Genomic DNA, 64299 nt, shown 5'->3' on the forward strand with positions numbered 1-64299 from the left:
AATACATGGATGGATGACTATGGCGGAACAAGAATGGCTTTGACGATCAATGCTGTGTTTTGCTCAAGCATCCCAGATATATTTTGAAGATTGATTTATTAAACTAATAATCACTTGTTTGAATACAAAATGTCCAAAAGTAATCAGGTCTAATACTTGCCAAAAAGGCAAAAGGGAATAGTTTAGTCTTGAGCTTTTCCAGTGTTTTTTGGAGAGTAAAACCAAACGTTTTCCGTCTAGAAGGATTTTATTAAATCTGATGGTGCTGAATTCTGTCTTTTTCTAAAATGCCCCATGAGTTATTATATAAGCCTTCTGTTTGAAAGAAAGACTCCCTCATTAGAAGGGAATCTGAACTTTTATAATCACAAGAGTCCCGTGTTCATCCAGTGTTTAGCCTCATATTTATGTTTCACCTCCATTTAGACTTTAGGTCTTCCTCAGCACTTCATTTACAATTCCATTTAATAATTGTTCAAAAAAGGGGGATTTAACCATGTCATCCAAAAGCTGTCAAACACAATGAAACTTAATGACATGTTTTGTTTCCATGGCAAAATGTCTTCCAGACACATGGTTCTGCATTCCAATGTGTTTTGAAAAATAAGAGTGTTCAAATGTATTATTATATAGAAAGTTGATTTTGATGTCTCTGTGCCGTTTTGCATTCACGGGAGAAATCGAGAGGGGAGCTGAGTGACACAGGACATTAAATCTGGCTGTAAACAAGACAGACTTTATTCTAACACTTGAGCATTGACTAATATGTTCATTTTACTGTTACAAGTCATCTGATGCTGTCCTGCTTATCTGAAGATATGTCTTTGTTTTAAATAAAGAGAATATAACTGTTTACATTAAGACACATTTTAAGTTATTGTAGAGATTGATTACTGTAATTAATTGGCAGTGATTTTTTTTAAATGAGACACAGTAAGTAGTTTCTCAAGAGGCAAACATGATTCAGAGATTATTGATTAGCTGATAGTAAACCATTTTGGTCTTCAGTTTGCTAATTCTACTGGTTAGTTAATCATTTTTTTCAGTTAGAAGTTGCCAAAATGTTAATGTGTCACAAGCTGTCCTGAATTAATGTATTATCAGGCTGTATTTGAAATCTCCTCCATACTCTGATTCACTATTTCCTAATATAGTTCACTTGAAGGAGAGAATGAAAATGAGTGAGTGAATTTGGACACTGCTTGCTGTTTAATAATCATCTGAAACTTAGCAAACTGGCAGCTCCATTAGTAATGAAAAGATTTATCTGGAACTCTGTAATGGAAACTAGCATGTATAAACCTATTTCAACTATTTCATAATCAATTAAAATGGAATTTATACCTGTATGATATTATGCTGTATCCACATTGGACCAGCGGTTTGGAAAATGGATGGATGGATGATTCAACTGCGGGCGCCATCTTCTGGTGAGACACGAGAATCATTCAGCAACACCCTCAAAGTGCATTATGGGTATTCTGTAGCCGTTGCGCGTACATCGGTTGTACACTTGTTATTGCTGTGCATTATGGGATTTAAAGAGTGCAATTGATAACATCCACTATCAGGTTTCAGACACTGCTACAAAATGGCTGTCCACTCAAATAGTGGGAATAGGGTATGGGGGGCGATTTTGGACACAGCCTCAGAGTTTCAGTAGTTGAATGTTTCCAGTGTTTCAATGATCCAGAGTTTTTCTGTTTCTGTGTCATGTGATTCGATTGTTCTCAGTCTCTTAGTGATCAAGGTTTTATGCCTTTCAGTCTGTCAGTATTTTTATATTTCCAATGTTTGCAGTGTTTCAGGAACTGTTTTAGGGATCCAGTATTTGTTTTAATGGATGTTCCTGTTTCCATTCGTAAAAGGGCCAGTGTTCCCAGTTTTTCAGTGGTCGCTTTTTCCGTGTTGCACTGTTTCAATGTTTCAGTTTTCCAGTGTTGTAGATTTCCAGTTTTCAGTATTTCCAGTGATTCTCACACTCACTCCACACAGAAGCCTTTCTCTCCGATCCTGTGTAACTGGCCTGGGGTTTGCCTTCAGTAAATCACAAAAGAAGTTACTGCTGCTGAGAGCATTAACTCTCCAGCGAGTAGGAGAAAGCCTTTGCAAAGGTGCTCAGGTAGTCCTGCAGCTTTGGAATCTTGGCAGTGGTGTTTGAAAACGAAACAGCCTGATAACACTTTTTCATGTTTTATTATGCATTCTCATCCAGATCTTGGCTATTTCCTGCAGAAGGCTAATTTGCTGCGCTGAAGCAGATGTTTAACAGATATAAAAATTGGCAAAACATTGGATCTTCCCCTCATATTATTGAGAGTCTTAGACCATTGCCATCAGTGAGTGATAGCTCTCCTGAAATTGATAACTGTGTGGCCTCCAAATGGAAAGACAGTGGCAGTGAATATGTTTAAGATAGCAACATACATTTATCTATCTTTCTGGCCATTTCTAGCCAGTCAAGAACATAGGACATAGTCATGACAGCCCATAGAGCAGGATGAGGGTTTCTTGGTGTTATTTTCCTGTACTCACACTGCTATGATTATCATCCATTTTGCTATAATGAGGCCCCACAGATTTTGGCCCTTTGTGTGCAGACAAGGGCCAAAGCAGGGTGGGATGTGCTATAACAGTTTGGAAAACAGACATGACTTCAAAGAATCAAGAGGTTGGCAGATCTTTCATAAGATGGAGAGAGGGAGAAGGAAAGGGAATGTCTGACAAGTTAATCCAGAACAGGGGGGAGTTATTATTTTGGCTGTTCCTGCTTCATTCCTTCCTCCCTCCCATCATTCAAATGGTGTTGGAGCTCCTTTTCAAATTTTTTTAATGCATAACAGTAGAAAGCAGAAAGAATGCAGCTTCTTGTGCAAAAAGATCAGCTAAAGAGAAGTGTGCAAAACATATCCAGCTCTTGATTAGGTAAAAAAAAAAGAAAAGAAAAAAAAGGTGCTTCCGAGAACAGGGAGGAGATTTGGCCCTTGTGTAGCTCTCGCAAGGATTCTGTGTTTAGAATCCATGATGTGAAGTCCAGCTCTGGGTTAATGAACCATGACTTACACCTTTTTGTATGGAATGGATATGACATCTGAATCGAGAGCAAAGAACAAAGATCTCTTGATACCTCATTACTGAAAATTTCAACTCACTATTGTCTCATCTGAGTTGGAGTTGAAACGGTTGTATTACTTTTTGATGTAAATGCTCTAATGCTCTAGCGCAGTATTTTCCATAAATTTTCAATGACCTCGTTGTATCCTTTTGTTTAGATGCATCAGTCTGTGGAACAAATGTATTTTTGATATTTCATTTTTTTTTTCAGAATTGTGAGATATAAACTCGCAATTGCAAGTTATAAATATATTTAAATCTCACAGTTCTGACTTTATAACACACAATTACAACTTTATATCTGCCAATTGCGTGTTATAAAGTCAGAATATAAACATGCAATTCTGAGAAAAAAAGTCAGAATTGCGAGTTTATTTCTCGCAATTGCGAGTTTATTTCTCGCAATTGCGAGTTTATATCTCACAATTCTGACTATATAACACACAATTTCGACTTTATATCACGCAATTCTGACTTTATAACTGGCAATTGCGACTTTATATCACTGTATATGTAAACTCAATTGTGAGATAAAAATATTTATCTCACAACTCTTTTTTTATCTTTTATTCTGTGGCAGAAACAAGCTTCCATATCACCTGTTGGCAATCCATATACAATCTTTGTAAATAAAATACTTATTGTGATTACACTGAATTAGTTACATGATATGCAATTAATTGATCACATTAATCACAATTCATTATATATTAATATTTTCTAAGAAAAGCACCAAAATAAAGTTAATACATTTGTAACAGTTAATGATTGTGATAAGTTGGTATGTAGATCCCTCCCCAAAAGACTTTCAGATTTATAGTAAACTTTTACTCATAGAAGTAAAAGTCATGTTTAGAAGTCATACACTATGCATTTACAGTAACAGATATGGTAATAAAAAATAAAATAAAAAAAGGCTTTAGAAGTCATTATATTTTTAATCACTGTTACATCCTGCTTTTCTGCATCTGTGGAGAAGATGAGGATGAGAGACTGGATGGTGAGTAGCTACACAGACACACTTTAAACAGTCACTGATGGATACATATTAACTTTCCTTTTTATCTTTGCAGAACGACCACATGGAAAATGCAGGAGAACAAGGAACTGAAGATTGGGACCAGGAACGAGAAGATGGACAAGAAGGTAGGTATACTTCAAGTAAGAGATAATCCAAATGGATACAGTCCGAGTCTAAAGCCTAGTTCACACGGCAGGATAATTAGGCCGATTTTAGCCCCGATTCACCCCTTCCGACAATCTTAAGGATGCTCCGATTATCGTAAAATAATTTGATCAAATATTCCTGCCGTGTGTGGTGTGTTAAGACTGCTCTCGTCTGCTCGGAAGGACGTCGGGACCGCTCCGATCTCAAATCGGGGATATCCAACATGTTGGATTTATTTGGCCCGATTTCTTCTCGTGTGTGGTGTCCCCCGAGCACACAGCCTGTGGACTGTGGAGTGTAGCCAATCAGAAAGCGAGGTGACGAGGCGGCGAGGAAACACCGGGAAATATAATCAAAACAGCCGGCGGCAGGGCGCACCAGAAAGTCCGGTGGACGTCAGAGATCATCGCCTTTTCTTTTGATAACGGTTTTTTTCGGTTAAAAACAAACTACAAACTATTGCCACTGCATCCTCTTCGTCCGCCATGATTGTTTACTCTGAAGTCACGTTTGATCTCGAGGTATTTTGCGCGATTTCCCGTCTGATCTGGGAATGCTCGGGAGTCAAATCGGTTCGTGTGTGATGTGTTGATTTTGCCGTGTGGCTGCGCACCACACACTGTACGACCAAAACTGTTAGACCCGTGATTTTTTATCCCCGTGTGTGGGGTCTCTCAGGTTTGGAAAATCGGCCGACAATTTTAAAATCGTCCCGTGTGAACCAGGCTTAAGATGAGACTAGACAATGTTAGACAATGATTAGACACACCTCAGTTTTACAGCGCTGATGAGTGACGTGATTGGTGACAGGTGTGCGGGTGATGAAGTGTGTGAAGGTGGGAGCCAAGAGGGATTCTGAGAAATATAATGCTAGACACTGGGCTGGTGACTGGAGATCGTGACAGTACACACCCCTCCCGGAAGGTGCGTCCCAGCGCCATAATAAGCCCACAGGGGTGGGAAGGTGGGCAACCTGGAGGCTGATGAGGGGAGGCTTAGGCTGAACAGGAAGCCTCCACGGCAGTACCAACATTCCAGGGAACGAGGGAGGTGCTGTGATTCAGGGAGCCAGGGAGGTGCCGGTTGTTCAGGGAACCACCAGGGCGGCGCTGGTGATACAGGGAGCCAAGAAGGTACAGGGGGCGCTGGAGGCACAGGAAACACTGGAGATAGATGGAACACTGGAGATACAGGTGACGCAGGTTACCCATGGTCAGGACTCAGGAGGATTGGTGGTGGTGGGAGGTAAATTGGAATGGCGTGGGATGCATCTCCTGAACGCTACTAACTGCGCCTTTACCTCTTCCCCTAATTGTCTCGACGGAAGTGCCAAAGAGTCCAGAGGGTGAAATCAGAGCAACAAGAAAGAAGGTTGATCCAAAGATGCCTCTCCGTAATTACCATAGCCATCATCGTCTGTTTGGGGGCACGGAGGGCCAAGTCTGTGGTGTGGCGTAATTCAGCGACCACTTTAGGAGACAATACCTGCCCCTGATATATATCTCTCAGCAGGTCAGCTTGATATGCCTGCAAAACAGCCACTGTGTGCAGAGCACCACCAGTCTGACACACTGCCTCATACGCCTTGGCCACCTCCGCTAGGTGGTCTGTAACTGCTGAGATGGCAAGACCAGAGCCTTCAATGAGGATGCCTCAGTCTGCAAGAGATGGCTAACCAGCATCTCTTCTACAGGGGACATCTGAACATATTTCCACCCGCATGGGTAATTCAAATTTGGAAAAGGAAAGATGTGTGCTGAATATGTCTTATTCCAGGACTTCTCCACTTCGGTATAAATGGAAATGGAAGACTCATGGGGACGGGATGATCATGGCCCGCCAGAAATTACTTGTCGAGTCTACTGTGAGCGACTTCGCACGACTAGGTCAAGTTCAAACTGGCCGTGCCCCAGACCATTACATCCAACAATTCCCCATATGCAGGGCTGACGGAAGGAGAGGGCTCAACTAACACTTCTGGCCTCTTCTACCACATCAAGCTCCTCAGAGCTAGATGCTGCCAGCAACATGCTCTCCGCTGGATCGGAAGATACTAAAAAATGGGCTTCCAGATTCAGCAGATCACCCGAGCCGGTAAAGGGAGACTGATAAAGCGAAGCCCCTTTCCATTCCCTTGGCTTTCCCTCCTCTGCCAGCTTGACCTGTGAGCCCCTAGATATGATCCACCGTTTTGCCCCTCCTTTCTCAAGAAATGGGCAAAGCATGAGCAGAGTTTTTCACTGTGAACTTGTCACGGAGAACGCATCCAGCCCCCTTGAGGGCTGAACGTACGTGCTTCATGCAAAGATTTCGGATGTTCTCAGGTGTCATTAAGCACGCATTTTCTAAAGCTGTTGCTGCTTGAAGGAGCTATTTCAAGCTCCTGTGAAAGTTTGTACTTTAGGCCATAACTTGTATATGTACGGAATTTAACTCCCCTGCTTTGGGAATTTTTGCTTGAACTTATACATTATATAACAATGAGTGTGTTTTTTTTTTTTTTTTTTTTTTTTTACTTTGCCAATCTCTCCTAGCCTGAATGAGATTAATAAGGCCCTGTCTGTTAGTCGCCCCAGGTTAAGCAGGCAGTTTGGATGTGTTCCAGGGCAGAACGCAGGGGGTTACAACCTCAATGTTGCATGCATGAAGACCTCTATTCATAGTCTGGCCTCTCAGGAGATTTACAGTGATAAAGATTTTAATAAACATGTTTTATTCTCAGATTTGCAACTTATCTCAAACCTCCTTGCCCCAATGTTTTTTATTTTATTTTATTTTGTATTTTTTTTGAAGCCTGATTGTATTTCCGTCTTTTAAAATGTACCATTATTATGTTATCAACCATGTATCATCTTATTTGTTTCTTATACTGAAAGCATTGTATGAATTATTGACAGTGATTTAAATAAATAAATAAAAATAATTTTACACATTCAGATTAGCTGAAATGTCTTTACAGGGCAGGATTTGATCTAAGTCTTACGGAAGTTAGAAAAACATGCCATAAGGAACCTTTACAGTTTTTCTGTGGTGAAAATCAAGCTTTTAATGTTGTTTATATGTCTATGTGGTGTTTTTAATATGCTTTAAGACAAACCATGTGCAAATTCATAAGTCAACACCATTGCTGAGTATTTTCTCCTTAAAAATGCAGTGAACCAACGACAGTCTCAAAAACACAGTTTGAAATAACTGGTGTTTCTGACGTCACAAGCTACCTTGTAACCAATCACGTCAACGTGTGATCATCAATGAGTGTATCTCTGTACTTGTGTGAGTGAGTGGAGGCGGGGCTAATTTGCATATTCATAGAATCGCGTATACTAAATGAGGTAAGGGTGTAGAGTTATATTCAAGCTATTTTAAGATTTTTTTATTTATTTTTTTAGGAAAAAAACGTTTAAATATGTCATATTGGTGATCAAATAGGAGTTTTAATGGATACAATTAATGACTACAGGGGGACTTTAAACACATGTGATTTACTGTTGGCTGTTAAGCTTGTTAACATAGTTGTAGTCCACTTGAGGGTGCTGTTCTCATAGACCAATCTCCAGGCCTCCCTGTGACCATCATTTGATCTGTCCTATATTTAGTGACTCCCTGGGTTCTGTCATGTTGTCCTTATGTCACTGCTGGCATTAATATATATAACTGGACAAACCGTGGCTCTGACACACTGACTTGTTAAACAGAAAATATCACACATGCCAGAGTGCCCATGTGGGATGGTGGAAACCCGCCATTGTTGTGTCAGGATAAGCACAGTCCGCAGTTTTTGCCTGGAGGGCATGTCCATCTGCCCTGCCATATGATGACAGGAAATTAATGATGCTATTGTTGATGCACTGTGTTCATGTTCAAATTTTGGGCAGAATATCTCAGAATTGTGCGCCTGCAATTGCTTCCTGAGACCTGTAAGTTTGTGTAATTTCTCACCAGTGTTGGGAGACACTACAAGCGAAGGGTAAAAATATCAATTTATTTGAAATAGAAATATTTTGTAAGATTATAAATGTCTTTACTTTACTTTTAATCAATTTAATGCATCATTACTGAATAAAAGTATGAATTAAAAAAAAAGATTTTTTTTCATACAAAGATGTATGTACAGTAACTTGCTGTGGCATTAAAAAAGACTTAAACTGGCCAAAACACACACACTTTTGTGAACACTTGTATGATCTTTACCAGGTTGGCATTGATGCCTCAGTGCAAATACTCCAGCTTTTGACTGATTTATAGTATGTTCTGCCGAGGGTATTGTTCCGTGGTGTTGCATGTGAACTGCATTTGGCACAATGGCCTCCTGATGAAATAATGATTTCTTAATCTAAAAGGAGCCTGGGGTGCACTGGCTTTTAGAGGAGCCAATTTACAGATCATAATACAGAAAGTATGGCCAGATTTCTGTAACAGAGGTGTCTGTCCTGCAGAGGTGATACCACTAGCGATTGAGACACATGCTACGAAATCATTCAAACAGATATACCAAAGGCTCCTAACTCTTAAGACGCGTGAAAGAAAAATTGAGCATTGAACATAGATTTGCTTCTGTTTTGAAGGAATATATTACCTGAAAATTAATTAATTCAAGTAATTTCTTATCCTTATGTTGTCCCAAACCTGAATAACTTATGACTCATGTTCATGCTGCTCTTTTACTTGCAATGAAAGCATATTGTGAGCAAGGTCTGTTTTAATAAATGTATCTCAGTGTTGAGTGAACACCTTTTGAACTACCATGTGCCACTTAGATGTAGAACTACTTAGACTGAAAAGCTTGGAGGCACAAATGGGTCCATTCTGCTGTAAAATTGAGCCTTGGTATTTCAGAAAAAATAAAAATAAATAAAAATAAAACATACTGAGACTTAAACTGAATTCTGAAGAAATTTTGAAATCTGATGAAAAGGCAGCAACCTGAATGTGCTTTTATCCTAATAATTATTTGTGTTCTTTCTTATGTAATCGATAAAAGATGTGTTATATAATGAAGCATAAAAAAATCCATCTCAACAAAAACTGAGCCATTTCATAAACTTCCATCCTAGAGTAGATTGTGGTCTGAGAACTAAAATGGACATAGTACTGAAGTCATCGGTTTCGATTAATCAGAAACAGACAAGAAGCCGTTCGGCACGCCAAAACCCGCAGCAAACACAATAGCGTCCCAACACAGCTAAACCACGGCTAAACTCATCAAAACAGCATTAGTCATTTCTTGAACCACATTTTTGTTGTCTTTCCAGCTATTAGCATGATTTTAATCACTAAACCGTGTGTGTGTGCGCAGTTTTGGCTTTTGTAATGTCATTTCACACAAATTATTTGCTCACTCTTAAATATGGAAGCATTTTTATTTTGAGTTTTAAACCAATAGCAATTATCATTATCACTGAGAACATAGCAACAGCACTATGTGTTCCACTGTACCTTAACCATTTGAGCTGTGATGTCTGTCTGCACACAAGTATGGAGATGTTCTAATCTAAACCCTTTCCTCGGGAGTTCTGAGTTCTCTTTTAAATGGGCCGCAGGGGCCTGTGAAAGGCCTTTAGTTTTATGATGCCTCAACTTTGTCTCACCATCTACAACTCCTCTATGCAGAAAGAATTCACAGTTCATTGAGTTTTTTTAAAGTCTTTTTTAGTTTTTAGTTTTTTCAGTCACAGCAGATGTAATGTTGAATATTTTTTTTTACTGGCCAAGATAATTTTCACTGTCTGTTAAAGGGGTCATGATATGAGAAATTATATTTTGCCTTCTTTTGACTTATGGTCTTTGTACCATTAAAACATCCTTTAAGTGTAATATCTTAAAGCGTCCTCCTCAGACAAAGCATTTATTTAATCAAGCTCCAAAAACGGCTCATTTGGATATTGCAAGATTTGTTACATCACACAGGCAAATGCAAAACGAAGTTACTACACATCATTGCACCATATAGCCCACTAGCATTCAGTCGCTTAATGGCTGACATTTACCTACACTGTTGTTTTTGTGCAAAAAACTTTAACACTTTCCCCGCCAGCGTTCTTAAAAAACGTTGCCAGCCAGTGCCAGCCTTTAAAAAAAAATAATTTTCACAAAAGTTCCATGGCAAAACTTCCATTTTGTTTTATGAATATCTGAACATGCAATACATCAATAAAACAAACAAAACATTTTATTCTAGCTTCATGCATTCCTTTTTTTAATCAACATTTGAATGTGGGTAATTTTCAAAAAAGCAAAGAGCTGAGCTTTCTCAGAAAGCTGAGAAAATTGTGTTATTGTCAAAGACTATGTCTGGATCGGATTTAAATAGATGGAGTAGATCGAGTCCATCAACAAAGCTTGCAGTCTTATAACTTGTCCTGGGTCGACATTTCATTTGGTAAAGTTAGGCAGTTTTGATATACATGCTGTTTAATGTTGATAAGAATCTGATTACATATGCTATGGCTTGTTACTGCTTCTTTTTCGCCTGTGTTTTGATCAGGAGATTCATACTCTTTCAAAAGATGCATAATAGCGCCCCCTACTACATAAAAGTGAAAACATGGAAAGCCAGAACATTCCATCAATGGCGGGGAAAGAGTTAACATTATAAGTGAACCTCTAGGAACATTAAAATTGCCTAATTTGTTAAAAAATATATAAAAATAATAATAATCCATGTCATGACCCCTTTAAATGCAGACTTTGTTAGGTTTACAACCGCCACACAATTTGCTTGCTGAAAGTCTGCCAAAATTCCTATTAGACCTTTATAAAATGCAAAAAATCAATTAGACAACTCAGCCACATGATTGTGTGGGCAATACTGTCTAAAGCAAATTATGAAATATAAAGTTCTGTCATGAAACTCTAGGTGGCGCAGGCTGATAGGTCCTTAACTCAATCTGCTTACAATCGCATCATTCTCTCACAGCTGATTGATTCCTGCTGTCTCAGTAGCCAATGAGCTCGCTTCAGCGAGCATGCTCAGCCTTCAAATACTGGGTCAGCATTTGCAGTAGCAATTTGCAGCACACTTTCAGAAACCCTCCACCTTCCCCAGCTCCACCTGTATAGATCTGCTACGGTTAATTCAAATATGCTAAATTTTACAGCAACAGCCTGTCTTACTTGCTCACAGCAGTGTGTCATGCATGTATTGGCAGTAGCAAGTCCTGTACTTGCTCCGCAGTAAAAGCAGCAGTAGCGTGGCAGATCTATTCCGCCAAGACCAAACATATCAACATTGTCATACCCATTATGCCAAACACTCTTAAGAGTTGTCATGACAGAAATGTCTAATTTCTTTATATACTGGACAAAGCACACCATGAGATCATATAAACACTTTCTCTGTGTATATTTATTTCCTTTTAGAAGTATGACTCAATTGAAGTTTTAAATTTGGTAAAGGTTGCAATACAAAAACACATGTGAATGTAATTTTGTTGCTGAGTAACTATGTGTGTATATATACAGTACACTACCTTTCAAAAGTTTGAGTTAGGTAAGCTTCTTTAATGTTTTTGAAAGAAGTCACTTATGCTCACCAATGCTGCATTCATTTGATCAAAAATATAACAAGAACAGTAATATTGTTAAATATTATTACTATCTAAAATTAATTAATTTTAAAATTACTCCAGTCTTCAGTGTCACATGATCCTTCAGAAATAATTCTAACATGGTATGTTCTGCTCAAGAAACATGTCTAATTATTATGCATCTAATTATTAATAATATTTTTGTGGAAACTTTGATATATGTTTTTTTTTGGGGGGGGGGGGGGGGTGGGTATTTGATGAACAGAAAGTTTAAAAGAACAGTATTTATTTGACAGAAATATTTTGCAAGATTATAACTATATTTACTGTCATTTCTGATCAATTTAATGGGCCTGAATAAAAGTTTTTCTTTCAACAACAACGACAAAAGAAATCTTACTGACACCAAACTTTTGAATTGTAATTTATATCAGGTGTCAAAGTAGTGTAAAATCCACAAGCCCAATCCTGCTCCTAATGGTAATACGACATGTTTGTGATTGTTGACACAATAGGTGCGTCCCAAATCGAGTACTTGTGCACTTTTCTACACCATTTTGTATAAATAGTGTGAGTAGTGCGTTCACACTGAAAAATCTAAAAAGAAAAAGTGCACTTAAAGTATCCGGATGATGCACTTATTTAACCGAAAGAAAAGTGTGGAACGTTGGACACTTCGTGCACTCAACTGTTGCAGCTTTAATAGCGGAGGGGGAGGGGCTATCAGACTTCGATATTGAAAGAAAAGAAAAGAAAAGAAAAAACACGTATTATTAAGTTCATACACTACACGGTTGAGTACATAGTGCACGAGTAGTGTATACGTGCAATGCATAGTGTATAGAGCGTCATTTGGGATACAGCTAATGACAAGGCGGCCATAACAATTCTAATTTCTCATCTTTCTACTACTCCATTTGTCTCTCTTCATCTTACACTTTAGCAACACTAGTATATTCTGCCAGATTTGACTTTGAGTAATCAAATCCCATTTATCAAACAAGGACTTTAATCACATATTCACTCACAAACTCCAAAGTGTTGTCATTGGAATTTAGGAGAAACATTTAATCATCATGTTTCTCTACAACCTTTTAACAGCCAGAGTAATTTGATATCATGTGTAGATTGAATTGTCAAATACTCTGATGAAGCAATACCACATGCCTTGTCAAGTTCTGTCACATCCAGTACATCTGGGTGAAAGTGACAAAGTTCACTTGACCTCTATGTTGACTTTGATCATTTTTTATTTGCTTGTCTAACAATTCAAAGTTAATAATATTTTATATCTGCGTTTTCAGAATTCTCATTTCCTGTGTTCTTGGAACGGAACACTGATCACATTCCAGTCGTCTCCTCCTGTTGTTAAGTCAACAGGCGAAGGATATTTAATGTGGCAAAGAGCCTGACCAGTCCTGTAGCACAGACATACAGATCATGTGCACACACACAAACACATAAATAGAAATTGCACAGACTTGCAAAAATCTGAAAATGTCCCCTTGCATTGGAGCATATGAGTCCTAAGAAATCTGACAAGGCATATGTGGTAAAGGGGCAATTTTTTAGGTTTTCCTGAACTTGAGCAAACTGTAAATGTGCTGGACAGCATCATTTGATTGGCCACACACTCTCATGCTGTCTACAATTTTGTGTTTTTCCAGTCTGGACAGCTATGCAGTAGGTAAAATTACTAGCGATTACTTTTCATAATCGATTAATCTGTCGATTATTTTTCCGATTAATCGGATGGAAAAACGAAACATTATTATACATAAAAAAAATCGTTTTAAAGCTGCAGTCCGTAGCTTTTTGGGGTCAAAAATTATCCCAAATCATTTTTTGAGCAAGTACATCACCAGCCAGTGTTCAGAATTATCTGCTTGCCGTAGCTCGATTCAAAATGGTAAGCTTGTAATATTTTTAATTCCAGTGGTACTGGTGGATTTCCGCGGGAAATTTGAGCATGTCTTTGCGTCATTACGTCACATCTGTACACATAAAGAAGGTCTCTTGGCTCGTAGGCTATATTGAGTGTGAGGATGTTGGTGGTGGAGTGACAACTGGAGATTCTCCCGTTGTAAAACGCGAAAGACTTCGGACTTGGGAGCAAAAAAGAGACTGCAACCGGCCCATGCGAAAACAAGGACAAATATCGGAAGGGCATTAAATGTAGTCACGCAATGCTGATGTTGTTAACATTAACAATTTGAGAACAAAGTATAATTTGCACAGTTTGACGTGATATGATAAGCGATCGTTAGATTTAATCGGCTCGATTTACTGCAATGCTTTTTTCCATTAGTTGGTCAGACCAAAAGTGGATGTTACTAACTTGTTCAGACGACATTTTCCGGTGAAAATTCTTATGTTGGTCATACTTCCAAAAAGTAGAATCTGTGATTGCGAATTACAGTATCCACACCACCAGCGCGGTGATTGACAGCCGTACATTCTCCTCAAAACATTGGATTCATCCGCGCTGTGCCATACCGAGGCACAACGCACGTAAAGTTGATAATTACGCGAATAACTGCAATTGCAGATTTCGAACAGAGATGGCGACAAAGAGGAAAAACTGCGGACTGCAGCTTTAACAAAAAAAAAAAATGTATCCATTATTTTAAACAATGTTATTCCACATCCTGCCAAAAGCCATCCTTCAAACAAATGATATAAAGTATAATATAAGTGTAATATACAGTCTATGAAAACAAATATAGCGAATGTAGGACTATCTATGCAAAGTAGGCTATGCTGTAGGTAGCAAAAAAATTTAAAAAAAAAATATTTTTAAAATACAAACATTACATTCAAAACCTAAAATCAACTGATTGCTTACTATTTTAAAGCAGAAATTAAACCGACTACATTAAAATGTTAATAAACAAAAATAAAAGCACAAAATGTATGAGGGACATGATTCACTCTGAACATAGTAGCCCAATTAATTATATATAATGCGCTATACCAACAATAGGCTATTTACTACTGCGCTCATAAATACAATAACTTGTGATAAATGTAGAATTTTAAACCTACAACTTAATTTGTAACAAAAAAAGATGTTAGCAAAATGTTTAAGTCGCCTGTTTGACTCGCATGCAGCCACCGGCGCTCGTTCATTGAACACTTAAGTTTAACAAGATCGCTTGTTGTCAAAACACGCAGAATGCGTGTGGGACTTTCTAACATTTACAGATACGGATATAACCATAAAAATGCAAGTTATGCGCTGAGGAGACAGTAAACAGCTCACGTATCTGCCATAGCAAGACAGGGCAAAACGCTGTAAACGCTGTAGGTCCTACTTGTTTAAAGCGCTTACAAATATATATAAAAAGCTTAAATAAAATGCATTCTCATGTTTCGGACAACTTGGATCATGTAGCCTACCTTTCTCGCAACAGCTCGCTCCGTGTCCTATTTTACATATGCATTTGGCGGTTTCCCGGCGCAGCGCGCAGACGCAATTGATAGTAAAATTTGTTGTCGAATGTCGATTATTCATTATGGATAATTATCGATAAAAAAAGCAGTAACAGTAAATGCACTAATATATATATATATATATATATATATATATATATATATATAGGCTACATACATACATACATACATATATATAATTTAAGTATGAGTTCGTAGGAAGAAGTCAAAGACATTTGGTGAACTTTCTTTCAAATCAATAGTTGTGTTTTGACATGATTATGCCCCTGACTACAAGACACTAACACTGGCCGTACATGTCAACACCAGTCTAATATTACCAAAAATAAATGCCAGATTTCATAAAAAATATGCCAAGAGAATGGAAACAACATAGGAATGCACTTCACGCACCAAAGTCAATAGTTCCACGGCCTGTGAAGTGTTGCAATACGTTTTTCTCACACGTTTCTCCATCTGAATATGCCTGAGGATCCTACAGAGATTTTAGTGCGATCCAAACATCATTCCAGGTGGTTAGATGATAAAAAAAAAAAAAGGAATCTGATTTTGTTCTGTTTCCTTAGTAACAGTGACGTTCTCGTTGTCCTTAGACACTTCCAAGAAAGTATGTACAGTGGGGTCCAAAAGTCTGAGTTCACTTTGAAAATCTGGGGTTCATATTTAAATTTAAACCTGGAAAAAAAACAGAGGGATTTAGGATTTTAAAAAAAAAAAAAAAAAAAAAGCTATTAAAGAAATGTAATGTCATTAAATTAAATTAAATTAAATTAAAAAGAAAGATCTAAGTCACTAATCGAGTAAGAAAATCGGACATTGAGCACGTGAACTCCTTTGTGCAGACTTCCATATTTTCTCAGAAATCAGCATGTTTTATCAGTTTTCATGATGCATTCCATTCTGAGAAGAAAAAATGGATGGATGGATGGATGGACTCATTCATCAAGCAATAACATGAAATTCACACTGTGTTATCTTAGTTTAAAGGTTCACTGTGTAACTTTTGGCCATCTAGCGGTTACAAAACAAAACTGCATGAATTTTGCAGAAGAACATTGTTTTGGTTGTGCTTCCGCTCTTTGTAACTGTGCGGATGAATATGACCCTTCACAAAAGATAATGTTTTACAATAAACTCTGTTAGAGAGCTACATATGTCAATTTATCTGTTCAATAAAATACCTTGCTGACCTGTTGAGTAATTAAAAGGGCATCTCTGAATGGCATCTCTGAGTCGTTTTTACAACATTTCAAATCCCTCAGTTTGCACCATCTCTGAAAAGCCATTACGAGCTTTGTTACGTTCTCTTTTTACCAGCAGACTCTCTTCTGTTCGAGTTTTTTTTTTTTTTTTTTTTTTTACTGTTGTTTCCTCTGAGGTTTGACATTTACCTGTAGTGTGCTCTATGGTTTGAGAGGTTTGAGATACGGTGTGCTCCATTTAGTGCGCTCAGTCAACCTTTCTCACTCGCTGTGACAACTAATCTCTGCCACTCCAACACCACAAAGTAGCCTGAGCAACTTTTCTCTATTTACTGGTATGATGAGACACGCACAGGAGAGTGACGCATGTAGTCCTCTATGCAATTTCCCGCAAAAACCACCCCGACAGGTCAAAAATATAATAATAAGCTTACCATAGTGAGTCAGGGTGAGACAAAAACATGTTTTGAAAGAAGGCTTGATGATGTAATCATAGTGTACCTTTAATGTTTTATCCAATGTAGGATAGAGGCATGAATATGTACTGCATAGTATTGTTTGGCTGCTATAGAAATCTCTTGCCTGTGTGCATCTATTTAGGGAGTTCTATTTATAGCTCCCTTTCTGCAATGTTAGTAAGGAGGCACAGTGAGATTGCTCGCTTTATTTTTAACACCTCTATAAAAAGACACAATAAACAAAGACGTTTTAATGTTTTATTTATATCGTGGATCAAACCCTCTTTTCTCTTTCCCGTTTCCCTCCTGTGAGACAAGACGTTTCTGTGCCAAGGGATGGTGGCATCTGCACAAGACATTTTTGGCCTCGATGAAAAACAAGAGGAAGATTCCCCTTCGTAGGCATTCCTCTGGATTTTCATTCACACAATTTAGAGTATCAAGAATAAGTGAAAGCTCTTCGTTCGTCATGCTTTCCAATTCAATTTCCATTCAGGAAATATATACATGAAAAATGCTTTAAATAATTGCATTTATAATCTCCTTCGATATTGAAGAAACAATTTGTAAAATAAATAAAGCAGCTTCGCTTCCCACGTTGTGCATGTTTGTTCAAATTTGACCTTATTATCTCACATTCCCAAAGGCGTTTTGCTGTCTTATCAAATAAGCTGTGATTAGTGTAGTATACACTTCCTCTGTCTTTTCCCGGATGTATCCTGCCCGAATCGGTGAACGTGTGTGCGAATACGTGCATGCTTTAGGCAATAAGCAATTTGATTATGTCAGCCCACGTGGCCCTGTAATGCAAATTGTTTTGCTGTTTGGATGCAAGGCAAAGTTCTTTTGCTATGATTATGTATCGTGCAGTTACAGTCTTCAGTCAGACACAGGAGCAGATGGTATTGTTCAGTGTCCAACGTGATTCAGATTAGCTATCTTTGAGTTCCGGCTGTCAAGACATGACATGCTCAGACTGTTTGGAGTGAGTATGAGTGTGTTTTGTTCAAGAATTTCTTATTTGTTAATTCAAGGTCTTTAGGTAAGGTGCTTTCCAACACCAGCAGTCTTACACAGCGCAGATTTCACTCTAGAATTGTTCACTCAGCACTAACTTTAAAGGGAAAGTTCACCCAAACATGTTCACTCATCCATTGAGTTCCATAGGAAAACAAAATAGTAATATGGAAGTCAACTCTCTGGTTGCCAACATTCTTTAAAATGTCTTCTTTTTTGTTCAACAGAAGAAACTCACACAGGTTGGAAACAAATGAGTGTGAGTAAATGTTGCATTTTTTCTTTTTCTTTTTTTTTTTTTTTGGGTGAACTATCCCTTTAACATACATACACTACCTGCACCTTGCAATGTGTATTATTAAACATGCTCATGGTTAAAACATGACTGCTCTCCAGTCCACATAGGCTACTGGTCAAAGCCCAGGAGCGTCCAAACATCAGCAGCGCATTCAATACATTTTTAAGTGTCTTTGCTTTCCCTGTGAATTATGCAGTCTGTTTCATGCATGTATGACTCAGGCTGAGCCACCACAATGATTGCCAGAGAAAGATATTTTTGAAACAAACAGAGCCAGGGAAATGCCAGCACACCATAAATCTGTCATAATTTTATTTCAAATGGAATGTTAAATGTTCATTAAATTAAAATGAAATATACAACTTGGATTTACATCAGACACAGCAACATCAGTCCATCCCAATTTATACAGTACAGCCCTCTATCTGCATGCATACCGTAGATTGTGAATACTTTAATTTGTCACCTGTATTGCATAACCCCGCTTGGACCCTTATTTATTATTTTTCTTAGGTTTTTTTTTTTTTTTTTTTGATCTTAAGGAAAAGAAAGAATACTTGAACCTGTTCAGTCTGCACTGTGGAAATTTGAATCTTCTCCCAGAAGGTAGTTGCTGAAACTCACAATGTAAAAAATTATATTTAATCTTCAGTGTCAAGTAATGTCAATGTATTAATGTTAACTTTGACATACTAATACTGCAAACTTAAACATTTATATGTACATTTTTCATCTATACTGTAAAGAGGTATGGGCATTTGTTACCTTCAGAAGCTCTTTCCTACCTGACATGCCTCTTAAAAATGTGCCTACTTTGGTTGGCGTAGCCTAATTAATTCTGGCTGGTTCCTGTGTAATATATAATAAGGTTAAATTTTTTTGCATTATTTCTCACCATTTAAAGGAGTAGTTCACTTTAAAATGAAAATTACCCATATACTCACCTTCAAGCCATACTAGGTGTATATGGCTTTCTTCTTTCAGATGATTACAATCGGAGTTATATTAATAAACACCCAAACGCTTCCGAGCTTTATGGCAGTGAATTGCAACCAGCAGTTTAAAGCTCAAAAAAGTGCATTTATCCATCATAAACGAACTCCACACGGCTCCAGGGGGGTTCATAAAGGCCTTCTGAAGCAAAGCGATGAGTTTGTGTAAGAAAAATATTCATATTTAACACGTTACAAAGTAGCTAGCTTCCAGCCAAATGGCTTTACGCAGTCTACTTACGCCTAAAGCGCAACTTGCGCAATTTTTGACGTCGGAAGTAGTGTAGTTTGTCATTGCGTAGCGTAAATATCAGTAGTACATCGCATTACTCTCATAAGTTGCGCTTTAGACTTAAGTCGGATCTGTATGTTCATTTGGCCGGAAGCTAGTTATTTGACATTATAAAGTTTTAAATATGTATATTTTTCTTACGCTAACAGAAGCTTCAGAAGGCCTTTATTAACCTCCCAGAGCCGTGTGGAGTTCTTTATGATGGATTGATGCACTTTTTTGAGCTGATGGTTTCAATCCACTGCAATTATAAAGCTCGGAAGCGTCAGGGTCAGGGTGTTTATTTATATAACTCAGATTGTATTTGTCTGAAAGAAGAAAGTCATATACACCTAGGATGGCTTGAGGGTGAGTAAAGCATGGGGTAATTTTCATTTTAAAGTGAACTACTCCTTTAATTTAGATTTTACCACATCAAGCACATTTTAAATTGTATTATTTATTCATGTATTTATTTGTTTGCTTATTTATTTGGGTAGCACTTTATAATAACTTTTATTAATAAATCATTAACAAACATTATATAATGCTTAGCCGATCATAAGTTAATATATATTCACATAGCTAGAAATATATGAGATAATGTGCTTATTAATGTTTACTAATTAACTTATTAAACGTAACATAATGATTTAAAGATAATTAATTAATGTAAATTGAAATGCTTACAAATGTCATTAAACTTTCAATTCATGATATGATATTATAGATATGAAACATGATATGTTATATGATATGATACTTTATTGTCAGACTAAGCATTTTGATTAAGTGTCTTATTCAACTCTAAGATATGCATAAACGACTGCTTCAGCCTCAGTCTGTTGAACCTTGGAACCTTGTACCATAGATATGCATACGTAGATTCATCGTTCGACCGCTGCAGACACGGCACACCCGCCATCTTGTAATGGTCAGTGTGTCGTCACTCACAGTAAGAATCAATGATGCCACCTCATTGTGCAGCTTCTGGTTGTGAAACCGCCAAGATTTAAATTCCCGAAGAAATGGAATAACCTTGTACAGGTGATAATGTGTTGATTTGTGTTTTATATGTATTAACTCAATATTACATGTTTTTACTATGGTAATTTTAAAGTTTATACTTTTACTATGGTAACTTTTTATTGCCAGCTGACACCTTCATCTTGTTGTCTTGTGTTAGCTTAGCAAAATCATCTGCTGAAGTCTATTTCAGATATAGATATTCTATTCATACATCTGTCTAACTACGGTTGCAGACGCTCAGTCAACTCGCTCTCGAATGTTCATGGACCGCTCCAATATGGCGGACGGCTTACGTATAGCGGCGCATAGAAACAGCTGCTAATGAGGCATGTATATATATATCTATGCCTTACCTCCGGTTTGATGGTAATAATACAAACTCATTATGCAGGTCATGATTGAGGTCAGAGACTATATTATTAGCCAGCCTTAAAGGGATAGTTCACCCAAAATATGAAAATTATCCCATAATTTACTCACCCTCAAGCCATATATGTGTATATGCTTTTCTTCTTTCAGCCACACACAATCAGAGTTATATTACATATCCTGGCTCTTCCCAGTTTTATAATGGGATGAATAGTAACTAAGATTTTGAAGCCCCCCAAAAAAGCACATCCATCCATCATAAAAGTAATCCAGGGGGTTAAAGGTATAGCGGAGGATTTTCCCAAATTTTAGAAAAGAACCGCCCTCTCCACTTTTTGAAATAATGCACATGCGCAACATTCTACCTGCTCCCGAGAGGGAACGCATATTAAACGCTAGCATCGCTAATCATAGCTTACATTAACTTTTAGCAGTGATTTTAAATGGATTTCTCCAAATAGCATGCCAAACTTTACCTGTCGAGTAGAAACTTCGTGACTGAGGCATCAGTGGGAAGCCCAACCTGTGCTTTTAGCGCACGCCAGCGTGTGAAATATTCTCCCCAAAACACTGGTCTTGTTTCTTTCTTCAGAGGCCTTTCTCTTCTTGTCATACAATTCGTAGACTCTTTTTCTCTTTCGACCCTCAGACATTTTGAAAAAACCCGGTGAGAACGGCGAGCTTCAGTGAATGGCTGAAACCATAGCTCACCACACATATACACCTGAAAGTGCGCATGCGCAGAAAGGACGAGCACGTACGACGGCCTTACGTAAACATATCACCAGAATGATTGACAATTAGGAGGACCAATAGTCTTGATGATCCACCCGGAAAAAGAAAATCCTCCACTATACCTTTAATAAAGGACTTCTGAAGCAGAGTGATGTGTTTTTGCAAGGAACATATCCATAATTATAACTTTATAAACTGTAATCACTAGCTTCCGCTAATATCCGTCCGCACGTTCACGAGAGAGTCGAGTTCCGGCGCATGACGTAGGATATAGGAGTAACGTAAGCTTAGGTGAGAGTAGACGCCTCTCACGGTTAAAAACAAATAGGGCTGGGAAACAAACTCAAGCTCCTCTGACATTGCTCTTAAAAATGTATCACTTTAGACTTCTAATTCGTGACCAGTGTTTTCTTTTGCTCTATCCTCTGCACTTCTGCATTCGTCAAAACGTCATGCGTTGGGTTCCGCCGGAACTAGACTTTCATTCGGAAGCCAGTGATTCTAGTTTATAAAGTTATAAATATAGATATGTTTCTTACAAAAATGCATCGCTCTGCTTCAGAAGGCATTTATTAACCCCGTATGGATTACTTTTATGATGGACGGATGCACTTTTTTGCCCTTCAAAATCTCAGTTGCCATTCACTCCCGTTATATATAACTTTGATTCTGTTCGGCTGAAATAAGAAAGTCATATACGCCGGTGAGTAAATTATGGGATAATTTTCAGTTTTGGGTTAACTAAACCGGTAACCCCAAAAAATTGTTGTAATAAACTAAACCATATAACTTCTCAAGAGGCTGATCTACATTCCTTGAACAATTTTTTATTTAATTAAACAACATTGTTTTTAGCATAACAGACAGACTCTTTTACACATACCTTACCCATATCACATCTCAATAGCTGCAAAATTGTTTTGCAATAGAACATCAACACAATAAGTACACTGTACCAAACAATTATTATATATTTTTTAATGTAAGTAGCCTATAGTTAAAGACACCTAACATAAAGTGGGAACAGTCATTCTTATATTGTTAAATGTTCTGCTGAACAACCATTTTTGTAATGTAGGCACTAAAAAAGTCACACACACACAAAAATAAAATCTTTATTGATGAAACATTTTTTTTTTTACCCCAGTGTTTGTGTCCTCGGATTCTCTACGAAGATCTTGTTCCTACAGGCATGAAGTGAAGCACATCTGTACTAGTCACTCCTCCTCCATCAGTAGGACGCTACTCCACCCTCTCCAGTGCGTTCATCTCTCCGTCCGTTACTGTCCCACGAGTGGAGAGGATTTCAGCACCGGGACAGATCCACCACACATCCACCACCGTCTCAGGCATCATGGCGACAGAGGTAAGAATCATTAACATGTTCGTTTGAGCTGCATGCGAGAGGAACAGACAGGAGAGCGCGCGGGTCCGTTTCATTCGTATCGTTTGTGTGAAGTTATTTTGACACCTGCTGTGGGGTTGAATCACGACGTTTCCTGTAAACGCTTTAGATGAGACACGTTCAAAGAAACCAATTAAGAAATGGAGACGCTGTTTATTTAAAGGCTGATTTTGTCGACATGACAGTTTTCCATTGAAATCACCCAAAAGTGAAGCAACATTATTTGTGTTCAAAAGCAGTGGATCTACAGAAGAAAGAGTGAATGACACAGACGGACTGATGTATTATTCAGCACCCTGGACAGAGACACAAATATACTGAATAACCCAACACATGATAAAGTAAAAGTATTTATTGTGCGGCTCTCCTGAATACTTGGTTCTGATTGGTCAGTTGCGCCGTTCATATAGCCCTTTTCCCGATTAATAACCGTGGCAACGCTGTGTAACTGAATATTGATGGGGAATCCTTATTTCTACCTGTGCTCCCGTATCTCCAAGTAAGCTGATCAAATAATGTTAACTCACATAAGTATTTCGTGGCTATTTATTTGGTAAAGAGCCTAATAGATAAATAATAATAATAATATATGTTTTTTTTATTTTTTATTGTCAAGTGATACCGTGATCACGAGTTTATTTTGCAACATTATGTCTTACATTTAAACCATAATGCAACAACTAATGTATTTGCTTGGCTATGTATTAAAAAGCGCGCTAGTCCCTAATAATGTGTTAAAAATAACCCAACATGTTCTGTGTAGCCTACAGGTGAAAGCGCTGCAAGCGCGATTGACTCATATATTCTGATTGGTTGTCTTGGCGAGGTTCTATATTTAAAATGCATCATCTGGTTATTTGAATTGCACTTTTCGCCAATTGGTACACATCTAAAGTTAACGATTTTCTTTAATCAGTTTACCAACAGATGTTCGTGACTCAGATGCATAAAAATGAATAATGAATGAAATATGATTTTGTTGCCTACATAGGGTTTACATTGTTAATAGGCCAACCTGTAAAACAAAAAGTTGAGGAGACTGACAACATCTGACCAATCAGAATAGAGAACGCAACTATCATTGGTAATTCAAGCCAATCAGCTTCCAGGTTCAATTGAATGCCTTGTCAAGCTTGCCTGTGGACAACTGTGGAAGAAAAACTTTTAGGCAAAATATCGATGAAATCCAAATGAATGAAGGATCTTTATCTATGCATTGGTGAGTAGGGATGGGACGATTACCGGTTTCACTATAAACCACGATAAAATGTACTGACGGTTAGTATTATCGTTTAAAAATTAATTATCATTAAAACCGTGTTTGATTATCGCGATTTTAATAACTCACTGTAAATCAGCAACAGTCTGACGCAGGTGCAGCGCGCAATGTTGTTTTTCTTTTATTCGAGAAGCAATGGCGGAAGGCAGTTACCGTGGACCAAATCTGAGGTGTGGTCATATTTTAGCTTTTACAAAAGTCATGAGGGAAAATGAATCAAGGATGGTCACCCTATCTGCAGAACATGCACAAAAAAGTCGCTGCGATAGTGCAAACACTTCAAATCTGCCGAGTCCTCTTGTGTGACCATCACCCACTGTTTTATAGCGAACGCAAGACAAGTTCACTTTGACCTCAATACCAAAACTACGTCTTGGAAATAATTGGCCACAAAATGTTGTTTTGAGTTAAAATATTTGATCTCACTCTCTTGAAATAAACGTGAAGCTTCCGCGAAGAAAAGTTTGCAGCAAGTGGCTTTGAGCCAAAGACGAACAAACAAGTTCAAACAAGACTATTAAGAGTAACATTTAAGGGATAATAATGTATATTCATTGTACACTTATTACACCGATTTTTTCTGTCACTATTATCGTGATATGAAATTTCCATACCGTCCCATCCCTATTGGTGAGTACTGAGTAGATGTTAGAGGGAGTATAACTTCTTTCATGTGTACATTTTGTTTGATGGTGCTCAATTTGTTTTGTGGATTTAGCCTATTGTATTGACCACTGTTGCTGATTGGAGGATTATAACACATCATTAATTATCAATAACATTTTAAGATATCATCATAATTTAAATTATTAGTAATGTATTTATTTTTAAAAACAGAGAATCCTGCTAAATTGTATTGATTTTAATCAATACTGTTTCACATATCAGCCTCACTAAAAATTCCCCTCACTGACCACCACTGTTAGCAACCGCACAGCAATGCCCTGACAACCACCTGCAATACTTTAGCTGTTTAGCATCATGGTGTTATGCATGGCTAAGCATTACTTATTCATAAATTAAAAAAATCTTTCTTTTTTTAATATGCAGGAGCATACACATCTCTTTTCTCCTGTTTTATTGTCATATCTTCCAGATCAATTTTCTCTCTTTAAGAATAATGTCTGTATAGCTGCCCTTTATGCATAATAAACTCCTATCCAAACTGCATAATAAATGGTTTATATTTAGGCATCTGTTTAGATTGCATGCACTTCCTGTTTACTCAGCCATCTTGTTTACAGATTTATTCAAAAGGTAGGCAACTCCCTCCAGTGAGAATACACAATGAGATTCCACAGTTTGTAATGTATTCAGGGAAACAATTCTTTCCCACAGCAACCTAGATTTTACCTTTACTAGGTTATTAAAACTGATTGTTGACTCTCACCTAGCCAACATTCACTGGGGAAAAATAGTTTTTGCTGTCACAAGAAGAGTTGTCATGCACTTGCTCTGGGCATCTTGTGGTCTTGTTGTCCTACATCAGGCTTTTTTTTCATTTAAGCATATTGTAATGAGTTATTGGAATGTTCCAAGAATGCTCCGAGTGCCTTTCCTCCGCTTCACTGGTCAGTTTAGCATTCAGTGAACTCTGAGGCGTCTTTAGATGGATCTGTAGTTTCTTCTTTGACAAGCACCTCAAATCAAGTTCAGTTAATCCTTAAAATAAATGATGCTGTTTTATGTTCTGGGGCTACTGTGACAACTGATGTGTGATGTGTTTATTTTTTTTCATGCAGAGCTGCTGCATTAGACAGTCTTTAGAGGATTGCTTGCTATTTATCTGTCTAGATGAGACTCCAAAATGTTTTTACCCTTGTGCAGGGGCCACAACAAAATACTCCCAACATTGATTTGTTGCATTTGGGCCTGGGGCCTGGTAGCAACACACACAAGCACACACACACACACACACACACACACACACACACACACACACACACACACACACACACACACACACACACACACACACACACACACACACACACACATACACAGAGAGAGAGAGAGAGAGAGAGAGAGAGAGAGAGAGAGAGACTCACATTTACTTAGCTATATGTTTTTGATAGTTTATATATTGCTAATTATAAACACATGTAGGCTAACCCTAAAACTTACAGCTAATATGAATTTATTTATTGCATTTTTAAAACTGTATTTATGAGTTTTTGGGGGGGGGTTTTGTCCCCATGGGTCTGCTAGGGAGCTATAATTTTAACTATGTATAATATATTAATTTGCTTATTTACTATAGGTTAGTCTTAACACTATTAAGTTAGTCACAGGTGATCCACTCTCCAATCCAGAAGAGGGCACACGCTAGCCTGGCAAGCCAGACCCACATCAAGATGTTGGGTCTGGGAACTCAACATTGGCAGGGCTCAATCCGAGGGACGGGATAAACGGTTGTCTTTCAAATTCTCTCTGCACGCAATAGGATAGCGCTACAACCAACCAGAGTGTTTTCCCACCAGTGAAGGTACAGTAGTTGATAGATTAGACTTTTGCCGTGTCTGGTTGGCATAACTACGGACACATCTTCCTTTTTTAAGAATGACTTCAGTGCCGTTCTTTGTTCTTTTCTCAAAGAAAAGCTTAACTCCAAGTCCTCCAGAGTCGCGGCCAAAGCTGATTCGAAAGACCGCTGTTAGCCAGCAGCAGCCGCCATTGTTTTCAAGTAGCAGGGAATTCACACGGAACCGTCGCAACTCTGCCGTCATTATGTTAAGCCCGCCCACCGACTCTATTCACAATGTGATTGCCCTGACTAGAGTTTGGTTTACAGCTCGAAAGTCAACGAAGAGTTGTTAGACTACCCTGGCTGCAAAATTAAATTTGCTGCCGCTAGGGTGCGTCTAGATTTCTAGGCTAGGCACACGCTGTAATGCGATGCTGTTTGTTAATCGCCACACCAAGAAAAAACACAGAATGACGATCTATGCACCAACTCAAAACAAGAGTTCAGATGGCAACCAAGAACTTGCTAGTAGCCTACACGCTGAGTTTTGAGAGGGGGCATGTAAATGTACTGGACTTGTATCGAACCGTGACTTTTGTGTACGTTACAACCTAGTATCTAATTTAGAAAAAGTGAAACATAACACATTTACTATTATTATTTTATTTATTCATTTATTTATATTATTTAGAGCAATGAAATTAAGCTTTTGTCTAATTTAGCAAACGTCTGGGGATAGTTTTATCCCCCAAGTATAGCTAAGTAAATCCACACAGATAAAAACACAGCCGTCTCCGGTTATACACTTGCACCCTGTGCCAATCCCAATTAATTATACACAATTCAATGAACTGTTTTTACTTGTGTTACTTGTTAACTGTGATCTCCTGAATATCTTGAGTTAATTAGAAGTGAATAGACATGGCAGAACAAGATTGTAAAACAATGTTTCAGTAAAGCAGTCATAATGCTAATATTGAACTGAATTAACCTGACCAGGAAAATGATGCTGTTCTGAAACAGTTTTACAGTTATAAGACTAACTGAACGCTTGATGAAAAGATATTTGCATCTAGAAAAAAGGAGCAAGAGAGGGTGGACAAGCGAAGAAATGAACTAGCACGACAGAGAGCAGTTCTACTGTGTAACAGCCCTTTTAAAGTGTCACAGCTAAAGCAACCTGTAATTTGTTTCATGTGACCCTGAGGCCATGTGCACTCAGCATCTCTGGTAGCGTTTAGAGAACAACACACTGCCCTTCCAAGAGCTTATTTTTTAAAGGCATGGCATCCATGCACTGTTTACTTTCAATGAATCTTATGAATCGTTTTGATGTTCTCCTTCTGTTCAGCCTCTGGTAGGTGGCAGATGTTTAGCAAATTTGAGGAGGTCAGTTAAATGTTGACAATCTGAATGTAACCTGCACAATTATGCAATAATAACATTTCATAATGGTGCTTTGAATACTTGACACAAATTGACTCTATTCCAGATTATAGACTTTTAGCAGTCAGATACTTCATTTTGTGTGCCATTTGTTTTGCTATTTTGTTTTCTACTGCAATGAGATTAATATATTTTTAAGTGTCCAAATAATATTCTGTACTTAATGCTAAATACATTCAAAGCAATTCCTGTGAGTTTATTTTTTGCCTGAGTTGTTCAGCTGATTTTATGTGAAAATCTGTTTAGTATGACAATGATTCACTTATAAACAAGCTTCAAAAGGCAGCCGCATTCGATTAAAAAGCAAATCTCTTGGGGGACGGGAAAGTCAGTTTATAATCTCCTGGTATTTAATTAACATGAAGAACAGAATGTGCTTAAGATCAGAGTGTTTGATTATAAAGGCATCTGTGCACAAGACAGCAAATGTCTATTGATCTGTTTGTGCACAAAGTACCAAAAAAAAGTTGTCCCAAAATAGCCAATCCTGTTTCTGGTCCACACTGACTTTTTTCCCTCATACTATGGAAGTCAATCGGTGCCCATCAACTGTTTGGTTTCCGACACACTTCAAAATATGTTTTGTGTTCAGCAGAAGAAACAACTCATACATATTTGGATCATCTTAATCACTTACTCAATGATGAAGGAATTTTCGGTAACACTTTAGAATACTGTTCCTTCATTAATGAATAACTACACAGGAACAAATGAGTAATGCATTAGTAACACTCTAGTAACTACTATTAACTAACAAGAAACTCTGATTAACGAATTAGTAAGTAATCGCGCTCAGATGAATGTAGTAGTTCATTATTAGCTAATCAATAACTACTATTTTTTTCATACCTCCCAGAGAACTACTATTTATAGGTTCATAATTAACATGACTAATGCATCATTTATAATAAAAGGTAATGGTAACCCACTAGTAATGACTCAAGTATTACTACATCATTTTAAAGGAACTATTAATTATTTGGATCAGTATCTAAAGTGAAAAACATGATAACAACCTAATATTGACTGAAGTCATTGTAAACTTTTGAGATTTTTGTAGGTTTTGGATAGTAATGAATAAAGTGTTACTACATCTTTCTAAAAGAACTACTAATTATTTGGATCAGTATTCTAAAGTGAAGATCATGGGAACACACTAGTAATGACTAAAGTGTTACCAAATCCATTGGAAGGAATTGATATTCAAAATCTTACAAAAATCTCAAAAGTTTACAATGACTTCAGTCAATATTAGGTTGTTATCATGTTTTTCACTTTAGATACTGATCCAAATAATTAGTAGTTCCTTTAAAATGATGTAGTAAATCTTGAGTCATTACTAGTGGGTTACCATTACCTTTTATTATAAATTATGCATTATTCATGTTAATTATGAACCTATAGATAGTAGTTCTCTGGGAGGTATGAAAAAAATAGTAGTTATTGATTAGCTAATAATGAACTACTACATTCATCTGAGCGCGATTACTTACTAATTCATTAATCAGAGTTTCTTGTTAGTTAATTACTAGAGTGTTACTAATGCATTACTCATTTGTTCCTGTGTAGTTATTCATTAATGAAGGAACAGTATTCTAAAGTGTTACCGAATTTTCATTTTTGGGTGAACTATCCCTTTAAGTTTATTATTTATTTATTTTACAAGGCTGCATTTGTTTGATAAAAAACTGTAAAAAAAACAACAACAAAAAAACGCTAATACTGTGAAATATTACTACGATTACTAATATCTGTTTTCTATTTTAATATATTATAACATGTAATTTATTCCTGTGATAGCAAAGCTGAATTTTTAGCATCATTACTCCAGTCTTCAGTGTCACATGATCCTTCAGAAATCATCCTAATATGCTGACACGTACTGAGCACAAACTATTGAACAGTAAATTCACGCATTGTAGAACGATTTTTTGGGATTTATTTTATTTTTTTATTTTTGCATTGTTTTTCCCCCCCCACCTTTAATCAGCCATAACTGTATATAGCCTATACAACTACACACCATTTTCACCACCAATAAGAATGTTTTTTTGGTGTGTTTGCCAAAATGCTAAAAATGTGTATTCCTCATATGCTTAATTTACTTTAAGCCACAATTTTCAAATAAATAAATTATTATTATTATTTATTAAATTTTTTTGGCAATATCATGAGATTCACCCCTCTAACACCTTAGACCATATTTTTTTTCCTTTATTTCTGTTGTATGTACACAATCACATTTTGTCTTGTCTATGTGGATCTACATAATGAACCTAAATGGCTACATACAGTTTTGCAATAACCTAGCGATGAAGAGTTCAGGGATGTTGGGCAGCTGGCCTGTGCATCAGTGAGTACTAACATTACATGATTGATGTATATTACATTGCATTTGAATGGTTTCAGTGCCTTTTATGTGCTGCTTAAAACTGAGCCCATATAATCTGACTTGCTCTTTCTCTCTGTAATGATACACAATACTGCTAAACATCCAACCCTGCAGGGCAGAAAAGAGTTTTTTGTTTTTTTGTCTCTCAGTCGATTGGAGTCCTTCACTTATGACATGTAGGCCTATAAACCACTATTAAACTGAAGCAATCCTATATTTTTGCTTCCTCTACGGTGTCTCTCAAGGGTTTGAGAGCACATCAGCATTTCTCTTTTTCTGTGGGAAGAAACCCGAGCGCTGGAAATGTTCTGCCTCTGTCACATCTGTTTAAAATCATCTTCCCCATTCACAAAGGAAGGAAGAGGAAATGCCCCGAGAGCCTATGAAGTCTTGAAGGTACACATCTTTCTTCCTAATATGCCTCTGCAGATCTGCTCAGCTCCTTATGAAATATGTCTCCGTGTTGGCAGCATCTAGAATCAACCTTTGACCCCTCAGATGTTTCTGCTGGACAGGCCGTTTCATTAACATTCATCCTTTTCCTGAACTGATGAATTTTAATTGGCCGTGACCGTCTCTCTGCGGAGGGTTGTGATGGCCGATGATGCTAATGGTCTCACTTCAGGAAAGTCACTGTACCCTTGCTCACCTTTCAGACTTATTCACCAATTACTGCTAACTTTGACAGTTCAGGACTTACAGAAACTGGATGGTGTATCTTCCTCGCCTCAGCTTAAGCCCACTAACCACCTACAGTTCGTTTACTGACTGTCTGATGCCAATTGGACACAAAAATAGCAATATCTGGCAGACATTGACACTTCCAATCGGATTTGCTGCTAAAATTTGTGTTGTTGTTGGCCCTATACAGAATAGAGCTGCACGATTAATTGTAAAACACCCACGCAATCTTAAATGACAACAATTCGTCTATTAAAACTTGGTATAAAACAGCTCCGCAAACAGTCTTTTCAACCACACAGTATCATTATTTATGTTACAATAATCCAAATTATTGCAGAAGTACTGGAATAAAAGTTTATAGTTCAGATATAAACCCTGATGTCTACGGTAGCGATCAAAATAGAGTAAATCACCTAATTAAGAATAAAGATTGTATAAATTACATTGTTACACCAGTGGGTGGTGACAAATGACTGTTAAAAAATGTATTTGTCATTGAATCATACTTTCTATAGATTTGTTAAAAAATGCTGATTCATCCAGTAATAAAACAAGTGAAGTCTTCGTGAGTGAGTCATTAGCCCTCTTTCACACCGTAATCCTAGTAAATTACCGTAAAATTACCAGAATGACTTTACCGTTAAATACACAAATATGCTCTCCACTCATGTAATCTTAACGGTAGTTTACCAGTAAAGACTGCATGTGTGAAAGGGGCTTTCGAATCATTCATTCAAACCGATTAAAATGAGTTTTTTAAATAGTTTTTAATTAGACTCCAGCAATTAAGATTTTGTCAGAACCTCCAGTAAATTACATGCTATTTTGCTTAGTTTTCTATTTAGTTTGTTCTCGCGCTTCAAGCAAGTACGGTTGAGCTTCTGTTTAAATGTTAATAAAAGCCTAAGTTCAATCTGTTTATCATGTAAAGCGATCGTATCTGTTCAGAAAATTTGGTTTAAACTAAATAAAGTTTTATGATCTCTTTATGAACTTTTTGAAGTGTCAAAGTGGTAGTTGCTTAGCTGTCAATGGTCAAATGATTGGTCACTTTTCACGTTGGTCCGACAGATCTTCCGATCTTGACCAGAATAAGCTGCAAATTGTACAAGACTTAGCAGTCAAAAGTGTTACTTTGAAACTTCTCTGCATATAACTTTTAGATGACAGTTTAGATGACCTCCCAAGTGTGAATAATTTACCATGTCTTCTGGGAGAAATCCAACTGTGGACGCTCATGTGGCCAGATAAGCCACTTGCTTGTGGTTGTGCTAACAGCTGCTGTGGGATTTCAGACAGCAGAACAGCTATTATGAGCATCTTCAACCTGATTCTCCCTGAGCGATGCCTCCCAGGAGGAGTGCAGGGATAATTAGGCTCGTCTCATTTGGCATGAACTAAAAGGCTTTGTGTGTCGTGGCAACAATGAAGACTAATTATCATTAACATCCATCCTTATGAAGCTTTGGTTGCTAATTCTGACTTCCTTTGTGTATTTTCCAGTGCTAGACGTTGTGAAGTCAAAATGACAACATGTAGTTCAATGTATTGCTATATGCATGAAACCTTGCTAAGAGGTTGCTCCTTTAGTTGTACCTCATTTAAATATCAGCTTTGTCTCAGGTGTTTCTCTAAAACATTATAGGACACTAGTATTCTGTATAATTTAAATATAGATTAATCTTTGTTAGAGCTGTTTTGTTGTTTGATTTACACTAATGACAGATGCTAACTATATTTAGCACTATATTTTCTGTGAATGCACACGAATACAGCATATATTGGCTGTAAAGGACCGTTTAACCTTAATAATTAGTTCTGTATGTTTCAGCACTGGCCCTACAGAGTAGGTTAACTTTCCCATGTTAGCAATAGAGCATTAAACAATAGACTTATTTTTGGCATCAGAGCTTTCAGCAATTACACTAATGAGACCACAACTGTGAGGCCAATTAATTTTTGCTGAAAATAAAGCTGTGAGCCTTGTCTTACATCTTGATCTGTTAAAATATGGATTTGTTTATAAGGCGGAACAAGGTCTTGAAAGAAAGAAAGAAAGAAAGAAAGAAAGAAAGAAAGAAAGAAAGAAAGAAAGAAAGAAAGAGATGCATTGCTTGCAGTGTCTGACAGAAAGCTTCATGAACTGCAGTAAAGCCTGAAGAAAGTATGTTCTTAATTCATAGTTATTATTTGAAAATGAAATTTCTGAAACACATTTTCCTCCAGCCACTGTGGATAGACTGAGTTCTGGAATATTTCTGTCCGACTGTATTGTCAATTAGAGAATCAGGAGAAAGAGGATCCATCAGGTTTCATTCTCTCTCTTGGCTCTCTAAATTTATGATGTTTCCAGAGCTGGTGAAGATGGTTTTTACACATAGAGTCCTAAAACAACTCATTGAGTGTTTCTTTGCGTTCTTTTGATTGATGCTCTGTCTTCTTTCTGGCCCCAATTTTATAAACATGCATATGTTCCTTCATATTTAAAAAAATTATTGCTTTAGAGGCCCCTGTCCATTATTCATTTTGATAGACTGAGACTATTGATGTAGGTCCAGGGTCTATCATTTTATACTGTAGGGTTTCTGTGTGTCTTGGAAGACATAGAAACCATAAATCATTAAATTAATTGACACAATGTCATACTGTCCGGACCCTCTCAATTTTACGTGTCAAATCTGACATTCTTATCCACATGTACAATGATTTAACTGTGCAAGTAAACATTTACATGGAAAATGTATGAAATTATACACACAAGGCTCTAGTTACATCAATGGCATAGTGACTGCACCATTTGTCATTTTAAGTTTCAGACGCGGCTTAAGAGCGACACCTTTGAGACCACTGTCTATTCTGTGTCTCTTTGTAGTTCCACAACCTCCAGGAGCTTCGTCACAGTGCGTCTCTGGCCACCAAGGTCTTCATTCAGAGAGACTACAGTGACAGCACCATCTGCAAATTCCAGACCAAGTTTCCCGCAGAGCTGGACAGCAGGGTAAGTTTCAAATGAGGGTTTGGACATCTGATGTGTTCCTGCCCTTTATGTAGGCGCACATCCCATGAGGCATTGCTTTTTTCTTGAAACTTTTGATTGCATCGATCTTAAAGGGATCATACAATGACAAATCAAACTTTCATTGATCTTTTGAAATGAAAAGGTCAGTGTAAACATTTTGTAATTTATCATACTCAAAATGCCTTCCCTTGTTTACAGACACTAAGCTGTAAAAATGGCTCCTTCTGAACTTTGGAAAATGTCTGACGTCATAGAGATGGATATACTGTATTGATGCATGTCGATCCGTGCTTACACATAAAAAGCACTTCAGCAACTTGCCCAATTTTATACTACCATTCAAAAGTTTGGGGTCAATACGATTTTTTTTTTTAATACATTTTTATTCAGCAAGGATGCATTAAATTGATTAAAAGTGAAAGTAAAGACTTAAATTGTTACAAATTGTTCTATTTCAAATCATTCTGACATTTTTTACTTGACTTTTTAGAATCTTAAAAAAACAAAAATCATATTTTCCACAAAAAAAAAAAAAATTATTAAGCAGCACAAGTGTTTTAACATTGACAATAATAATAAGACAATAAGAAATGTTTTTTGAGGACCAAATCGGCATATTCGAATGATTTCTGAAGGATCAAGTGAATAAAGCCTGGAGTAATGATGCTGAAAATTCAGCTTTTCCATCACATGAATAAATAAAAATAGAAAACAGTTATTTTAAATTGTAATAGTGTTTAACAATATTACCATATTTACTAAATGTAGTCTTGGTGAACATAAGAGGCTTCTTATTGACTTCAAACTTAGGAACAGTAATGCATGTTATTTTTATTTTTACAAAACCTTTTATTTTTATTTTTTTAATACATTTTATCAGTTACTCCATTCCCTGGGAATAATTTTTGTCTTCATAATAGTTTTTCGTCCAATAAAACATCATTGGTTTGAACTGATTGTTGTGCACAGATCGAGAGGAGCCTGTTTGAAGTAACGATGAAGACGCTCAACTGCTACTATGCAGAGGCTGAAAAGATTGGCGGTCAGTCCTACCTGGAAGGCTGCCTGGCTTGTGCTACGGCCTACATCATCTTCCTGTGCATGGAGACACGCTATGAAAAGGTATCGAGATAGTCTTCTCCTGTTTCATTTACAATACACTCAACATTCATCAAGATGCCAATTCTGATATGTAAGATTGAGAACAACTGCAACCCATGGAAGCCTTTGAAGATCAAAGAAGAGCATTCAGGCCTGGTCACCCAAGGATTCACAAAGAAACAAAACATTAGAAAGTTGGAACATTTTTGATGTGCAGACCCATTTAAATCTGACCACACACGTTCGCATGTGGCAGATGGAAATCACTTTCTTTGAATAGCAGTCAAACGAAGTCGAGATAAGGTTCGATATGCGTGGTTATGCCCTACTTAGACAATAGTTCCATTGTGGCGAGCACCTGTCCACCAATGGGCAAACCTGACCGAATCATAACATGACATTCAGTGCTGCGTACTTCCAAAGGGCAGCTAATTTCTCCACACAGGTGTGCATCACCTGCACTGAGATAGAGCGGATGTAAAGTCCCTGCTATCTCTCTCTCTCTCTCATACTATATTCATCTTCATGCTTTAACATGTTTGAAAAGTGACGTCGTTCATGCCTAACCCGCATTATTCAACTCTGAGGTCACATCAGGCTTTTTCAAAGAGTTATTTGTAAACTCCAGCCTATAAAAATGCCCACCTTAATGGCGAACTCTGATAAACTGCACCCACCCATGATGAGCAGTTTTGTTTGTTGCTCCAGCTGACAGGAGGCCACACATGAGTGGACACGGATGAGTTCCCTCATGCCCCGGGCTAGCATGATAGCATCTTCCTCATCAAAGTCGAGTGATTGCACACACAAGTCAGGGCAGCGGAGACAAAGATTTAGAGCGTGCTGGACTGTCACACGTCAAGCTCGAGATGGTAAATCACAGAATGACCTTTCGTTTTGAACAGAAGCAGCAGTTTTCAACCTGTGGTACACTAGTTGGAAATTTTAAAGAGTACATTTCTCATTTTTAATGTAAAGTCAACATAAATCAATAACAAAGTTCAATAATGTGTGTGTAAATACACATGTCAAACGTTTGTAATAATTACTTTTTTATTATGTTTTTGAAAGTAGTATCATATGCTCAACAAAACACTAATGTTGTGAAAATTAAAGTTAAATTTAAAATAAATGATTTCTATTTTAATGTTTTAAAATGTAATTTATTCCTGTGATTTTAAGAAGAAAAAAAAGATAAATTAATACTTTTATTTAACAAGGATGCATTAAATTAATCAAAAGTGACACTAAAGATACAAAATATTTTTATTTCAAATAAACCTTTTTAACTTTCTATTCATCAAAGAATCATGAAAAAAAAAATCATAGTTTCAACTAAAATATTACAAAAAACGTTTTTTTTTTCATTATATGTGCACACACGTGCATATATATATATATATATATATATATATATATATATATATATATATATATATATATATATATATATATATATATATATATATTTGTGTGTGTATATATATGTATGTAAGAGTATACTGACAATTAAATTAAATTTAAAGGGGTGGTTGATTATGATTTCACTTTTCTAAATTTAGTTAGTGTGTAATGTTGCTGTTTGAGCATAAAATTACAACGCTCAAAGTTCAAAGCAAAGGGAGATATTTTCTTTTAAAGAAATTGCTTTTTAAGGACTACAACAAGCGGCTGGTTGGGACTACACAAGCTTCCTCCCGGTTTAGTGACATCACAAACCCTAAACTTTACATAAACCCCGCCCCGGAACACTATTTATAGATTATCAAGACAGAATATGCTAATCAATGACTAGAAGATAACTACACATAAGCTACATAAATTCACCAACTAACCATTCAGAAATGTTGTCTACATGTTGTCACTTCTTCTTGAGTCTCTCCATCTTTCTGACTCCGGTTTGAACATAAAAGGCTAAAAGTTTTTGAAATGTTCAGTGCATGTCTGTGTGAGGTAATCGAAGCTGCTAAGGACACAAGCTGTTGAAGCTCCGCCCTCTGTTCCGGGAGCAGCAGCTCATTTGCATTTAAAGGGACAGACACAAAAATGGTGCGTTTTTGCTCACCCTAAAAAAGTGACAACTTTAACATGCTACTGTATATAAAAATATCTGTGGGGTATTTTGAGCTAGAACTTCACATACACACTCTGGGGACATCAGAGATTTATTTTACATCTTGTGAAAAGGGCATTATACCACCCCTTTAAATCTGTAAATAAACAGGAGGTTTCAAGGCTTTTAAAAATGTTGTTTATTTTTAATGTTTTTTCAAGTTATAATGTGAAATTAAAAAAAAGTTAAGCATTCTGTAATATTTCTAAGTCACTCATGAAATAAGCAAATGCAAAAAAAACGTTTGGTACATGTAAATGCAAGCTCCTGCAGCTTGAGTGCTGCTGCCATTAAAGCTAAAGGGCAACAGTACCAGACACTGAGACATTCATGTTAATTTTTCACTTTAACTTTCCACTCAATTTATTATGTTGATATAAGTTGTAATGAAAATTCATTTCCACTGGTGGTCTCATGCTTTTGGACCTCCCTCCATATTTACATGGCATTTTTATCATGATAAATGAATGTCATTTTTTGGATAAATGTGTGCTTGTACACTTTGTTCTGGAAAAACGTATTTCACCTTGTGTTGCGCCAAGTAGCATATTAGCCGCATGTGTTGGATTTACTTCTATGAGTCATTGCTCATCTTGAAGTTTGTTCATGGCCACTGAACTCCACTGAACAGATCTGTTTTCTCTCCTTATTACAAACATCTTTTCACGGCCGGTTCTGTAGAGTGGAAAGCAAAGCGAAGCAAAGTGATGCACAGTTTCACCCCACTGGGGAAGAGAAACACGGGCAGCCTTTGCAATGCTCACTTGAAAAGTCAAACAAGTAAACTTGAGTAATCTAAATAAGCTACTGTTAGATGCCTTTGATGCTTTCATAAATGTAATATAATATATCATATAATTATATATCATATAATTATAGCATTATTATTAAGCAGTACAACTGCTTTCAACATTGACAAAAATAAGAAATGTTTCTTGGGCACCAAATCAGCATATTATAATGATTTTTGTAACACTAGCTACGTTTTCATCCACCTATTTTTATGCCCATTTTGGGATATCGCATAAAAAACGCTGTATGGAAATGCCAAGATGCACATAAGTTCTAAAAACCTGCATAAAACATTTATGAGCTCAATTGAGGTGGATATATATATATTTTTTTTATCCGATGAGAAGACATGCAGGCATTCAAACTTTGGAAAAATACTATTTATGGCACCCAGACAAGTATGTAATATGCAGTTGACTTGATAGCAAAAAACAAGATACATTTCTAGTTTCAACATTATTTATTCTTCAGATATTCCTTTTTAAATGAAAAAAAAGTATCAGCTGTGTGTGCAAAGTGACCTAAATTTGGTTTTTGACCACTGAAAATGTGTATAATTGACCAATTTACTGATGAAGCCACATTAAGTACTCCATATCTCTGGGATTGAACCATCGAGGGCCTTTAAAATGAAGATATTAAAAGGAAAGTTTGTTAAGACCCAGAATTTAGAAGGATATTGAGATACTTTTAACACTTCTTGAGCAGGCCAGGCATGCAAACTTGAGGTAAAAAAAAAAGAAAGTGCTTTCTCACATTTTTTTAACTGTCACCGTTGGCAACAAAAATGGCTAAAGTCAACAGATTTTATTAATAGACTACCAATCTCTGTGCAAAAATAAAATTTGATGCTGCTGTCTTTCTAAAGTATTTTTTACCCCCCTGTAATTTGGCTCCAAATCTGTGAAAACTGTCATTTTGACCCCCCTCTACAAAACAGTGGATTACTCAGTAAATATACATCCATGGCTTTAATCACTATTCATGTTTGTCTTTCTATAGAAAAAATATGAACCAAAATCAAAAATTTTAGCTGGGGACCTCTGGTAGATTTGACACGGAATGACCCATTAACTAATTATATTTATTTTTAAAGGACCTTTTTAAAATGCTTTTTAACAGTTTCAACATTCTTTATTGTATAATGTTGCTGTTTGAGCATGAAAGGGGTCTGCAAAGTTACAAAGCACAAAATATATCAGTAAGCACTGTTGCTGAACTCTTTTGTAGTCTTGTATTTTATTTTATTTTTCTGGGAATGATCACATCACAATATTCCTCATTTAAAAAATTCCCGCCAAAGGCATACGCAAAAAAAGAGGGCGAGACCTGGTTGAGTTGCATTAGTAGTAGGCCTATGTTGAAAATGTTGGATATGGTAAGGGGCGTGACATTTCTGAAACACACTCAAGAGTGGTTGACCAATCACAACACACTGGTCCAGCTGTCCAATCAGAGCACACTGCACTTTTCGGAAGGAGGGGCTTTATAGAGACATGAACTAAACAGGGGTGCATTTCACGTACAACAACATAACTCGCTGCTTAACTAGCTAACACTGTTTCCCGTTACCGCATTGTCGCAAATTTGTCGTTCAAATACGTTGGTTAATTATGTCACACATGTGGTGGAGTAATAATCTTTTTTTCTTAGTTATTTTACTTCCAGATTCAATCATAGGCTCGTTTTTACGTACTAGAGCACTTATGCACACGCAAACTCTTCAAAAACGACGCTGTAAATCTCTTGACAAACTAAAAGACATAAATGACTTATGTATGCATTATGAATAAAAGATATAGATTGTACTGAATGTCAGCTTGCTTATTTGCTTATTGAGTCCACATCATACAAACAAGAAACTATGCTTCTTACCACTGGTCAAGATGTGTCGTTCCAACCACACAACTTTGCAATGCAGTTTGAATGTTCATTTGAACTATTGTTTCGGGAATCAGTAACACCCCTGAGCGGTACTAACAGACTGGGAAGAGAGATTCTGCAATAATGTAAAATATGTGAAAAATAATGTATTTTGAACATTCAAACATGAAAACATTCTTGGAGACCTCAAAAAATAAATCAAGGCTTTGTACAAGGGCATTATATGGCCTATATGGCATTATAAAGTAATAATAATACGTATTATTATTATTATTATTATTATTAATAATGTATTACTAATTCTAGTTATAAATTTTTTTAAATGTATTTATAAAGGCTATTCCATTAGAAAATAAATTTAGGGAGTAACTTTGTATCTGTCGTAATTGAACGGATTGTGGAATTTGGGTGTTGCTTACCAAAATGGAGCCAGCTGATTGGAGGGGAGCGGATGAAAAGTGAAGAGGGATTAATGATGTCAGCCAGCAAGGAAAGTTGTTTCAATCATGCACAAAAAGACCAGAAAAGTGTATTAAGTAAATATGGATCATATTTATTTTATTTAGAACGATTAATAAAACTATATTGTTATCGTTAAAGTTATCGGCCTTGGTGTGAACTGGCCTATTAGTAGTAAGGGAATTATGATAATCCTCCTAACTCCTGTCCTTTCTCTGATTCCCACAGATACTGAAAAAGATCAGCATGTATATTCAGGAGCAAAATGAGAAGGTCTATGCACCCAGAGGTTTGCTCCTCACAGACCCCATCGAGAGAGGTATGAGAGTGGTATCCTTTGTAAACAGTCCGGGATGGTTTTCAGTCGTATGTTATGCTTTTTTTAAGTGTTGGCACTGCCACAGACAGCTGAGCATGATCTAGTTGTGAACTTTGATGACTTATTCTGTTTGTTTGCTGAAAAGACTTTGTTCTTTTAGCTGTCACTTCAAGCTAAGATACTTTCTCATGACCATGCTTTCCTTTCACTTCTGATATTCCCCAAAAAAATGGTTTATATTTGCTTTGACACAGCATGATGTCAGTCAACACTGTTGTGATTGTGTGCCTTCTATTCGTTCCAAAGTGGGAAGTCACACTTTCATAAGAGTTACATACTCTACAAAGAATATAACTTCACCTTCAGCCGTTCAGGAGAGGTGACACTTTGATATGTTGATATAAAGCAGAGAGGAAAATTGTCCTTATTTTGTAGGAATTTCTTTCCATTTTCCAGCACCATGGTTGTAGCTAGGAAACTGTGTGAGACCAAAAAGCTGCCTGAGGCTAGACCTGATTGGAAACACTTTGTCTGTGTGATTAAAGAATAAGGAAAGTTTGTCAAGACAAACAACTTAAAGTGTTTTACAGCTAGAGTTTGAAGTCATTCATATTTCAAGCCAAACTGAACATCTGTCAGTGGGATTTTTTGGGATAACATTTCAAATCGATATAAACAAAAAGGAAAATAATATTATCAAAATGGGAACAATCTAGTTTTGTTGCATCACAACAAACTGATTGCTTCCAGTGCACATTTAACCCAAATGGTGTCATTAATGGAATTTGTCCTAATTAAATATTACTTGATATGTATATATTTGTAATAATAACTCAAATTTCTACATTATTTTTAACTTACAATTTAATAACTCAAAATAATTAAGGACAAAATTGAGGTTTTGGGAATTCCCATAAGCCCTTCTTCTAAAATAAATTAGTTACACTACCATTTCTAAAGTTTGGGCAAGTAAGTTAATTTCTTCTTTTTTTTTTAAGTCTCAAAAAGTAATACATTTATTCAGAAAGGATACATTTAATTGATTGAAAGTTAACTTTATCAAAGTATCCTAATGAAAAAAAAGTTTTCCACAAAAAACATTTTCATCATTGATAATAATATGAAATGTTTCTTGAGCAGCATATAAGCATATTATAATGATTTCTGAAGGATTGTGTGACACTAGCTACAGTATATACACGCATAAATTCTAAAAACGCGCATAAAAAACGTATGGCTCCATTGAGGCGGAATATTTTTTAATCTGATAAGAAGACATGGGCATAAACTACAACGGAAACACATTTAGCAAATAAATCCCTCAATGCACAACAAAAAAAACTCATGTGACTTTGCCTCAACAGTGGATGTGATTGGATTACTGGACTAATCAGTGGACCAATCGCATTGCACAGCATCTCAAATGTTGGTCGGATCATTCTGAAATGCTGGAGCCAAAAGTGTCTCACATGGTTGCGTTCACAAACACCAAGCATCCGAACACAAGATAACATGACAGCGTTTATTGCGTTTCATCTGCATTTATGATGTAGGACAAAAAGAGCCACAGCGGCTTTTCATTCCATTTTTATTACAGATAAGTTTGTTCCCTTGAACAATGGGATGGAAATTTCTTTATTCGCAAATGTTTTTTGTGATATTCCAATTTTGCATACAAGTTCAATTCGCAACTTTGGATGAAAGCTAACAAATGATAGCTAGTGAAGACTGGAGTAAGAATGCTGAAAATTCAGCTTTGCCATTACATGTTTTAAAACTCCATTATAAAACATTTCAAAATAGAAAAATGTTATTTAAAATTGTAATGATATTTCACAATATAACTGTTTTTACTGTATTTTGATCAAATAAATGCAACCTTGGGACTAGTTCTTCGACAAACACCAAATTACAACAGATCGGGGTGTAAAACCTGTGTTTGTTGAAGCAGTTTGAAAATGATGCATATGTTTCTCAACATTATAAATCCAATCCAATATCTCATGGGAGTGTTTGAAATGTTGCTGTTTGTTGGGTCTGTGGGAACTAGACTAATTGTTTCTAAGCAACTAACCTAATGAGATGTTGCTGCATTGCTCCTGTCAAGTCTTTTGATGCATAGCTGAATACTTGTCAGTTTGCAGATATCAGGCTCAACGCACAGCATGTTTCCCAATAGCCTACTAGTTGCCTTGGCAACTCATTCCCTTTTTGATTATTATTTTGGCTTAAACTTTTTTTTTTTTTTTTTTTCAGATATGTATAAAAAGAATTATCATATGTAATGAAATTTCAGTGTCTTTCAAGCAACCAGCGCCCACACTTTAGGAAACCCTGCTGTAGAGAGATCTGGGTGTGTTTCCTCTCTCTCTAGGTCTAATATATGTCAGTATTGTTGAGGTATGACAGTAAATGCACCCTCAAACGATCATCCAGGAACATATTATTCTTGGATCCCATAATTTTGGGTGATTCCTTTTGGGAAATCTATCCAGTGGACCATCAAGCTAGCTTGGCAATCCTGGTTCTTCTCCTTCCCGCTGACTGCAGGCCCGTCTGGCTTTGGCAGGCCTTCGTCAGCTCACAGCCCTGCGGATTCCAACCAGCTGTCACCTTAGGAGCAATGGGCAAACAATAGCTGCCATTCAGTTCCTACCACACTGACCACCAGTAACTCATCGCAGGGCTTTGGTTTAGCTCACAGGAAAGACATTTTCAAGTTAAATTAAATGAAACAGTTGATGGGTTAAATTCCATTATTGCTATGCTACTGAGTTTGCAAAATATTGCATATTCTCAACATCTGATTAGGTCTAACTTTCTTGTGGAGAGGGAATGCATTTAACAGCTGTCCAACTCTCATCTAAATCCATTGTAGGATCCAGATTGGAGTCTTGTGGCATTTAGTGCATGTCTGTCAGCTTTGAGGTTATGTGTACTTTGCAAAATAAACATTTATCAGAATTACACTACCGTTAAAAAGTTTGCAAAGAGTCGGTAAGATTGTTTAAATGTTTATAGAAGTGTCTTATGCTGACCAAGGATGTTTTTATTTTATCATCAGTAAAAATGTACCCTTAAAAACAGTAATATTCAGAAATATCATTGCACTGTAAACATAAGTGTTTTCTATATTATTTTAAAATGTAATTTATTCTTGTGATGGCAAAGCTGAAGTTTCAGCATCATTACTCCAGTTTTCAGTGTCACATGATCCTTCAGAATCCTTGCTGATTTGCTGCTCAAAAAACAATAATTGTTATTATCAATGTTGGAAATGTAATGATATAGACTCAGACAGCTCACTGGGAGACCAGTTAACATCAGTTCATTGAAATTGCAAAGAGAATGACCACACGTTGAAAGCAGGCGGAAACAGCGTGATGAGGGATGATGAGATGTCAACAGAAAAGTAATAGTGCTTTCCTGAATATAACAGAGTGGGAGGATGATGGTTGAGAAGCACACCTCAGTTGTCGATGACTAGAAGGAAACAACGGTAACAGGGAAATGCACGGAGACGAAGGAGAACGACGAAGGAGATGGTGACAGAGTGGAGAACGTGGAACGCTGGAGAAGGTATAGGAATCTTTCGTAGAGATGTTGTCAACAGGTAAGTAGCGTTTCGAGTGTCAGTCTAGTATCCGCTTGGGAGAACAGACAATGTGTGTGACTGAGGTGTGTGCTTAAGTAGTCCATGGCTGATAAACAACAGGTGATTAGCAGGTGGCAGGTGGCAGGTGATTAGTATTCGGGTGACAATGATCGTTGTGAGGGTGTGTAAATTGGGCCTTCCTCGATGATCATTGGAAGGGGGGGATTCTCCACGAGAGAAGGTTCTGTGAAGGTTCTCCAGATTCTGTGGAAGAGGGAGAAACAGGTGAGTAATGTGGTTTTAATAGTGGCACATGAAATGTGGGGTGAATCCTGTAGTGTGAAGGTAACTTAAGTTTGTAGGTGACCGGGTTGACCTCACGGATGATGGTGAAGGGACCAATGTACCTGGGACTCAGCTTCCTACTTGGCAGTCGTAGCCTGATGTCTCTAGTGGAGAGCCATACCATCTGCCCGGGCTTTTGGGTGGGAGCTTCAGTCCGTCGAGCATCGGCATGGCTCTTCTGGCGTCTAACTGCCCGTTGGAGATGGTGATGAGCTGAGGCCCAGACTTTCTCACTCTCCCGGAATCAGTAATCAACTGCGGGGACGTCCGAGGGTTCCCCAGACCACGGGAACAGAGGGGGCTGGAAGCCGAGTACGCATTGAAAATATGTAAGACCTTGCAAAGGCAAAAGACCGTAACTTCGTTTTTGGTCGAAAATGAGTTGTTAATATTTTTGGCACATTCAAGACATGGCATGAGTCAAGGCATGACTTCTCACTTTTTGCTGCCAATACAAAGGCTGAGTACAGTAACTTTAAAATATTGGTCAAAAGTCAAGTTTGAGCTCAAGATTTTTTCATGTAGATAATTTTCATTACTAAAACATCTAATTGCCTGATTTCCAGTGTCCTACCTATAATTAATTTGGTGGGACAACAAAAAATCTTTCAAGTAATTTTTCTCAGTTCCACACTCTAGCGAGTTAAGGTCTTTTGCCTTTGTAGGGCAGAGTGGTGGGTTGTTTTAGGGAGTTCTGGGCATACTCTGCCCAGGCGAGGAACCGGTTCCAGGAGTTCTGGTGGCCGTGACAGAAGGTTCTCAGGAAGTGACCTATCTCTTGTATTGTCCCTTCCGTCTGCCCGTTGGTTTGGGGATGATATCCAGAGGATAGGCTGACAGTCACAAAAGCGGTCTTCCATTCATCCCCCTCGCGTATCCAGATGAGGTTGTAGGCACTTCGGAGGTCCAACTTGGTAAAGATGGTAGCGCCTCTAAGATGTTCCAGGGCAGCTGGGATGAGGGGAAGTGGATACCAGAACTTCACAGTGATCTGGTTGAGTGCCCAGTAGTCAATGCAGGGCCTCAAGCCTCCGTCCTTCTTGGCCACAAAGAAAAAACTTGAAGCAGCAGGGGAGGTAGAAGAAAGTATATAACCCTTTTGAAGTGCCTCCTGTATATACTCCTCCATGGCCTTCTGTTCAGGGATGGAGAGAGGATAGATATTGCCATGGGGCACTGACTTACCCGGTATGAGGTTGATGGCACAGTCCCATGGTCGGTGAGGTGGTAGTTGTGAGGCTCGGCTCGTCTTGGGCAAAACACGTCACTGAAGGGGGTATAATCACAAGGAATATCCACAGATTGTTTCTTTAGGGGAGTTTCGATCGAGGTGGACAGGACAGGTAAATGTTTGACTGGCTGGCATGCTGAGATAGGTAGTTCGGGAAAACAGGAAGAGAAACATTTCTCACCCCGTGGCCCAAGACAGAACCGGTTCATGCTGGGTGAGCCAAGGGCGTCCTAGAACGATGTCGGCGGTGGAATTCTCCAGAACCAGGAATTTGATGTTCTCAACATGAAGGAGACCCACTTGGAGTTGTATTGGCCCAATGTAATGGCGAACTTGACCCTGGCTGAGGGGTTTTCCAGTTATAGAGTGGACCTTGTAGTAGATCTTGCTGCATGTCAAAGAAATGATGAACGATATTTTAGCCTTTTCTGTGGGGAATAGCTGTGGCTGCATCTACAGGGCCAGCGAGCACTGAAGGAGGAATCCATTGCATTCCTCTGCCGAACCAGAATAGGGTGCTGGAGTGACCATGGGTCTGGCGATAACGGTGGGTGAAGAATTGGCGAGGGGTGCAGCAACTGATCGTTGTGAGGGTGTGACGGTGGAACCTGGCGTATCCGTGACAAGAAACAGTTGTGCTACTTAATATTTTTGTGGAAATCCTGAATCTATCTTCTTTTATTTTCAATTATTAATTTCTTAAAGGACAAGTTCGGTATTTTACACTTAAAGCCCTGTTTTCAGATCGTTTCTGATGAAATACAATGGTTAAGATTGAAGGTGCACTGGAATAATCCTTCCTAAAACGCATTAAACTTTCGTTTACAAAGACGTGAAACTCACCGAGTGGTCAGGGGTGTTCACTGATATGCTCACACAAAAATCGCTGCAAAAGATGCTTTCCAACAGGTTTTATCGTAGTTTTTGTCCAACTCCATTGACTTGTATTAGATGAAAAACTACGATAAAACCTGTTGGAAAGCATCTTTTGCAGCGATTTTTGTGTGAGCATATCAGTGAACACACCTGACCACTCGGTGAGTTTCACGTCTTTGTAAACAAAAGTTTAATGTGTTTTAGGAAGGATTATTCCAGTGCACCTATGCAACCATTGTGGAGGTGGGGGGGTGCTACCACAGAAACCGAAAATTCTCGGGCCAGCAGCATTTGTCCAAATTTCAATCTTAACCATTGTATTTCATCAGAAACGATCTGAAAACAGGGCTTTAAGTGTAAAATACCGAACTTGTCCTTTAAAAAATCTAATTGACCTTACACCTTTGAACAGTTGTGCACTCATTTTAATTCTCTTCTGGGAATTGCTGGGAATAAGCGCTCGTTGTCAATGCTGTAAATCCATGAGGGGGTTCGCCGTCACGGCGGCTTTGTTTCCAGGCGGACCGTTAAATACAAGTAGAACACACATCTCCCGGAAATCCTGTAGAATTCAACCAATCAAATGACGACTTCGAAACTTCTGAAGAGTTTTCCATTTTGTGTGCCATATGCATCAGAAGTTCAGCCAACGGTCTGTGGGTGTGATGTCTGAGGCTAAGACTAGCATTGCCCCTGTGAGCCCGCTATGCGTTCAGCACATGGCTTTCACAGCTGTTTTTTCTACCATCGACCTGGCTAATGATTACTACCAAGTGCTGCTGCATGAGGACAGTCGTGACCTTACATCCTTTATTACTCACAACGGACTGTCCTTTTTTTTTGTCTTGCTCCTTATGGATTGGCTTCAGTGCCTGCAGCATTTCAGAAGATGATGACCATCATCCTGACTGTCATCCTGGACAACATTATCATCCAAGGGCATTACCTGCATGACAAAGCACTTTAAGCGGTCTTACCACGACTTGAAGCTGTGTGTCACTTCCGGCAAACCAGCCTGCTGTTCTTTGCTCATACTGTATCAGCAGAGGGTCTTCTTTTTGATGAATCACGTGTACAGGCGATTCAAAATGTCCATGCTGATTATCTATCACGTTTGCCCTTTCCTGCTTTACCTGCAGATGGTGCTGTTGCTCCAGCTCCTGCTGATGATGCTGGTGAGGAATTTGTTGTATCTGCCGCCTCTGGTTCTCTGTCTGCTGCTGATGTTGATGCTGCATGTGCTTCTTGTCCTGCTCTAACCAAACTTTGTACACCGATTACTAGTGGTTGGCCTCCATCATCAAAGGGACTGGACGTTGAGTTGTTGCAGTGTTATAAACTGCGTCTGTAACTCTCTTTCAAGGTCAGCTTCATCTTTCGGGGCTCACAGCTGATTGCACCTGCTTCTCTTTGGTCTGTGTTGGTCTCCATAGCACACAAAGGACATCGGGTAAAGGTGAGCGCCAAACAACACCTTTGTGATCTCTATTGGTGGCCAGGGATGGATGCTCAGGTTCATGATGCTGTCCGTTCCTGCTACGTGTGTCAGCTCAATGACTGTTTGACACTGCTGCATCTGACTGCAGGTTTGCTATAACCTTAACGGACTATTACAGCCAATGGCCTGAGGTCTCCTTTGCTCGCACTGCTGCTACAGATTCTGTGGTTTAGTTTCTGTCATCAGTCTTCAGTTGCCATGGAAATCCATTGAGTATAGTTACTGATAATGGTGTTCAATTTAAATCTGCTGCTTTCGTTGCTTGTCTGGAAGGAAGGAATATTCGTCACCATCGTTCATCTCTCTATACTACCCGGCAGCTAATGGTGCTGTATAGAGGTTCAACCATGTGTTCAAACACACTGTCCAAATGGCCATCCAGCAAAATATGCCATGGAAATCTGTGGTAACTGACTTCTCACAGGTGTACCGTGCCACTCCACATGCTGTAACTGGTGCTTCACCTGTTCCGCTACTCTATAGCAGGAACATGCGCACAAAACTGTCTATTTTACTATCTGCTCCTGTGCAGTCATTAACGGACATGACTGTTCATCGAAGGCTTATGTGGCTGCAACACAAAATAAAAAAGTATATAGATGCTAAGCGGGGCACTTGCTCTCCTTGTTTTTCAGGAGGAGGATAAGGTGAGGGTATGGAACCCCTTGCATATTCCTAAGGGACACCAAATTTTTACTGAGTTCAGTTGCCAAAAGATTTGGGGTGGGTACATACATTCTTAGTGATGACATGGAATGAATGATGACATGGAATGCTTCCCCTCTCACTTTATTTCCATGGACACCAACATCTCCTAAGAACACTGCTCACCACACACACACTCATACCACTAGACCTAAACGTGATGTTTAGTTGCCTATATAGTTGCTTAAAGGACTATGTTACTTAGATCTGATGTGTTGTTCTGAATCTTATATGTGGATGTGTCTGCATTGCTGATGCAACTCTAATGTACTGTTTGTTTGTTTTTTGTTATCTTGTATGAAACAGTAGGGTTTAAGAAACATGGGTTCAAACACATGAAGTAATAAAATGTATTTGAATGCAATGTAAATCACTTTGGATTAAATCATCTGCCAAATCTATAAATGTAAACATGACACCACCTGCTATTGGCTATATTTTTAAAGGTTCGAAAGCTTTGATATATTCACCCAAATGTCCACAAATGAAAACATGACCACAAAAACAAGAATACTGATTGCAATAAAGTTCTTAGATATGTGAAGAAGGCAGGAACTGGCAAAAAATGAGTGTAACTTTAATGACAAAATAAACAAAAAGTAGACAAAAGTAAGCAGCAGCCCCTCACGGTCGACTGTCGCATGTTAACAAAACAACATTAAGTCCCAGGCCTGCTATTCTCTCGTCTTCCATTGTCTTCACTCCTCCTTTTATCCTTAACATTCGCTCCACCGGCCTCGCTCCGCTCCCACATTTTTAATACAGTATTTAGACTTCTCATACCAACACTGTTATGTTTCAACATTGCTAATTTTAACCCTTGACTGTGGCCATCTAGATCGAAATCTCCATCTTCGAGGACAGTGGCTCCACCAGCTCCAGCTCTAGTGGAAGTTCTCCGACCAGTAGCACGGCTCAATGACTGGAGGAGCAGCACCAGGGGTACGGGTACAGGGGGGTCTGTACGCTCCCCAAGATCCGCATGTTGAAACATGAGAGCACCAGATTTTAAATATTGAGTGAGAGAGAGGAAGTACAGGTACTGCTCACTCACTCGCTTCTTCCAAACAACAAGCGCAAAGCCAGGAGCTTTAACTCACAAATACAACTCCCCTTCCCCATTCCCATTAATTTAACCTCCTTTGCATTTCCATTAAGTGACAGATTTATATTGTATTATATATAATAGTTGATCAGATGCCCTCAATAATGAAATAAAGAGGGATAGCAATGGTTGGAGTGCTTTCTACAGATTTCTTACTGTGCCTTAGCTCTGGAAAATCAGGTTAAGATGGTTTTGAAACATCATGATAGCTGGTTTCTAGGTAGTCTAAGATGGCAATTAGCTGGTTTACCATGTTCCAAAAGAAACCATATACTGGCATGACCAACTGATAGCTGTAGGCTACATCTACACTAATCTGGGTACATTTAAAAATGCATATTTTATTTCTATGTGTGGTCCTATGTGTGGTCCACACTGAGACAGCGTTTTTGTCCTGCTTAAACAGAGCTTTCTGAAGACGCTCTGCCAAGTGGATAAAAGTAAAAATGCAGTTTTCACTTTTTAGTGTAAACTGTAAAATTGTAGGTATTTGAAAAGGATAGCGCATGTTTAGTCATGTGACACATATTATACTGTACCTATATGGCGCTTTTCCACTGCATGGTACGGCTCGGTTCGGCTCGGTACGGTTCGACTCGGCACGGAACGGTTCGGCTCGCTTCGCTTTTCCACTGCGTGGTACGACTCGGCTCGGTACGGCACGGTTCCTTTTCCACTGCAGTTAGTACCGCTTCAAAGTGGGTGGGACTGATCGTTATAGTTGCCGTCTCTACTGCCATGACATCATCATATTAAATGCAAATTTTTCATTCCGTGTTTCCCCATCCACTCCTCGGCAACCAACGAGAGGAACGTCTGCACCTCGTCCACTGACCACGATTCAGCCATTTCTTTTTTTTTAAGTTGATACTATTTTTTTTAAGCAAATACTTTTAAAACAGGCGCTACAGCGTTGGCTGTTGTCTACTGGCTATTTAAATCTAGCGGGTTTTTAGTGTCTCGTGTTGTAAATACAATGACGCTGGTAGTGATGATTCTGTCGACCAATCAGTGATCTGCAGTGTTTTCACGTCGCATTTTAGTATCGGTACGGTACGCTTGGAACCTCAACAGAGGTGGTACCATTTAAAGCGAGCCGAAGCGAGCCGTACCGTACCGTACCATGCAGTGGAAACGCGTCATAAGTGAGCCGTACTGAACCGAGCCGTACCGTACCATGCAGTGGAAAAGCGCCAAAGCGTGCCGTACTGAACCGAGCCGTACCGTACCATGCAGTGGAAAAGCGCCAATAGATATCTGTGTTTATACCGGTGTGCCTGCTTTGTGCTATTCACTTTCACAGTGTTGCTAAAGATAAATGCTATTTTGTACAATCTTCATATTACATTCCTGCAAAATTGACAAAAAATTACTCGTAATTGCTGTCCTACAGCAAAACATGAGGGCAGTTGCGTTTTAGTCAATATGTGGAATGGCGATTAAATGTGACCTGAACGCACCAGTGTTTTGCAAATAAAATAATCATGCAAGAAGAATAGCATAAGAACTTTATGATGACTGGTCTCTCATCTCAATGAGATTTTCTTACATTTTACACAGGATGATTTTACTTTCAAACTTTTTGAAAATGCTAGTGCGGACCGTGAGCGTTTTGAAATGAAAATGTATCCGGATTAATGTAGACGTAGTCTAAGATGGTTGCAAAACATAGCAACCAGCTTAAGCTGGATTTTCCAGCAGGGCTTTGGTGCTTATTTAGTTTGGACAGTGACTGAGCTCTCTCTATTCATCCCCCTGATGTTCCATAGGGGCCAAATTCAGCCGTGCCTCAGTTCACTGGCAGTCTTGACCCTTTGCAGCGTTCCAGGCTCATGTTCCTTCTTTTAGTTCCACCACATACCTGCACCTCAGAGGTTCAGTGTTTGGTGTCGTGGACAATATGCCCAAACTGGGCAATGCTCCCCTCTGCTCATGGAGGATAATAACAAATGGCAGCCCTTCTGGCAGCATGTTTCTTTATTATTTTTTTCTTAATTATTTTTTGTACGATAAAATCTACCTCTGGTTTGTGCTTGTGCAGGGAGCCGAGGGAGCCAGTGTAGACAGGATGAGGTCCAACATGTAAATGCGCCTTAGATAAAGTTTATTTGGACTGATCTGGTTCAGAGGAGATTGACTCACCAGCTGTTCAGAATGAGCTGTGAGATTTTTCATTGCTCTTGTTAGTTTCATGTTAAGCATATTTGCTAGACTCTCAGACATAATTCTTGCAAGAATGCATGCTCATTATTCTCTTATAAGAAATAACATAATCTGCCATGATTGACTTCCCTTCAGTTTATGAGTTTGTTGAAGTAAAAAAGTGGGCAGTAATGGTCCAGTATTGATTGTGCCAGGAAAATAGAGTTGTATCTGTAAGGCACATGACCTGTATGTATATAATAAGACCAATTTACATAATAAGGAGGTATACAATTTAAGTTATTATTTTTAGGGAATCAATTGGCGTTTTTTGCACTGAAAATACCACATGCAAAGTGGCATAACTGTTTAATGTATTAAAACATGTTTGAGCTGTTGACTTTGATCTTCCTTATCTTGTAGCATTCAGTAAATGCTCTTTTTGGACTGCAGAAAGTTTTGAGTTATTTTATCACAAAAAGTCAAGGTAAATTTGATTCCACATTTGACCCCTTTAACTGCCTGTTCATTATTTTATGACATTTGTTTCCCCTTTTTAATGAACAGCTCCCCACCTGGCCACAGTTACTGTAACCCACCTTCTCTAGGGTTTCTCCTCAGTTCATTTCTGACAGCCACTCATCTGATCTGTATTGTAGTGTTCATAGATCTCCTGTGCTTGCTGCCTTCATGTTTCACTGCTGTGGAGATACCAACCCTGGCGCTGATCCATCAGGACCGAGCACTTCTGTAAATTGTACATGACTTGCACTATTAATGCATGAGAGTCTTTGTCTACATGTGGACTTCAAGTCATTAGTTAGTGAATTTCTGTAGTTTTCTTTTGATGAAGCTGTTCTTGATGTTTATGAAGTCACCGCAAACCTGTTCACAGCCCTTTTGTTTTTCTGCCATATGATATATATTTTGAGACCAGTTTACAGTGGGACCTTTGAGAATTGATTGGGTTGTGAAAAATAGGCATTTCTACAATGGATCCGGTTTGTTTTACAATTTTATTAGAAATTTTATTTGTAAGCAATGAATCGTGCACAATAACATCATGAGTTAAGAAAGTGTATTTTCATTGTGATTTCATGTTGACTGTTTGTTGGGCTGGAAAGACATGTTTTTGACAAGTTGCTCAGGAAAGATTTTACAAGTAAATCTGCCAAACCTCTCTCACCCACGGCCTTTACGTTTTGACAAAGCTGACTGAAAATCTGAAATATTTCTTGGCATGGTTTGACCGACTGATTTTGACTCTAATGATGGAGTGTGAGGGGCCCTTCAATATTTACAATATTTAGTCTGAAAGGGCCCTGGGCTGATCCATACAAATCAGTAAAACATGACATAAAAATTTAAGTTACATTAAAAAGACATATATTACCTTGTGTTTATATGGACAAGCCTGCTATTTTGGACAGGTCGTATATAATTCATATAAAGTGTCAGGCACTGTGTCTAGCGTCATGCCATGAGTTTTCCACAATACTCACTTTTCATTTATATCAACAAATATTGGGTATGTCAGCATAGGTAAGAGGGAAAATCGTCTACACATCTGTTACAGGAAAAAAAGAAACATCACATATGTATTAAAAAGTACTTTGATATGGCAAAATGTAAATACTAGTTTTGTATTGTATATTATATTGTTTTGAACCAATTGTATAGAGAAAACACTGGATAATTATTTAACAAACAAAAAAAGCTAACATGTTCATGTCTTCCTAATGTTGAAGCATAACTTTCCATTACCTTTAATACTTCTGTTGGGAATATTATAAAATCTCTGGCTCATTGCTGCAACAGAGACAAATGTGTTTTATTATCTGTACTAATATACCTTGAAATTGAGAATATATCTATACAAATGTAGCAGGTATTTCTTCTGCTGTTTGTTTATTACTGTTATGTTGAACTCAATGTATCAAGAGAGAGTTTTATACCATTTATATATAAAATATATATTTATCCCCAAAATGTCTGGATGTGAGCAGGATTCTGAAAAGAGGTATTGTTTTCTGCTTCTATACAGAATGCCAACAGAAATAAAATGTTTTTTTGTTTCTCTGGAAACGGAGATCAGATGAGTTTTTTTCCCCTTGCACATACACAGACAGTGCTGAAATAAAACCAGACTGTTTTCTGGGCATGTGAGCTAGGTTAACAAACATGGGTTCATCATTTTGGTAAATCTCAACAGGCTAATTCAAGGTCCAGCTCACACACTCTCCAGAAGTCTTTCTCTCCCATAAGACATTAAGCAGCATTACTGGCTTGAGAAGAAGTCATATATTCTTATTTGAGAGGAAATGGTATTGCCCTTGATGTGACAGACGAGTGTTCTACGCCCGAGATGGGGGATTTAGAGTTATGACTTTGGCAACCCAAGGCTGCTTTTGGTTCTTCAGTTTTATAGAGCATTTGCATTGGGTTTGTTCTTCCTCCAGGATATTAGTGCAGAAGAACAGATTCACCTGCTGATATGAAAGCCTTGTGATTTTCAAATGTGGCAACGTTCAGTAATAAGTCACTTATAAGTTATTAGTTAATGAGCTAATCATTTACAAAACATGACTGTATGACCATAAATTATTAATAAGTGATATGTTAACATTGTATGAATGTTTTGTTGATTCAATTTTAAGTCATTTACTGTATAAATGATTAGTTAATGATGAACTAATCATTTTCAAAACATGACTATATGTTAATAAATGATTAATAAGTGGTATGCTAACATTTTACAAATGTGTTGTGTTATCTTAAAAAAAAAAATGTAAATCATGAAATAAATCAAATATATCATTATTAGATGGTTCATAAGTTATTAGTTGATAGATTGTTTATCACTTACAAATCATGTCAAATTTATTTCAAAATTGGTATTCAGTACTTGAATACTTGAATCGGTAATTGGGCAACGGTGAGGAAAAATGATTTGCTCCATGAGGATTATTTGAAAAAATCCGACAATTGAAATCACACAGTAAATGTTTCCCAGACCGCAACAAATGCCGGCCCAGACCCGGCCCACATCTGCTACACATGGAATCCACACGTACCAGATGTGAGCCGGATCTGGGCCGACACTGTTGCTGCCAGGGTTGGTGTCTCTGAGAATAATTTTAAGATTAATTCTAACAGCTTTCATGGTGAAACAGTGTAACACATCCAGTACAAAGTGCTGCTGTGGAGTGGGGGGAACGTTCTGTTTTGATGAGGAGTGAGTGATGAGGAAGTGTTCGGGCAACTAATACAAAAAAAAGAGTCATTTTTGCAATTCTGTTTTGTGATGCTAGTAGTGCACAAAATACACACTTCAGCTTTACATTCACAGACGTTCATATATTTTGTTATTGCTGCAACATCTCTAAGGAAAAACAGATAGCATGGTCATTTAAAGAAAGGTTACTCAAAACCCTAGAGTTATATTGTTTTGGACCATGATAAAAGACAACAAACTAAGCAGAACTTGTATAATGAATTCAAGGCCAGTGTGGGTTTTTCCATGTATTTACTTATATTCCTCACAGCAGTAAATACACAGGTCAGGGTCAGCAGATGAGAGAGAGTTATTGAAATACAGTTGATTTCACATTTAAAGAGCAAACGTCATCCTATTTGTCAACCAAGGGGAAAATTAAAATCACTCCAGCGTTAGAACACAGGCCAGCTTTGCGTTCTGGACTTTTAAAAACAAAAAGAGGAATGAAATAGAAGGACTAAAGCAGGCAGAGGCTGAAAGAGTTATTGTTGTCTGAGAAGCAGATGTCATCATATATGCTAAATAGATCAGATGTTGTTATACAGTCTTGTAAGATTGCTTTAAATAAAGTGACAATCATTTTGAAAATACCGGGAAATGTTCTTTTAAAAATATTCCAGTTTCTGACAGGAACACAGATAGATGAGCCAATGAAGTTTATACGAATTATTCTTTTTCGTTCTCGTTGTTTTTCAGTGTAAATGATCTGAAATAAAAAATTTGCCTGAATAAACAAAACCTTTATGACTGAATTCATTAAGATCAAACTCATTGAGGATGAATAAATGATGACAATATTTTCATTTTTGCACTGTAAAAAATAATCCTGTAAAATAAAACAGTAAACTACTGGCAGCTGTGGTTGCCAGCATCATACCGTAAAAATACAGCGTGTTACTGTTAATGTTTAAACAGCTAGATGCTGTTAAATTACAGTTTTATATGGACAAAACGGCTGTTAGCTGTTAATTTAAAAAACAGTAACATACCGTATTTTTACGGTATGATGCTGGCAACCACAGCTGCCAGTAGTTTACCGTCTTTTAACAGGATTATTTTTTACAGTGTGGGTGAAATGTCTCTTTAAAAATACATAGTGTTACAATACTGAACAATTGACTTTCCATGATTTTGGTTCTTTAAATCTTCTGAAATATTTTTATTAACAATAATATTTTATTTATAAATATTATTATACATTTAAAAAAATTTAGTTTTTATTTTTCATATACATTTCATTTTTTTTAAATAAATATTTATTATGTATACATTACATTGTAAAACAAATGACAATGATTATTTACTGCGCAACTCTACACACATTTGCATTTACGCCGTCTTCAAATCCAGTGATCTCACCTCAATATGTCATTTTCACATGGCTTTTAATGTGGCCAATTGTGATCCGATTACACTCAGTACACAGTGTGAATGAGATCCTAACAGAGGGAAAACTCCAATTCTTCACGCTTCTGATTGTTACATGGCAGTTTAATTGTGAACATGATCCTTTCAATCTTCATGGCATATTTAATGTATTATTTAAACACTCAGGCTGCAGAGCTTTCATAAGACAGGATGAACACAATACAGTCTTCATGACATTTCTCTTTCATTTCTGGCTGGATTTAGTGTCTGCAAATATTATTGTTTGACTGCATTTGGATCTCTCTTTTCAAGAGCCGACCTTGTTGGCTTTGGCTAATGGTGATCAACCTCAAAGACTAGCACTGAATGTGTGGTGTCTGTTGTAGGATGTAATATCTAGTGTACGCGGAATCTATGTGCTGTTGCAATAAGCTTTGTTGTCAGATATATTTAGCAATGGTCTAGAGCTCCTAAAGGGACATGGTGAAGGGAAAGAAATATGAAATGGGAGGAAAAATATGTCAATGCTTTTGCATTCTCTAGCATATATTTTGCCTTCCCACGAGAAACTTTGCATTCGCTGCAAAATGTTTGCGTTCCCCCCAGGAAAATCGCATTCGCTCGCAAAACTTTTAATCCTTTCCCCGCCATTGACCGAATTTTTCCGTCATTGATGACATAACGCTTCCCCGCCATTGATGGAAGTTTCCAGCTTTCCGTGTTTAAACTGTTATATGGTAGGGGGCGCTATTACGTAGCTTCTGAAAGAGCAGAGAATATTCGGATCAAAACAAGTGATAAAAGCATTGCCAATGCATGAAAACACAATTTTCTAAGCTTTTTGATCAAAATGTTGCTTTTTTATGAAACTTACCCACAATCAAGTGTAAAAAAAAAAAAAAATGCATGAAGCTAGAATAAAACGTTTTTTAAAGCAGAGGCTCTGTTCATTCTTTTGATATATTGCATGTTCAGATATTCATACAACAAAATATTTTGGCGGCCATGAATTTTTTGTGAAAATTATCAGAAAAACGCTGGTGGAGGCTGGCAACTTTAAAGTCCCCCTATTATGCTATTTTAAAGTTTCCTAATGTTTTTTTGGACTCTCCAACAACAGATTTACATGCATCAAAGGTAAAAAAACTGTTTTCTTTCCTCATAATATACATTTGCACATCACCACATTTTCAATGATTCTCAAACGACTCGTCAGATGAATCAATCTCTCTAAATCCCGCCTTTAGGGCAGTAACGAACAATGACGTTGATTTTACCATATCAATGCGAGCGCGAGTCCGATGATGAAACGCTGAAAGAACTAGTTATTCAACTCAAACCTGCATCGCAAGGACGACTCGAGCAGGACTCAGTGTTTCTCAGTGATACACTACTCAGATTGAGGTACATTATGAGATGTTGCAACTGTAATTCATCACCATCAGCATTAACAAGTGCATGTCCATCAACAAACCGATTATTTTACTTGTACTAATTTATTTACCAAGTATTTTTGTAATATATTGCGGTGAACACGTGGAAACTGTATCAATAACAGTGCATGTATGCAATGTATACATTAGCCGAGCTCTAGCGTGAATGACTTATGTGAATGACTGATGTAACATAAACGTTGGTAAAACACATCTTGCTCCATGCTTAATCTTTCCTCAAAGTATGAGTAGGGGGAGGCTGTACACCTGGAGCCGGTAGATATATACGCCCCAGGCAGTTTTACGGCCCAGGCGGTTTTACGCCCCTTTTGTTCCTGATGCGTCCAGTAGGGGGAGGCTGTACAGTGACAAGAATTGAGGTATGTTAAATAATCTGCTAAAGTTATTATTGTTTAGCAATGATGCAACATTTATTATTTATAAACGATTAGCTAGATAAAGCTAGGTAGATATCAATTCATTTCTATATATCAGTGGATGGGTCTTTAATTTATTTCGAGAGACAAAAAGTTCTTTACAATCAGGTTGATGTTCTGTCTGGCTCAAACTTTGCTAACCATGTATAGGTTTAGCTGCCCCTAGTCTTCTCTACTCACTTTCAAAATTAATTTTCTTTTGTTGCCTGTCTTTAGCTTGCGTGAGATGGCTTCTTCTGGTAAGACCCTGTTTACCTCTTGCATTAAAACATCCTCCACATGGTTTCTGGTGCAACATTACAGTAGATATTGGAAATATGTTATTTTATTTTTTTTTTTTACACTCTATGGTGTGGACACACAAAAGACACATTTTTAATAGGCATATATGTATATTTGTATGTAAATCTCTCTCTCTAAGTAAAGAGATTAACTGCACACTCACTCAAATATTTTGATTATTTCCAACATCATACATGATAAAACCCACATTAAAAACTTTTCCCCATTTAGTTTGAATGTAGATTCTGTTTTGAGTTGTTTCTTATAAATGAGATGATCTACTGTAATTATCTAATTTATTTCTTAATATACATTTTTCTTAAAATAGCTTACTGATCTGGACTAAAATGCGCACTTAATGTGGGTTTTATCATACTCTGTCTTTACCAAGTTCTCTTTAACTTGCATCTCATAAAGGTGTGTGTTTGCTTTAGCTACTTAAGGAAATGAAAATCTCTCTCTCTCTCTCTCTCTCTCTCTCTCTCTCTCTCTCTCTCTCTCGCTCTCTCTCTCTCTAAACTTGTATAAACTATAAACACCCATCTCTTTTTTTAACTGCATTCCAAACCAATAGCTTGTCTGGTAAATAAACGACTTACAGAGACATACATTGACATGTTTTTAATGTCATTTTAATTTTTTCTCTGCACAGTCCATCATCAGTGGCCAAAAGAAATCAAAGTGGCTTGACACTTTTTCCAAAAGTGTTCAACCAACAAGTGCCTGTGCTGTTGTACTTTGAAGATGAGGAGCAAATTGATGCAATCCACTCACCTGACATCAGTTCTGACAGAAGATCAAATTCACCATGGATGTCCTTTTGATTTTTTTAAATGTTTTTTTTATTTATTTATCTGTGAGCAGGAGCACTTTGACAGGAGGATAGAAAAACAGTTAAAGAAGAGTGGCAAGCCAAAGGGGAGTCATCTACGGGAGTCATCATAATTCATAAATGGTGTTTATGTTGTTGTGAACAACAACATTGTCTCTTTCTTCTAAATGGCCATTGGAATTTTAGAAAGGGGATACATTGTGTTTGTCTTCATAAAATGCTATGTATTGGTCAAAGTCTATGGACGGGACGGTTATTAATGTGTAAGTTTTGAGCGTAGATTTAATTATGTTATTTCACAATATATCCCCCTTCTGGACGCATCAGGAACAACAGGGGCGTAAAACTGCCTGGGGCGTATATCTACTGGCTCCAGGTCTGCAGCCTCCTCATATAGCAAAGTAGTGAGAATGACAGACAATCTGCATTAATAGACACAGTTATAGGTAATAGTGGCCCACAAACTGATTAGCAGAAGTATTTCAACATGAGTTAGCCAGTTAGCAAACTCAAAACTAAGTATTTTGAACACCATCTTTCAAGAGCAAGCGGTTTGCGAATCCTGCATTGAACTCCGAGATTTGAGAAGCAGTCGTCAGTGAAATAAAGGGAACACAGCAAAAGTTTAGGATTATACTGCTGTGATATCAAGGTTAAGATGAATATTAAACCTGTTGATTATGATTTCACTTTTCTAACTTTAGTTAGTGTGTAATGTTGCTGTTTGAGCATAAACAACATCTGCAAAGTTACAATGCTCAAAGTTCAAAGCAAAGGGATATATTTGCTTTTAAAGAAATTGCTTTTTATGGACTAACAAACGGCTGGTAGGGACTACACAAGCTTCCTCCCGGGTTAGAGACATCACTAACCCTAAAATTTACATAAACTCCGCACCCTGAACACGATTTATAGATTATCAAGACAGAATATGCTAATCAAAGAAGATAACCACACATAAGTTACATAAATTCATCAACTAACCATTCAGAAATGTCCTGTTGCATTCATGTTGTCACTTCTTGAGTCTCAATCATTGACTCCGTTGACATAATCTGACAGCAGCTCATTTGCATTTAAAGGAACAGACACAAAACGGTGTTTTTGCTCACCCTCAAAAAGTGACAACTTTAACATGCTATATACAAATATCTGTGGGGTATTTTGAGCTAAAACTTCACATACACAATTTGGGGACATCAAAGACATATTTTACATCTTGTGAAAAGGGCATTATACCACTCCTTTAACCACTGATTCTTCACATGCTCGTCCTTGGGCAGTAAAAAAAAAAAAAAAAAAAAAAAACTGTCTTTACCTTCACATAGAGCACAGCGTCTTCTCGACATGATGCTATCCAGTATCCACAGGAATGAGCTGCAGGTTTGAGGTTCAAGTTTTTCCTGGTGTCTGCGCACACAATAAGTGGGCGGGCAATATGCTAATGTTTCATCTTGACGTCACAACGAAATGGCTTATGACTCGTTTGAAAAACAATTCATTTCATTGACTCAGAGTCGACTCTTACTTTTGAAAGACCGTAACTTTATATACGGTTTAAAACTTTGCAGGTTGTTTTCATTCACTTAGAGCTATGTTACACACTACATGAAAGGTCATTTTCAAAAATCCATAATAGGGGCCCTTAAAAAAAATAAAAAAAACACTGGCAGGGAAATATTTACGTTTTTTGCAAGCAAGCGCAAAGTTTCTCGAGGGAACACAAAAGTTTTGTGAATGAACGCAAGGTTCTCAGGGGAACGCAAAACTTTTGCTTGAGAAATTAAAAGCATTGAAATATATATTTTCCTCCCATCTCCCATTTTTATCCATCACCATGTCCCTTTAGGAGCTCTGTAAGAGTCTAATTTAGACCTAAGGAAGCTGTTGCTCTGTTCAGTGACAAAAATAACCTTTCAGCCACACACAAAGACTGAAAAACATTGCACAAAATGTTCATCTTAACTGTAATGCTGCCTGAATCATAATCATACACTGTTCGTTCGTTAGCCAGAGGAGAACTGGCCCGTGACTGAGCCTGGTTTCTCACAAGGTTTTTTTTTCTCCATTCTGCCACCTGATGGAGTTTTGATTCCTTGCCACTGTTTGCCTTGGCTTTTGGCTTGCTTAGTTGGGGACATTTAATATTCAACAATATTGATCTCTCTTACTTTAGGTGGACGATGACGCAATTTTCTTCTAGAAACAAACGTTGTTTTGTGTTTGTGTTTGATAACTTATTATTTTCATGTTATCACTGTGAAGCTGCTTTGATACAATCTGTATTGTAAAAAGTGTTATATAAATAAAGGTGACTTGACTTGACTAGTGTAAAATGGTATAATAATATAAATATCGGCCAAAAATGTAAAAAATAAATAAAATATGAATGATTAATATCCAAAACCATCAAGCAAGAGAATTACTTGAAAGCTGACCAAAACTATCCGTGTTCAGAACTTATTCAAGCCGATGTGTTTCATAAACGCCCAAACAAATCAACCGAGATCAAAGTGTAGAAGAAAAAGTCCAGAAGTTTTAATTCTTTAATCCATCATAGCCAAGTGTCCTCAAGTGCTTTATTTATGAGAATGAGCCATTTTGGTTTGGCCTATTAGCTATGTGAGGAACGCCAATGGCAGCAAACAATGGCAGTCAGTGATGTTCAGACCTCCCAAACTGAGCAACAGAATTCCTACATCTAGAATACAAGCTATCAGCACCAATTTTAATCCCATTCCCTTCAACATCTAAATTCTCCACTCTTTTTCAACCCCATCGATAGTTAATCAGAACAGCACAGTATTGAAGCAAGAGAGAACTGAAGAGCTGGGCAGGAGATTAGTAATAGATTTTAATTTGAATAAGACTCTATTCTTGCTTTCACTAAACCCATCAAATATAGTATGGCCAAAAGTATGCGGACACCCAAACAGCACACATATGTGATTTTAAACATTTAATATCATAACATGACTATATGAATATATGGAGTCAGTACTCCCTAACAGCTTGTTTTCACTGGAATTAAAGGGCCATATACCTATTCAGTTGAAGATGACTCACTTTCAATAAATTATACTTTTCACTACTGGCTCAAAACCAGGTCTCCCAATGTGAAAAAAAGAAAGATGTATTCATGGTAAAGGCCATTCCTCAAAAAAAAATGATGATATGGCTACTACCTTGCTGCCCGTCATACCCTTAACCCTTTTAAACCCAGACCCAGCCTTTGGAATCTAATGTTGCATACAGAGACAACAAACACACAGCGATCTCGACAGACTACGACTGTTTGCTTTCCTCTCCCGAGATTTGATCTCACTCCAGTTTTCAGTTTTTTTTATTATATTTCTTTATCTACAGTATTTATCTCTTAGATAACTTGGGAGTCTGAAAATCTGAAATATGTCTTGAAAACCTGAGCGAGCCCCTACAAGAAAGAGAGCTGTAGTAGCCTCGGGTAACCCAACATACACAGCGCTGCTCTCTTTAATGTGACCCCTCCATACACCTGCTGAAGTTAGTTTGCTTTGGAGATGATGAGCCACTAAATAAACATACAAACCACTCGGTTCATGAATGTATTTGTTTTCTTTAAAATGGATGGTTTCGTAAGAATCATTATAAATAAAGCTTCAACCAGGCATCCCTGAAGGCACTTCATCATTAGGATTCATACCAACATTTAAAAGTTCGGAGTGTCTATTTACACTAAGTGCAAATAGCCTGACTTGTTGGCTGAGGTTATTTACACTAACTGCCCACCAATGTCTGGCTGGGCCAGACAAAAGTACAAAAAACGCCTGTAACCTATTAGCATCAGTGGCATAGGGAGTAAGGCGTATTGCAGATACTTTTGACGCGATCAACCAGAGTTTGAATCTGCCTTTGACAAACTCGTTCTCCCTTTTCCCATGGCATATCAGATTGTAAAGGCATTTATTTTCAATAAATATGAAGAAAATATTGGAAAAGTGGAATTAAAGTGCCGAACGGTTATTTAATAATAGTGTATAGGGAGGTCTTTATTGTCCAAATAAGGCAAAATAATATTTAATAAATATGATAATTTAACACTCTATGTTATTATTGTATACTGTTTTATAATGTACTAATATACTGAGGTGCAAATAATATCTAACTACTATTCCTTATTGCAAAGAAAACACGGCTATTTTTAC

The 64299-nt window shown here is 37.6% G+C and overlaps 1 protein-coding gene across 1 annotated transcript; it reads left to right on the plus strand.

Moving 5' to 3' along the window:
- The first annotated feature begins 22850 nt into the window (after positions 1 to 22850).
- Positions 22851 to 50882, plus strand: golga7bb (golgin A7 family, member Bb). The gene is made up of 5 exons (XM_082154563.1): positions 22851 to 22998; positions 34175 to 34300; positions 35291 to 35443; positions 40899 to 41000; positions 50078 to 50882. Exons 1-5 carry the CDS (start codon positions 22987 to 22989, stop codon positions 50159 to 50161), a joined length of 477 nt encoding a protein of 158 aa, XP_082010689.1. The 5' UTR covers positions 22851 to 22986; the 3' UTR covers positions 50162 to 50882.
- Positions 50883 to 64299: the final 13417 nt, after the last annotated feature.

Source organism: Leuciscus leuciscus (genome assembly GCF_965113295.1).
Source record: "Leuciscus leuciscus genome assembly, chromosome: 22".
In the NCBI taxonomy this organism is placed as follows: domain Eukaryota; kingdom Metazoa; phylum Chordata; class Actinopteri; order Cypriniformes; family Leuciscidae; genus Leuciscus; species Leuciscus leuciscus.

Excerpts from the sequence above, each read along its gene's own strand:
- golga7bb (XM_082154563.1), top strand. Across the intron at positions 34,301-35,290 it reads CCGCAGAGCTGGACAGCAGG|ATCGAGAGGAGCCTGTTTGA; the intron begins GTAAGTTTCAAA and ends TGTTGTGCACAG. Across the intron at positions 35,444-40,898 it reads TGGAGACACGCTATGAAAAG|ATACTGAAAAAGATCAGCAT; the intron begins GTATCGAGATAG and ends TGATTCCCACAG.